The sequence below is a fragment of the Sceloporus occidentalis genome, unplaced genomic scaffold, assembly GCF_023333645.1.
Source record: "Sceloporus occidentalis isolate IW3139 unplaced genomic scaffold, rSceOcc1.0.p SCAF_1, whole genome shotgun sequence".
NCBI classification, from domain to species: Eukaryota; Metazoa; Chordata; class Lepidosauria; order Squamata; family Phrynosomatidae; genus Sceloporus; species Sceloporus occidentalis.
In genome coordinates, this window is record NW_028316981.1 from 210,108,361 (window position 1) to 210,169,308 (window position 60,948).

Consider the following 60,948-nt stretch of genomic DNA (forward strand, 5'->3'; position numbering starts at 1 on the left):
ATTAGTTTCCCACTCCCTAGCTATTACCCACAGATAATAGTTTTTAAAATTATTGTGCAAAATGTGTTCATACCCTTCAATGATGCCTTTATTAACAACTGTGTATAGAAGGAGAAAATGAGAAAGAGTGGGAGGGTTGAAACTCTAAGGCTTTCTACATGCTTCATTAATTTCCTCTTATAATATGTTGATTTTTTAAAAATTGTGGAGTCATCATACATTTGCAAAAATGTCATTGCTACTGATTTTCAGGGAAACAGTATTGTTGTTTCACTTACAGGGCTGGATCCCAAGTATAATCTGAGGGTTGCACTGTCTGGGGGAAAGTGATGGTTGAGTGTATTAACTGTAGGGCCAGTGCATTCACTTTTGGTGTCATGGATTCTCCCTTGTTCATATATCCTTCCCCTAAACTTGCTCTGGGGGGCTAGAGGCTTCACTGAGTGACCATGGGTAGGATTGGAGGGGAGGGTGGAGAGCAAGGAAAAATCTAGTTGCCATAAGCAGAATTCTGCTTGCATGATGTGGAATGAAACTTAGAATATTTTGCTGTCCTGGAGAATCAGTAAATATCACATTTGTCACTAAAGAGGTGCCTTTCATTGGTGCCTCCAAGAAAAATGGCTTCAGCAAAATATCCCCTGGCATATCCATGGTTTTCCTTTACAATATCTTCTGACAGAAGCAAAACTACCTTTGCTGGCATCCAAGGAATCTAAGGGATCTGTTAAACCCAGGAGAGACCACTGTGCCAAATCATGACTTTACAGTCTTGTAAGCATGCCAACATTCTTCACCCAAGCCCCTGATTCACCCAGTTCTTATAATGTAATGGAACTGCTCTTTAAACTACATTTCAGAGTCTCCAGAACTTTCATGTCTTAGCAGTAATTACACTGGACAAAGCTTTTTTTTACTTCCAGCACAATACATACTGAACATGCCCTCCAACTTTTCACTAGTGGTGACTTTGGGCAAATCACACCCAAAAAAGATTTCAGTATCATCTTTATGGCCATGGTTGGAAACAAAATGCTGGACTATACAGACATTGATTTGACACAGCAAGAAAATTCCCTGTACAAGATTTAAAAATAGGCCAATGCTATTTTAGCCACACCAACATGCAGGTATTTCATAGGCATTTGAGGTATCATAGTAGTCTTGTCTCCAAACAAACAAACAAACAAAAACAACAACAACAACATATCAATAAAATCAATTGAAGTGCATGAAACCAACCTATCAATAAAATCAATTGAAGTACATGAAACATCTCCTACTTAGGTTGTACAGAATATTCCTGTTTTCTGAGAAGGGATACTCAAAGCTTGGAAAGATGCTCTTTAAAGTTTGTTGTTGTTAACTGCCCTTAAGTCAGCCCTGACTCATGGCAACTCTCTGGATGAGATCTCTCCAAGCTCCCCATCCTCCACTGCTTTGCTTAAGTCTTGTAGATTTATGCCAGTAACCTCCCTAATTGAGTCTAGCCATCTTGTATGTAATCTTCCTTTCTTTCTACTGCCCTCCCCCTTCTACTGCCTTCTCATGATGTGGCCAAAGTACGACAGCCTCAGTTTTGTCATCTTGGCTTATAGGGGGAGTCCTGTTCAAGGATCCATTTGTTTGTCTTTTTGCCCAAACACAGTATCAAGAGCACTTACCTGCATCACCACATCTCAGATGAGTTGATTCTTTTCCTATTTTCTTCATTGCCCAGCTCTCACATCCATACATGGTGATGGGGAATACTATGGCTTGGACAATTCTGACTCTAGTGTTCAGATGTATGTCTTTACATTTTATAATCATAGCTGCCCTTCCCATCCCTAGTCGTCTTATTTCTTGGCTGCAGAAATTCTGATCTGCGTTTGATCCTAGGTACAGGAACCCTTTAGCTATTTCAATTTCTTCATTGAATGTATATATTTCTTCTGTGGTCGTTATTTTTGTTTTCTTTATGCTCAGCATTAAGCCTGCCTTTGCACTTTCATCTTTGGCCTTCTTTAGTAATTGTTCCAAGTCTGTGATATTTCTGTTAGAAATATGGGGTCATCTGCATATCTAAGAATGTTGATGTTCCTTCTTCCTATCTTCACTCTGTCTTCTTCTGAGTCTAAAACTGCTCTTTTTATGATATTTCTTGCATACAAGTTGAACAAGTAGGGTTATAGAATGCAGCCTTACTTGACCCCTTCGCCAACTGGGAACCATTTTGTTTCTCCAAATTCTGTTCTAACAGTAGCCTCTTGTCCTAAGTACAGATTTCTCATCAGGACTATCAGATGTTAGTGGCACTCCCACATCTTTAAGTGCCATCCATAGTTTTTCATGATCTATACAGTCAAATGTGTTCTTATAGTATATAAAGCACATGGTGATTTTAGAATTATAGCTCCAACATGTAAAAAGTAATTAGTTGCATTTGTATAAGTAACTTTTTGTTATTCAGTTTCTCAGAAGTAATGAAAGCAATCAGCTCTTTTTAAAAAAATAAAGTTTTGTATTTAAAACATTTAAAAATAATCTAAATGGTACAAGCACTGGTGTAGAAAGTCCATCTTCCTCCATTGTTGTCACCTCAAAGCCCACAACAGAGCAGAAGGTAGCCACATGGCAAGAGTCACCGAACAAAGGAGTATTTGAACCATGAAATATTCCTCCTTGAACATTTAGTGATTTCACCCTGTAACAGTACAAGGGAATAAAAATTATATTAGACTGTAAATGGAGTAATGCTATCAATTGTTAAGTTACATTGATAAAGTAATGTATTATTGAGGATGGAAATTAATTAGAAGTAACTAGTTGTTTGTAACTACTTACTTTCAAATTGTGATTAGAATGCAGATGTTGAATGTTGAAAAGTGAAGTACACTAAACAGAAATGCATGGCTCATCACATCTGATCTAACCCTACTGTTAGACTTCATTATTATATATGGGGGAGGGCAATGCAGTAAAGTACTACAGGCTGAGTCTTCCTTACCCAGAATTCTGTAATGTGAAATACTCCAAAAATCAAATTTTTTCCATGGGTAGCTGGGACCTTTGCTTTCTGATGGTCCAATATACACCAACTTTGTTTCATGCCCAAAACTAGCGTATCAGATTTACAGATGGCATCAAATTAATACTACGGTGAACAGGATCTGAATTCAGAATAACTTTAACAGATTAGAGAGTTGGGCCAAAACTAGAAAAATGAATTTCAGCTCGAAGAAATGGAAGGTACTACACTTAGGTAGAAAAAATGAAAGGCTCAGATATAGCATGGGAGACATCTGGCTTGACAACCCTACATGCAAAAGGGACCTAAGAATCTTAAATGACCACAAGCTGAACATGAGTCAACAGTGTGATGCAGCAGCAAAAAAGCCAGTATGATTCTAGGATGCATCAATAGGAGTGTAGTTTCTAGACAAAGAACTTTATCGCATTGGCTCCTTCCGTTCTGTTCTGAGCATGGAACGGAAGGAGCAGGGACGAGTGCGGAACGAGTGGGGGACAGATTTTACCGCACGCACCCGTCCCTCATTCGTTCCGTTCCCCCTCTCTTCCGTTCTTAATCTGTTCCAGAGGGGGAAATTTTTGAGAACTGTTCTGAACAGTTCTCAAAAAGTGTTCCCTCTGGAACAGAATGGGCAGGGAAGAGAGGGGGAACGGAATGAGTGAGGGACGGGTGTGTGCGGTAAAATCCGTCCCCCACTCGTTTCCGTTTCCTGCCAGGCCGGGCCGAGAACCCGTTGCGATAAACTTCTGAGAGCAGTAATAGTACCATTCTATTCTGCTTTGGTCAGACCTCACCTGGAATACTATGTCTAGTTCTGGAAGGGATGCTAATAAAAGAGAGATAAGGTTGGAGTGGTGGGCGGATGTAATAATGCATGCAGCTGAATGCTGGACAGAAATTAAAGGATGGAGGTGAGAAAGAGGAAGTCCAGTCAGAAGTATGTTACAGAAATCAAGTCGTGATACCACTAGGGCATGGACCAGAATCTTGGCAGTAGAGGCAGAGAGAAATGGTTGGATTTTGGCAATATTGTATAAAAAGAATCAACATGCCTTAGCTGTGGTGTGGATCTGGGGGCTACACGACGGAGAAGAATCAAAAATAAAACCAAGACTATTGGCTTCCTGGACTGGTCGAATAGAGATGTCATCAACAGAAACAGAAAAGGAGTATTGGAGGGAGGGCTTAGGTGGAAAAACGAGAAGCTCTGTTTTGGACATATTGAGCTTCAAACGCCAATGGCGCATCCACTGAGAGACAGCTGTAAGACAAGATTAAACTGGTTGTTCAAGACCCAGAGAAAGGCCAGGGATGGAAAGATACAGCTGAGTTTCATTGGCATACAAATTATAGGAAAAGCCAAAAGAACTAATGAGTTTTCCTAGGGACAATGTGTAGAGAGAAAACAAAAGGGGATCCAGAACAGAGTCCTGAGGAACTCCAACAGATAAGGGAACAGAGGACGAGGTCTGACCACCTGTGACCACTGCAAAAGATCTAGCAGACACATTTTTAAACAGAGGCTGGATGGCCATTTGTTGGGGGTGCTTTGATTGTGTATTCCTGCACAGCAATGGGTTGGACTGGATGGTCCTTTGATCTCTCCCAGTTCTATGATCCTATAATTTTAAAATATTGTAGAAAATTTCCTTCCAGCTATGTGTAAAGCATGTATATGAAACATAAATGAATTTTGTGTTTCAACTTGGGTCCGGTCTCCAAGATACCTCATTATATTTGTTGTTGTTGTTGTTGTGTGCTTTCAAGTCATTTCTGACTTATGGCGACCCTAAGGCAGACCTATCACGAGGTTTTCAGGGGCTGAGAGGGTGTGACTCACCCAAGGTCACCCAGTGGGTTTCCATGGCTGAGCAGGGAATCACACCCCAACCTCCAGAGTCCTAGTCCTATGTTTAACACTACACTATGCTGACTCTCCATCTCATTCTCTGTGTGTGTGTGCTCACAAATACAGATATTCCAAAAACCAAACAAAATCTGAAATACAGAATACATCTGATCTTACTGGATGGCCTTTGTGGTCTCTTCTAGCTCTATGATTCTGTGATCCTGTGATTCAAGCATTTGAGATAAAGGATACGCAACCTGTATTTGCAAACAACATCCGCCTCCCCTTGCTGCATACACTGTAGCCTAAGGAGTTTGAACCTTATAACCTTCCAATGTTTGTTCTATGTATACTTTAATGTAATCACTCCTTATGCCAATGAAAGATGAGTCAATAGTGGATTACATCCAAGATGGTGATACCCAAGGACAACTATTATTTTATGAATGGCATACACACAAATTTCTAGGTTTGGTGAAGGTTTCAGAGATGCTATCCCTATTGTCAGCAAGAGGTTCTGTCAGTTTTCTGGGGATGGTCAAAACCTGCTATTTTGCATTAAAAATAGGGTTTACAACAGCTTAAGGAATTTTAATTGATTAATTATCTACCTTTTAATCACTCAATTAATTAACATTGTATTTATACTCACACTTATCTTAATGCATCTTATTTTTGAATAGACATGCAGAGGATTAATAAATGTGCAGTTTCCAAAACTTCAAGATAAATCTGATTGAAATACTGACAGTAGAGTATGACTTAATAAAAACAAGCCATTGAATACAAGATAGCCATTGAATAAACTGACCATTGAATAAAATTGAACACATTTTTAATCCCAAACCCCCCAATTTTAGTATTTATTTACTTCAGAAAACCCCCAGTGGAAGCAAAAGCTGCCTTAAATATAAAAAGTATGTTTTTCACTATCAGTCCCCTTCCATTGAAATTTGTCTTCTAGCAATTAATCAATAGGGGTTGAAATTAATGCACAGGTATGGAAACGACTTGAAGGCACACAACAACAACAACTTTGGGATAGTCTGACTAAACATGGTGCAAGTTACTTCCACAAGAAATATTTGGATTGGGCTATGAAGCCCTAGCAAAACAAAATAATAACAAAATCCCAGTTTAGCTTATGAGTAAGCAAGGATAACCTTCTTTTATGATTCCCATTGCGGACATTATTTGCTGGTCCCTTCTTATAAATAATATTAAAACTCTCATTTGACCCATTTAATTGCTGATTTTAATGTTTGAATTTTAATCTTAGAATGGCTTAATTCCTTTTTAAGGGGGGATTGTATATATTTGTATAATTGTTATCTCTGTACATCTGTATTATTTTAATTGTTGGAAGCCGCTTTCATTGTTTCTTACAAATCAGTGGGATATAAATAAAAATTATTATTATTATTATTATTATTATTATTATTCTACCACTTGCAGAATTGGCATGTAACCTGAGAGCTAAATGTAGTAGTGTTTATATGGCAGGTACTCAAAGGAACATCTGGCATGTGATAAATGTCTGTTTCCTTTTTCTAGAGTTTATAAATGTACATATATATATCAGAGGTCATAATTAGAAGAACAGTAGTGGAACCCAATGAATGCAAGTGCACATGTCAGAATGAGCTGATGCATTCATTCTCTGTTATAGTGCACCCTCATATGTTCAGAAGATCCAGTGAGTTCCATGATGCAGATTCCAACAAAGTAGATCTCACATTGTAAAATAAAGAACTCTTGAGGTTGTCCTTCACTGATAGTGCAGCTGAAGGTAACAATGCTGAGAGAATATGTGAGTGGGCAGAAGAGCCAATTGGACACTTAGCGGGTTTTTTTTCCATCTACAGATTAGTCTTGGGCCTAAAATGCACCATGGAGTATGTGTGAAAACTTGGCAAAATTGCTCCATAGTTCCTAGAGGGAACAAGTTGTTTTAATACTTAAATAGTTTAAATTTTGTTTTAATGTTCACATTTTGTATGATTCTAATTGTATTGTTCTTTTAAATGGTGAGCCGCTTTGATTCCCAATTTTGGGGAAACAGTGGGAACCTATTTATTTATTTATTTATTTATTTATTTATTTATTTATTTATTTCCCAGATGAAAAATGCCAAAATAGGGCTGGGGAAGGCTGCAGTCATCATAGATCTAGCAAGGAGGCATGTGTGTTCAACTGGCCTGCTCTAGCATTCTCCATATACTGTAGATTGCTTCTCTGATGCAACATATATGAAGCTGTTTTATTTAAGCTAAGAAAACAGCAACAATTCTTCCCTGTATTCTGTCTGACCTGCAAAGAGACTGAGCACAAAGTATTTGCTACCATTGTACAAAAAGTTAGTTGTTGTGTGTGTTCAAGTCATTTGCTCCTTTTGGTGTCTCTATCATGGGGTTTTCTGGGGCTCAGAGTGTGTGACTCACCCAAGATTACCCAGTGGGTTTTCATGGCCAAGAAAAGAATCAAACCCGGACCTCCAGAATCATAGTCCTATACTCAAACCATTACACCACATTGGCTCTCTGTACAAAAAGTACATGTTGGTTAACAGCATTCAGTTGATGGATAACAGTATTCAGCAGATGGAGTTAGCTAAACTATGGAGTAGTAGTTTACAGAGTCAGCTATAAAACAGAAGATTGTTGCATGCGCTTTGTGTCCACAGAGATGAATAACCCTGATTTTGGTTTACATGGCAAGTGGTAATCTTACTTAGATCTTCTAAGATATGTTGTACATATCTTATGTACAAATTGCCCACAACATTAAAATAAGCATGTGAACTCTTTATGAACTGGAGGCAAATTCCCCAGGTAGCTTCCATAATCTATTTTGCTCTTGCCAGATTTTAGCATGATAAATTGCACTGCCATATATTTTTGTGAGGATTCATGAAATAGTATAATAGGAGCAGAAGCATATTTTCACTGTGTAGATATTAGATTACCAGTGCTTGCAATACATTCCTTGAGAAAGCCAGCCATACTATTAGGTAGAGATTATCTGACGCCTTTGGTGGCAGATGCTGGGAAAAGAGGAGGGACAGCTTCCCAACTGTTCTCTAACTATAACAAAGATGTGTGTGCCACACAACCTTCAGGAGATCTTGTGAACTAGTCTGCTATGGGGGTGAAACACATGGGCAAAATAAAGTGGCTTTAGCCGTTTTGAAGGGGAGGGGTTTAGACGATGCATGAGGTAAAAGCGACTGGGAAACAAAATGAAGCCGTGCTCCAGGGCTAAAAATGGGAACAAAAAGAAGATGGATACTCCAACTCGAGGTGGAAAGTGTGCATCTTTGCACCGGCATATAAATGGCCCAGCACTAGTGCAGGACTGTGGCAAAGCAAAAACACGATTGCCAGTAATGCAGTGGATGTAATTACAATATACACAAACCAGACAGTCCAATGGGAGTGAGGGGGGTTGAAGTGGATCTATAGGGGGGCTGCATTATTGTGCTTTGGGCACATTGGGCACATGGATGCACCAGTGCACTGTAGAGGTGGTGCATCTCACTTGCAACTGTATGGTCCATCATGTGGGCAGGTGGAACGGCATCTGGACTGGGAGAGGGAAGTAATTGGAGGTCACTGGTGGTGTGTTTGTGTGATGGTGCACATGCATGGTGGTCAGGAAGCAAAAAAAAATCACATGGCACATCTTGAAGCCACGCCGTGTGGACAGCCCATGGGTGTTTGGGCCACTTTCAGTGCAGGCAGTATTGACACCAGGGTTTCAACCTACTTTCAGATAATGCAGGATGGAACCACTTTTTCCTGCCAGTCTCCTCTGGTCCTATGTTAGATGTGATGGGGAACACCATATGTTATTGTCAGTATTAATGAAAGAATCAACCGCTTGTCCAGCCATTTTCTGTACATGAAATAGAAAGGGTGTATCTTTCTCACCAGTTCTGCTCCTTGATATTTTACCATTTCAGCCCAGTTGCTTTGCTAACTGGTTGGACTGCCCATATTTTGTTTGGTTAAAAGGAGAAGATTCTACTTGGTGAGATTTATAAACTACTATATTTCACAATCCTCCTTAGAGCAGCATTAGGAATATACTTACTATGTGACACACTCACACTCCACTTTCTTCTGAAGATAACGCTCCATTTCGCAAGCTATAGCAACATACATAACATACATAAAATTAATGCCAGTTCTTTTATTTTGTTCAACAGATATCCATTACTGCAGTATTTCAGGTCCCAGCAAGGAAGACAGACTTTTCACCAATTTTCTCCACTGAAATGCAGGAAATATGACATGTATCCAATGCTCAGATCACATATAGCAAAATAAAAGTTGACACCAATATATTCATGTATTGAACCTTGAACCTCTGCTAATTTTGATATTCAATATTTATCTGATATGCACCAACAATTTTATTAGGTCCATTGCTGACTGGTTTTTGGCCAGCCTTTATTAATAAACAGGATAGGCTGGGGAGCATATATTGTTACTTAGGTATCTGACAGTTGATACCTAAGAAGTGTGCTTCTAAGCAGGCTCATGCAGAAATAAGCCCCACTTTATGATTGGAGCAAAAAAGGTTAAATATCAGACATCTGCCAGATTTTTAAAAAATCTAATAATACATAATTAATATGGTGTGTAGTGGAATCAGAGCTTGGAAGAGTTGCTTTTATATCACAACTCCCAGAATCCTCCAGACTGATGTGGATTCTGGGGATCATAGTCTGGACAGCATTCATATCCAAATTTTACATTCGGAAGGTTATACATAGAACATAAATAGGAAAATGAGAAACAGTAGTTGATTCCAAATATTTGCAGGCGTGGACAGACAGATCATCTTCGTTTGTAAAGTTGAGAACACTGACCTACGTTGCCCAGCTATGCATGTTTCTGCTTTCCCCTTTAATCTGAGGAATAAATTACCATTTCAGTGCATCTCATTAAAAGTTGATTGATGTTGCCTAACAAGAGACTGACATTGCTTGCAATTTGGATCTCTTCCATCTCTTGCTTCTGTTGGTGATGGGAGAGACAAAAAAAGTGACTTCGCATCCAAGGAAGCAGATTCAAATAGCATTACTTGACATATGGGAGCCAGTGTGGCATAGTGGTTTGAGTGCTGAACTATGACTCTGGAGATCAGGGTTCAGTCTCCCACTCAAGCATAAAAAACCACTGGGTGGCCTTGGGCAGGTCACACTCTCTCAGCCTCAGAGCATGGCAATGGCAAAAAAAAAAAGACTTTGAAAAAACTTGCCAAGAAAACCTCATGCATGATAGGTTCGCCTTAGGATCGCCACAAATCAGAAACAGCTTGAAGGCACGCAACAACAAACAGCAATGTACACAATGTATAAGCAATCTATAAAACAACAAATATTGGTACTTAATGTTACTGTAGGCCAGTTCTTCTTAAAACAAAGGCAAAATATTTGCTTGCTTATGACATTTCATTCACAAATGTGGATTTGTAAGTGCTTAGGTGTGTATTCATTGTTTCATTTGCCAAAGACAAATCATGCACACAAACCAGGCATCAAGTTTGGGAACTGAGCCATGAATGCAACACAAATAAACTAATAAGGCTAAACATGTGGCTGTCAGGCCACCAGCATATGTGGGAGAACACTGGATCTGGTAAGCTAAATTTAACTGACATATATTTGGTTTTTCCTACTTTTATGATGCCCATCTTTTTGAGTGTCTTGTTAATTAGGCACTGAATAATCAAGAATCATAGGTGCTTTACAGACTGCCCAAAAAGGGCGGTCTGCCAGTGCCTCCGTTTCCACCGCTGGGAAGCCTCAGCCTCCAAACGGGGAGGCAAATGGCACACTCGTGATGTCACAAGCGCAGGGGGACATGCGGATGCTAAGCGTCCGGCACATCAAGATGACGGCGCCCATGTGTATAGGGTGCCGCCATTTTGTACGTGCTCAGCACGTACTAGGGTTAGGGCATCCAGAAGTGACAACCCTTTCGTAACCCTAGTACGTGCCGAGCATGTACTTTTGCCCGTGTGGAACGGGCCATAGTTAGCCTGTCTGTGCCATCCTGCTTGAACCTATAACCTAAAAAATAAAACAAAAACCATAATTCTATAATTCCTTATAGACTGGTTCACCTTAATCTTTTTGATCTACTCACAGCTTGTGACAAGTTACAACTATGTAAAACTCTAGATAGAAAGCTATCATCCATTTATCTTAACTAAATGTCTAAGGCCCTGTGCAGACTGGTCTTAAAGGCCAGCTTGGGGGCAGAGTCAGGGCGTAGCATCCACATGAAGCATGCCACAACTCCACCCCCAAGGCAGCATGACACCGTGCACCACTCCACATGGTACATGGCATCACAGCACCCCCCTGGCACTGTGTCCACATGATGTAGGACCAAAGGAGTGCTCTAAAGCCATGGCGCCACAGCTATTGCGCCCTTTGCTGGGTGCAAAAAATGAGCCACTTTTTACGGCTCCTTTTTGCACCTTGCAAAGGTCAGATCAGGGCCATGGCATGTGGTTGCTGTGGCCCCAATCAGGTGAAAATGGAGGTGGCGGCAGAGGCAGTTTGCCAAGCCCCTTAGAGTATCTGAGTGCAGATTCGCACTGCAAAATTAAAGCAATTAAATCGTCAGTCTTTCTCTTCTCAAAGTACCTTGGTATTTTCTAAGAGACTCACCAAACTACAAATCCCACAGCTCTTTAGAGTGCAACCATGACAATTAAAGTGGTATGAAACTGAAAAAACAACTATATACCTCAGATATACCTTAAAGTATGTTACAATGTTAACTGACACACTGCAGAATTTATGCAGTTTGATATGGCTTTATCTGTCATGGCTCCATCCTATGGAATACTGGGATTTGTAATTTGTTGTGACACCAGAAGAAGACAGAGAAGGTTAAATATCTCACAAAACTACAAATCTAAGAATTCCATAGCACTGAGCCACGGCAGTCAAAGCAGTGTAAAACTGCATTAATTCTCCTGTGTAAATTTAGCCTAGGAGTAACTTCACTCCTTTTAATGCATAAATGTACATTTTGTAAGTTAAATGATGTTAGGACTATGAATGGTTATTAGCTAGGAAAGCTATTTTTCACTTCCAGTGCTGGAAGTAGTCTACTACTTCAGTTGTTGGGCAGCACATGATAGAAGTGGTCTTGCAGTTTTTCTGCTAGTGGCTTTCCATAGGTAACTAATCAGTGACTGGGGCGGGTTATAGACCGCCGCTTTGAGGTGGTCTGCTGCCGCTGCCGTTTGCCCCGTAAGGGAGCCGTCGCAGCCACACCGCATGGCTCCCTTGCGGAGCAAAAAAGAAACTCCAAAATGGAGCTTCTTTCTGCGGTGCCCTAATGACGTCGCGAGGCGCCGCTGGTGCACTCGCAACATCATTAGCGCCGCAACACGTTTGGACGCACAGCGTCCGATACGTAAAGATGGCGTCGGCCGTGTGGAACGGCCGGCGCCATATTGTATGGACAAAGTCCATACTAGAGCCAGGGGCGTCTAGAAGAGACGCCCCTTTTTTAAAATGGGACGTCCTGTGGACGTCCCAAGTGGCGGTCTATAACCCGCCCAAATAAGACACTGGCGACATAGCTTTATGAGGCCTATTCAGACTATTTTTTTTAGCGTGACTATCCGAATAATCTCATGAAGACATTCCAGTTTTATTGTGCACACTATTTTTTAAAATTAGAACTGCATCTATGTACATCTCTGTGAGTTCAGTTGCTTACACATGTGAATAAAGATTGATTCGATTATGTGGATGTATTCAAAACATGTTCAAGACATGCAGGGTTTTATCCCCATTTGTCCCAGGTCTATTCGCATCAGTTATTCACACAGCCAACAATTCAAAACAAACAAACAAACAAAAAACAAAAACAAAACAAAAAACAAGCAAGATCAATTATCCCAGGTTAAGTGGGGGGTTTGGCAGCCCCCCCCCCAAAAAAAAAACTTAATCAGATGCATTCAAAATGCATGTGAACAACAGAGATTCAACCCACATTCTACCAGGATATTTTTACCACATAAATAATCCCCTAGTCTGGATTATTGCTATGCAAAGGGATTTTGTAGCATCTTTGAGATTAATTGAGGAAAAGAAGTTGTAGCATACACTTTTATAAACTTAGTCTACCTCCTCAGATGACATCTGAGCATGGCCTTTGATCTGATGCAGCATGGTTCTTATGTTCTTATGATATGTTCAGTTGATTAGCTCTGACATGAAATAACATAAAACAGTCCCTTCAGGCAGCAGATTCTCAATAAGAACCATTTTCCTGGTTCTAATTGCAATTGTATGCAATTTGGAGGGGAAAAAAGGGGGGAGAGCCAAGTTTATTGTGGGTGGTAGAGCAGGATTAAGTGTGTCTTTTCAGGTGCAAATAATCTAAAACTGTGTTATTTGGACTCCCAAGAAGCCCAGTATGACCATGCCTGAGAACAATGCTCCAGAATAAACAGATAAGACACTTTCTTGATAAGAAATCCCAAGTCTCTATTTCCTGTACATTCATAAATAGATAAAGGTCACATAGTTGGATGAAATGAAGAGAAAAATCTATTTACTATATAAATCTAGCTGTAAAAGTTCATGAAGGTGTTATTGGCTGCTGCTTTTATAAATAAGATTTTATACTCTTCAAACAGGCTGATTTCAACACCTGGTTCAACAAAGGGACCATAAGAACCAGGATCTTAGCTTGATGGCTGCAGTGAGAGCAAATATTTGGAAATATTTGGAAATCCAGAAAAATTACAAATGAGGTTAACACCTTATATCACAAAAAGAACAGATGGTGTAAGGATCAGAGATTTGTTTGCAAACTCACAAGTATAGTTGTAAATGCAGTTGTTTGGCAATCACAGGAATTAAAATAATGAGAAAGAATACCTAGAGGATAACTATGGAGCACGTTGGACTTTCAATATGATTGTTTCTTGGTAATCAATTCCAATATCTGTAAAAGACTGGAGTAAGTAAACAATGCACAGGGCTTAAAATAATTTGTTTTTAAAGATTGTTTATATTGTGATGATTTGAGTGAACATTTTAAAGAAAGTGTTACCCAAATGCAGAGGCACCCACAATTGAGATTTAATGGGTGACTTTTATTAGCTCAGTTAGAAACAGCCGAGAAGGCTCAGGCAACTGAAAGCAGGGACTAAGCCTTCTGAGAAACAGAACTCCAGGGTGCAAGTTCAAAAATAGTTTTAGTTATGAATAAAAAGAAATCACCATCAAACAGAAACATTCACTCATGCACACATTCAAGAACTAAAAAAAAAAAAAAAGGTCATAATGACTTAAGGGATCGCAGAGAGTGATATTGTTCCAATTCCAGATGTGGAACTCTAAGTGGAAGACACTAGTCAGCATATCCCTTTCACTGAGCAAGTTGTTGTAGATGGAAATTCAGAAAGTGCTTTTGAGATCATATGCTTATTTGTTCTAATAAATTTAAGAAAGCACGTTCCAGTTTATCCTGTATAACCAGTAAGGTAGTTTAGGCACACAGTCTAGTGACTGTCTTCAAACGGAGGTCTTCAAACGGAGGCTGGATGGCCATCTGTCGGGGATGCTTTGATCTGGATTTCCTGCATGGCAGGGGGTTGGACTGGATGGCCCTTGCAGTTTCTTCCAACTCTATGATTCTATGATTCTATGACTGGCTGAGGAGATTTAACCCAGTTTTCCTGAGCTGGCACTTCTGTTATAGTTCACCAGTCTGAAAATGTGAACTGTTTTTTATAATTGGCCTGCTATTTTGATGAAATAAAGATGACTTAACCCTCACAGTACTCAACAACTGATGTGCCTTGGCATAATGCTTTGATGTAAGATTCTTTCAGTGCCATCCTATCATCAGGCACTGACACATCACTGGCTTTACTATGGAATTAAGCACAATTACAGAAACATGGGAAGATCTAGCTGCAATCCTGAAGGCATGTCTTGAGTGTGTGCAGAGCCAAGCAAAATTAAACAGGCTTGTTTGCATCTATAACATTTGAAGATTTCTGTTTGAAGGGGGAAAGTTTTTACAGCCTGTTGCTATTTACCACTGGGGACAGCCAAAGGCAAAATTATGAACTGCACACACTGGGTTACAAGTTAAACAAAACAAAATCCAAAATCCACAAAGGAGTGGCCAACTAAAATGCACAAAAACACAACATGCAAGCTTTCGAAGCTCCGCTGGCAAAAGATGTTTAAAAATCATACAGTAAAAGTGATGGTGTTTGAGTCACAGGCTTACATTTTGTATCAGATGTTGTTTTTGTTATGCTTTGTTTGGAGGATCTCAATGCAGGCAGGGACCATTCCCTTCTGAGCCATGTAGGGAGCAAGATAAAGGATAGTAAAATCTAAACTCCATTAGTTACATGTTTCAATTGTTTCCTACTGATTAGAAAACTTTTGTACACGGGAAGAGCATTGCTTCTTTAAAAAGATCCAGTCACCCGTATACATATGACATGAAACCACCCCAATCATGACCCTGCTCATTTCTCCTTCCTTGTGTCTCATGCCATTTATTGCAACCTTGAAGACAGGGACTATTTTGTTATTGATTTATATAAGCCACTCCAGGAGCCTTTTCTGGTGAAAGAATACTGCAAAACATTCTTTAAATCAGCATTTACCATATTTTTTTACTATTTCACAGCGTATCTGATTCATATTGTTACCATACCATACATACCCCACACTGTATTTTGTGGTCCCCATGTTTCATATCTCCTCCTCCTCCTCCTCCTCCTCCTTTGTATCCCACTCTTTCCCCAAAACTGAGACCCAGAGTGGTTCACAATCTCATATCTGAAGATAATCGATGGGTTTTCAGGAAAACTAGGTCAGGTTCCCAGGTGAAAAGGAGCATGTCCTGAGGTATGCACACATTCATGTAACATGACAATCAAATCTAAATGAGTGAAAATGAATTTCCTTGTGCCCAAAGCAGTAAGCCACCTTCTCTGCCTACCCCCTGTTGTGTTCCCAGTGAAACATCCCTGTCCATCCATCCTGGGACTATCCTGATTCAATCACTGTTTTTGTCGCACTAAAATTAATGCTATCAACCTCTCCAGAATCCCATTGCTGATTCCTGGGAAAGTACATCCAACCTTTGTTACCTGACAAGATATCCCATCACCTGGGGCTAGATTTTAGATATAAGTATTAATTTTCACAACCTAGCCTCTGCACACATACACCTCTGTGCTCTATGGATGTTCTGTGTCATCCTCAGACCTTCCAGTCTGAGCCACTCCAGCTTTCCGTGGTCTACGCATCAGATAAATAAATATTGCTCCCTGCAAATCACTCAAACTCTGCTATCCTGTTTCCATTCTGGTTAGTTCTGAATGCTGTGTTTGAACTGCTATTGTGTGTGTGTGTGTGTGTGTGTGTGTGTGTGTGTGTGTGATTTTTCTAAATAAAACTCTCTTAATTCAATCCAAACCTGGAGACCTTCTCAGTTATTACTGGTATACACAGTTGCAAACGGCACTAAAGGTTACTCAGCCTCTTGCAAAAGTTAATTTTTCCAACAAATGCTATCATATTTGGTGTGGATTTCCACCTTTCTTTGGGTAACAATCTGGGGAAGATTGAAGTGCAGGAATATATATTTTATTTTGTTACAAACATCCAGATGAACAAAATACAATGTCAAGTTTTAATCACTTTTATAACAAGGAATAAAAATTGAGCTTTCAGTAAATCAGGGGAAAAAAACCTTAACTGCAGCCAACTCAGGATAGAACTAACCATCCTGCTAGCCATCTTGCTGCTATTTATAGTGATTGCAGTGCAGTCTGATGGGCAGCTGTGCTTCTTGAAAGCCAGAATGATCTGCATGTAGTGACAACACTCACTTCTTTTTTACCTCCCTTCTTTCCAGGGCTATAATTTTCCATCATGAAGTACAGGTGGTGTAGGACAATCCACCATAGCTGGATTGGTAAAAATAAACCTTTGATTTATTTCAGTTGAATTTGACAGTAAACACTGATTTGTTTCTCCTTATTGACTCATGCCTTGGGGGGGGGCACACCCACCAATTGGAAAACCAGTCCTTTAAATTAATAAATATCCGTGCATTTCGGATGTGCATAGAAAATTGAAGTTACAGTATTAGCAGAGCAGTAATAAGGGTATTGTTTATGATCAGTGAAGTAGATATTCTTTTTAAAAAGTTCTGATTGCTAGACTTTAGACTGAAAATAGTCAGCAACAACACTGTAAAAGGAAATAATCTCCTAGCAAGTATTTGAGACAGCCTACTAAACGTCTGTTGATGTAAATAAAATGATTTGAGAAGTGCTGATACAGTGATAGCTAAAAAGGACCAGAGATTTATAATAATGGATGGTTTTAAAATTGGTATTCTATACACGGAGCAAGTGACTGAACGGAGAAGACAGCTTCCCTCCCACTAAACAGAAATAAGGAAGCAGGCTACAATTAAATCTTCAAATTAATGAATAATATTTCAATTGTGTAATGGTGAAGGAGGCTCTTTTCCTGAAAGAGACATCAGTCAATGCAACTATGGTCTATAGTGGGTTCACCTGCTGCAAAAGAAAAGGGACCGGAGAACCATACACACAAATATATTTCCTTAACTCTCTTTCTCTCTCTATAGACACACACACCCATTAGAGTACTGTACACATGTGTTTTTCCTGGAATGTATTTCTCTATGAAGCAAGAGTTGTTATTTCCCTAACAGAGCAGGAAGTGGGGGAAGAAGTGATCCGAAGGTAGTAGAACTGCCTTATTCAAAGGGAGGGAAGAATAGTATTATTCCCTTTATCATTTCAATTTTCTTCCCATTGCTTGTAACAGGAAACAAATTACAGTTGGCCCTCCATATCCATGGATTCTTTATCCATAGATTCAATCATCCATGACTTGAAAATATTTTTAATATATATAAATTGCAAAAAGCAAAACTTGATTATGTTATTTTATATAAGGGACTCCATTTTACTGTATATAATGGGACTTGAGCATCCATAGATTTTGTTATCCACAAGAGATCCAGGAACCAAATTCCAGCAGATACCAAGGCCCGTACTGTACGTACAAACATACACTTAGAATGTGATATATTTTCTCCCAATCCCAGTGGCATGTCATAAAATGGAAAGGCTTAGGGCTCTTTAGGATCCACAATCTTCCCTGAACCCATCCCAAGATGTCCCACTGAATGCCCTTTTTCAATGCAAAGGCTGCAAAAATTTCCAAGGCTTCTCAGAGGGTTTTGTGAGACTAGAGCTCTCGCTAAGGTTAGACATTCTCTTCCTTTGGAGAAGGGAGAACTAATACAGTTTATGGCTCTTGGGACAGGACCAAAATGATGTTGAGGTGTTATAATCGTATAAATACAGACCTGATACAGATGGGCATTTTGTGGCATGGCGGCGGCGATACTAGGGTTAGGGACTGTGCACCAACCGCACGGTCCCTAACTCTAGTATGGAGTGGTGGCGTACTAATGGTGGCGTCCCATGTACAGGGCATAACCATTGTGATGTAAGCGCTGTGCAGCATCCGCACATCACTGCATGTCGCTTATGTGGTGACAGTGGCGCACTCACGACATCATTCCTGTGCCGTAAAAATAATCCTTTTTTTCCCAGGTTCTCTTTACTCTGGAGGGAAGCCGCACAGTTTGGCAGCTGCGGCTTCCCTCTAGAGGGAAACAGGCTGCTGGCAGGCCACCTTTTTGGGGCGGTCTGTCCTGGGCCATAGTTGTGCAAGCAGCTGCTGTATGGTGTCTTCTGTTGTTGTGGGCCTTCAAGTCATTTCCAACTTATGGCGACCCTAAGGTGAACCTATCATCAGGTTTTCCTGGCATATTTCTTCATAGGGGCTTGCCATTGCCATCCTCTGGGGATGAGAGAGTGTGTGACTTGCCCAGGGTCACCCAGGGGGTTTCCATGGCTAAGCCAGAATTCAAACCCTGCTCTTCAGAGTCACAGTCCAATACTCAAACCACTACACCATGCTGGTCTCTAGTGCAGCCAGTTTTCTGTAAGCATACACACACCATCTCCTCCTCTCATTTTTGGTCGGTAGGGAGCTAACTGACCACTGCACTACAAGTTGAGACTTTGGCACCATAGCTATGGGATCTAGTGTGAATATATCCAAGGGGAACCATGTTGACCATACAGCAAAATACAATAACACCCCAAATCCACAAAATACCTTTGCCTGATGAAGAAGCCAGTGGAATTTCAAAGCTTGAATCATGTATTTTTCAAAGACATAGGAGTTATTCACATGAGGGAGAAAGCGTCATGCTCTCGTTTTTTTTACTGTTACCACTGCACAACCGCGCAATATTGGAATAGCAACGAAACAGATGATCACACCTAAATGCAGTTCCATTTTAATTACAGAAGAATAGCGCTTTTAGTGTACATGCCTGAAGCATTATGATTCCATTTTTGCAGTGTCTGTACAGGCGCAGAAAAGAGCTTGCTGAATCGTTGCGTTCCCCCCCGCCGCCTTCATAGCTGTGATTTTGCACTTCCAGCTTACCACTATTGAAAACTTCCGGTATCCAAGTCCTTAGACAGTGTTGTTGAGGGACAGAGGATTTTTTTGGGATTATTTCGGAGAAGGATACTGATACTTTGGAGTTATTGGTATGTGTCCTCACACTAATGGTGAATTGTCTGGAAGGGTGTATGAGGAGGGAGAGAGAGAGAGAGAGAGGCAGCACCGAATAGCAAGCCAGGAATGAAAGCGCAATTGCATAATTGCAGAAGTGAAGTGTTTTGTAAGTACACACTTGTGCTGATAACGTTTCATTTGCGCTTTTGAGATGTTATTAACAATTTAAATTGTTAATACAATCTGAGGAGAACATGACACTTTGATAACTTGTTGACAACACGATCATTCCAACATTGTGTGATCATCTCCTCAATTGCGCAATGGTAACAGGGGGAAAAATCGGGAGCATGACACTTTCTTCCCCGTGTGATAAACTCCATAGCTGTATTAGGGCCTCAACACAACAGCATAAAAAGTCGTCATGGGGCATGGTGACCACACACCAGCTGCCCAACTCCGCCCCCATGCCAGCATGACACTGCCCAAGTAACCACATGGGGGGCGGCGTCACTTTGCATCTTTGGTACAGTATTTATCCATGTTGCACTGAAGATTCCTTTAATCCTGATCATGTATTTTGTGCATTTTGGTTGGCCCCATACAGGTATCACTATGGATTTTGGATATTACTGTACTTTACCACAATATGGATTTGGGATTTATTTTATGGCCAATATAGCTGTCCCTATACTTGACAAGTTCTACTTATTCCTCTAAAACCTAGCTGAGGTACCTTATGGGCCCTCCCTAATTTATCTGTTGTGATCAACATCCCTGTTCAGGTTGCTGTGAAGGAGCAAAGAAGCATTCAGTTGCATGCTGAATTTAATGTTCTGGAAGATAATAAATTACCAATTGAACTTGCAACAGGTAGGCATAGAATTCTACAACAGACTGAATGATTTTTGAAAGTGACCTTATTGTACAAGGCTCTGATGACTTCTGTTTTGGAGTGGTACATCATGAAGTCTTTGAAGAAGTACAGCACAAATACATTATTTACAGATGGTAGAAGGGACTGAGTGCCCCTTGTGATTACTGAGGTCTTTGATATACACCCATATTTCTAAACAGAACACCAAATGGTAAAAACAAAAATGTGAGAACTGCAGGGATGCTATATTTTACCCATATTTTACCCATGGCTTGAAATAATGGCCAGAGCCTGTTTTTCCGCTGGAGGGAAGCCTCAGCTGCCAAACTGCAAGGCTTCCTGCCGGCAGAAAAAGAACCCGCAAAAGGTAGGTTCTTTTGAAGCTGCAGTGGCGGCGTAACAAGTGCGCCACTGGCACACTCATTACGTAAGTGCTGCATGGTGCCATGTGGACGCCACACAGCACTTACGTAACAATGACAGTGCCCATGTATACAGGTCATGTACGAGGGTTGCGGGGCATGTGGCTGCCCCACCCTCAGCCAACCCCTAGCACATGATGAAGGCACCTAAAAGGCCTGTATGTACCGGGCCAATGTTAAGTTGCTTGGGAAAGATGATATACATACATAGATACATACACATATTTATTTCAGCCAATGATCAGTAAAATGCAGTAAAACAGGATGAATAAAATACAATGCATGCAATAAATTGATGATATTTTTTTCATAACAGAAATGCTGTTCTGAAGAGCAATGATTGGTGGTCTCTTCACACTTCACAGTTAACAGCACTTTGATTCCATTTTAACTGCAGTGCCTCCCTCCTATGGAATCCTGGGATTTGTAGTAAATCTGCCCCACGATTTTAAGTCCAGTGAGCTATAAAATGAAATGAACCAAAGTCAGCACTATACAAAATTATATTATTTTATTTATTTGTTAGATTTATATCCCACCTTTCTCCCAAAATGGGACGAAATGGGCCTAATTCTAATAACTAGCATTCTGTGATTCATATCCAGTGAACAACCAGGATCCTTTTCACATTACACAGTTATAGGGTTGCCATAACTGTCAACCTCCAAACCGGGACAAATGGGGGAAAATGTAGGACAGTGTAGGACAAAATTTAGCCCCAAATGTAGGATATATTTTTAAAATAGAGGACATGCGAAAAAATTTAATGATTTAAAACAGTATTAATATAAACGCATGTTTCTTAGGCATGCTCAAAATGGAGGACATTTTGGCATTATTCCTAGACAGATGGCAGAAATGTACTTCCCTTTCTGGCCACCCCCCCCCCCCCCCCAAATTCCAAAACACAGACAACAGCACAAGTCCAGGCATCCTTAGCATTTGAGCCGAGACAGACAGGCAGCCCCTTGAGCTGGCAAACTACATGTTCCAAGCCTTCTTAGCAATTCTCCCCCTTCCTCCTTCTCCTTGCCCCCTGCAACCCCCCCAACCCTCACCCCCTCTTTTCCCCCAGGTACAGTAGTACAAATCCCCCTTACAGCCAGTTGAGTACTGATTTGTGGGTCAGTCTTTTTCTTTTTCCTTTTGCATGGGGGCAAAGCCCTGAGAAGCCCTGGATCCCTGAGAAGAGGAGGAGGGGGGCTTAGAGAGACGGGGGTAAATAGATAGAGGATTAGATAGAAGGGGTTAAATAAGGGGGTTAGAGAAAGAGGAGCTAGAGAAGGGGGGCTAGAGGCTGGGTTGCCATAAATCAGAAAGGAGTTGGGCACACAACAACAACAGCAGCAGCAGCAGCTGAGGAGGAAGGGGGAGGAGGAGAAAAAGGAACGAGAAGGAGAAAGAAGAAGAGGAGGAGGAAGAAGTATAGGGAAAAATATAAAAAGAAGAGGAGGAGGAGGAAGAGGGGAAGAAAAGAAAAAAGGGGAAGAAAAAGAAGAAGAGGAAGGGGAGGAGAAAGAAGAGAAGGAGGGGAAGAAAACAAAGAGGAGGAGGAGGAGGAGGCGGGGAAAGAGGAAGAAAAAGAAGAAGACGAGAAGAAAAATAGGAGAAGAAAAAGAAAAGGAAGAGAAATAGCTTGCCGGCAAAGATCTTTCCTGCCCTCGGCCCGCGCAAGGGACCAAAGAGGAGACGCTCCTCCTCTTGAGACTGGCTGCCCAATGGAGAGAGTGGAGCTGGAACAGCCCCGCCTCCTGCTAGTCACAGGCTCCTGCTGCAGGGGCGAGCTGTCCAGCCATTGGCCAGCCAGCCTGAAGGGCAGGAGCTACTGCTCAGCCCTGCGCGCGGCCGTGCAAGAGCGCGCAGGGCCAGGGCAAAGTGCGGCAGGCGGCAGAAAGGCAGCAGCTGCAACAGCAATGGCGGTGGCAGCTGCAGAGCAGCCGCGGTTGTTGCAGAGGCAGTGGCGGCAACCAGCTCAACCCGGGGCAAAGAGCAAAACCGGGGCGGAACCGTGCCAACTGGCCAAAAATCGGGTTTGTCACGCCCCCAGGCGGGTTATGGCAACCCTACACAGTTGTACTGTAATGCCATGTTTCTACTTTAACTGCCATGGCAGTTTTATATGGAATCCTGGGATTTGTAGTTTAGGGAGGGACATTTAGAATTCTCAGCCAGGCAGCTTCTCTAGTGAGTTGCCAAACAACAAATCCCAGAGTTCTATAGGATGCAAGCATATAGAGTAAAGTGGAATCATAGTGCTGTAATTGTGTACTGTGAAAGGGCTCTGGACTGCAACAGTTAAGAGCTAAGTGCTTCTTTTCCTTTTTTCTTTTTTACCCCTTGTCCTTTTTGCATGATAAAACCAAGAAATGGCCTCTCACCCATAAATGCTCATGCTTAGTGAAAAGTGTTGATCGTCGACTTACGCAAAACTGGCTTAAAAAGGAAAAAGGAAAAAGGAAGGGTGGTGGTGGAGAAATCTAGCAGCACTTTTAATAGCAAGTAGCAATAGCATGTACACTGGTGCCTTGGGTTACGAAATTAATTCGTTCCGCCATTCCTTTCGTAACCCGAAAATTTCGTAACCCGAAAATATACAGTAGCTGCACTTTGCAGCATTTGAATTTCGCGCCGAAATGAATTTCGTAACCCGAAAAATATTTCGTAACCCGAAACAGTTTTTGCCAATCCAACTTTTTCGTATCCCGGAAATTTCGTAACCCGATCATTTCGTATCCCGAGGCACCAGTGTACATTTCTATACCACTTATCAGTGCAATTAAGCGCTCCCTAAGTGGTTGAAAAAGTGTAAGCTAATTGCCCCCAACAAGCTGGGTACTCATTTTAGCAACTAAGAGAAGGATGCTAGGATGAGTGGACTTTGAGCCCCTGGCTGGTATCAAACTTGCAACCTTATGGTTTGTGAGTAAGTGGCTGCAATACAGGCATTTAACCACTGCACCACCTGTAATCAATACTTATTTTAGCATGAGCTTCAATGAAATCAGTTTTTGTAAAGTTCCTGCTAGGTTTATTTATTTCTTTGCTTCATTTGTATGCTGCCTTTCTCCCAGAAGGGAACCAAGGCTGCTCACAGACAAGATTTCTTTTTCTCTCCCTATCCCTCTTTATGCTACATGCTACAACAGACTAACACAACTACTTCCCTTCAAAACTGGTTTACAGTTATAAAACTGGTTTCCTTTGCTGCACTCACAAGGTCATGGGTATGGACATGTGCAAAATATGACAGTTGGGAAAGACTATTAAATATATAAATTATGGTACAGTTTCACACCATGATGTATGGCTCCATGTAATTTACCATGGCTTGAGGACTTTGTACATTTCAGTAAGATTTTGGCAGAGCATGTAAACAGCAAGTAGTCTGCTGCCATCTGCTGCCATATATTTGTTCTCATTGCTTTTAAAAGAGTCCACTTTAAGAAATCAGTGGATGTTATCAGACAAGGGAAGTTGGAAGTATAATTCAATGGCAATCTGAACGCAATTATGGGGTTTAACGTTATTACGTGACAGACTACCACATGCAATTTCGGGCAATGGGAAGTCAGTCCAAACGCAGTCATGGGGTTTCATGTTAATGCGTGAGAGTTGATCACACACAATTTCGGGCAATGGCAAGCTATTTTTGGACAATGGGAAGCCAATTGTAATGCAATTTGCATTCACGTAAATTCACTGAACTAGTGAATTCATGTGAATGCGTTCTGGCCCCACTTTCTTTTAATTCGAAATTAAGAGAAATTCCTCCCATTTGATAAACTCCAGTATCTTTGAAGAGACTCACCACAGTGACATGCCATGAAAAGTACATTCCTGCATCATCAATCCCTATTTTTCAACATAAGTGGAGTAAGGCAAACACTATCTTGTTACTGGCAAAGACACTTGAAATTGCTTCCTCTGGATTTGTGGGGGGGGGGGGGGGAGTTTATAATTCTAGAAGAGAGATTTTTTAATCTTCTTATGCAATAATTTCTTATAACAATCTATCCATGTTCCATAAAGCTCTAGATGCTACCAATTTGGAGGTGTAAGGGGAGCCTGTTGCAGCAAAAATATGTTTTAGAACAATGTAAAGCCTTAACACACATTTTACCTGGCACAAGATGGCTTATAAATATCCTTCTTAATCATAAAATAATTCTGAGCTTCTTTGCTAATTAAAGTAGCTGTATATCAGCTACGAGAGCCAATGTGGTGTAGTGGTTTCAATATTGGACTAGGAGTTTGAATCTGTCAGAGTATGAATCCATGCTTGATGTCCAGTGGGAGACCTTGGGCAAGTCACACTCTCTCAGCCTCGGAAGAAGCCTCTGAACAAATCTTGCCAAGAACCCCCTGTGATGGGTTCGCTTTAGGATAGCTCCTTTTGGCAGCGGATCGTTGCCACAGCCGTGCGGCTGCTGAGGCAGCGATCCGGAGATCTCATCTGGACTGGGCCTGTGTTAATTTAGTTGTTGCTGTTATTACTGTAGCAGATATCAGTCAAACTAATTTTGATCTGATATTGGGTTCTTAAACAGAACAGAAACAAACAACCCAGAGAAGACTCAGTTTCATTAAAAAAAAACAAACAGCCTTATTGCTAGCCATTTTACCATTCCAACAAAAATTCTGAGGCCTCAAACAAAATTCATTGCTTTTTATAGGTGTTTAAACAAAGAAATCTTTTTAGTATATTTCATTGGCTATAGTAAAATTTACACACAGCGAACCCTTGTTATACGCTGGGGTTTGGTTCCAAGATCCCCTGTGGATAACAAAATCCGTGGATGCTCAAGTCTCATTAAATATAATGACATAGCAAAATGGTGTCTCTTATTAAAAAAAATGGAAAATCAAGGTTTGATATTTGACATTTATACTTTTTTTGAACATTTATATGCTTGAATCCATGTATAAAAAATCCGTGTATAAGAAGGGCTGACTGTATAGGATTTCCTACAGTCAGAAAACAGATGCAAGCATACATCAAAATATCCATTTGAGACCCTTGTGGACACATTCTTTCTTCCCTTATCAGTTCTGATGTCACCATGGGCCTCTTTGTACCAGAAAAGCTACACCTCTTATCTTTAAGTTATTATGGTTTCAGAGCCAACTGCAGGCGCCTTGACAAATGTCCTTCAAAGTATCAACCTGTATTCTAGCACTCCTTTCTGTAAGTCCTCCCCAACATCCCTTTGTAGGGACCTCAATTCCAAATTCCTTTCTATGTGCCCACTTTGGTTCACTATATTTTACTACATTTATTTCATGTCTATGAACTGAATATTGATTATTGAATTGTAACTGCCACATTACTAATATTGTAATGTATGTTATGGAATTTTTTTAAAAATTAAAATTTAAAAGAGCAAAAGGGGGAGAGCGGGGGAATGACGTGGCCAAGGACAATTGCTTTGACTCGGATAGTAATCCGGTGGTTTCTTTTTTACACGCACATATATACTGTATATATGAAAGAAACCACCTGATTGCTAACCCAAATCAAAGCAATTGTATTCGGCCATGTTGTCTCCCGCCATTTTTGTATGCATAAGAGAGGTGATGTGGTGCAGTGGTCTAAGCATTGGACTACTCTGGCAGACCAGGGTTCGAATCCTGGCTCGGCCATGTAAACCCAATAGGTGACTTTGGGCAGTAAGTCACACTCTCTCAGCCTCAGGGGAAGGCAATGGCAAACCTCCTCTGAACCAAGTATTTCCAAGAAAACCCCATGATGGGTCTCCCTTAGGGTCGCCATAAGCTGGAAACGACTTGAAGGCAAACCACAATGGTGCAACTGAAATGCCCTAGTTGAAATATCTGTGTCGAAGGCTCTGCACACCTTGAAGGCACATAACAACAACAACAACAACAACAACAACAACAACAACAGGGTTTGTTTGTACATAAGTGTGGGGTTATGCTTTTAAACATTATGTGTATAATTGAGTGTTATTTTTTTTCTTCTGTATGGTTTTGGATGGTTATTTGTGTTTTAAAATTTAAAAAAGTTGTTCCCAGCTTTTATTATTGTTGTTGTTGTTGTTGTTATTATTAATTGTTATTGTTAATGGCTCAGTTCTAGGGAATCCTGGGAAACGTAGTTTATTACAGCACCAGAGTTCTCTGACAGAGAAGGCCAAATGTCTGACAAAACTACAGTTCCCATAATTCCCTTGCACTCAGCCAGGGCACAGTGAAAGCCCTCTCAGACTGGGTTATTCCAGTCCTCCTGAAGTGTGTGTTTTGGTGGATTTGGACCAAGAAGAGAAACAGGCTCCTCCTTCTTCTCCTCAGCGACACACCCAAGATGGCGCCGGCATCACGGCCACCGCAGTCAGGGGGACCTTCCTCCCATGAGCCCTTTCGCCAACCTCAGCCTATTCCGGCCAGAAAGCGTCCATTCGGTTGGACGGAGACCGGAAGTGGGTGGGCGGTGCGGGAATTTTAAACCTCGGCAGAAGGAAGGAGGCTGTTCATCCTTGCAGCAGCAGTTGGGTGACTCTGAGGCTCTCTTTTCCCGGTGAGCTCCGTTCTTCTCTCCAAGGGTTACTTCTCCTCGGGGTTGTTCCCATCTAATCACATTATTATTGTTGTTGGTGGTGATATTATTGTTAATTGTTCCTGTTATACCTTTATTTATATCCCCTTTCCCCAGAATTGGCTTTTCTCAGCTACAATAGTTGCTATTATTGTTGTTATTACTATTATTACTATAATATTTATTGTTATATATTTAACATATATCCACTCCCCCCACAATTGGCTATTCCCAGCTATTTTAGTTGCTATTATTATATTTATTATTATTATTATTAATAATAATTGATTATTATTATTATCCCCCCTTTCCCCCACAATTGGCTATTCCCAGCTATTTTACTTGCTATTATTATTATTATTATTATTAATTGATTATTATTATTATCCCCCCTTTCCCCCACAATTGGCTATTCCCAGCTATTTTAGTTGCTATTATTATTATTATTATTATTAATTGATTATTATTATTATCCCCCCTTTCCCCCACAATTGGCTATTCCCAGCTATTTTAGTTGCTATTATTATTATTATTATTAATTGATTATTATTATTATCCCCCCTTTCCCCCACAATTGGTTATTCCCAGCTGCTATTACTGTATTATCATTATTATTATTATTATTAAACTTTAAATCTTCAGCGCTATACAAATAAACTTTAATAATAATAATAATAAACTACTATTATTAGTATAAATATTATATGCTCATTATCATTATACATTTATTATTGTTGTTAGTATTATTGTTAATGTTAGTATTGATATTATCGTATGTTGTTGCATATTTACTATTAGTGTTATTGTTAGTATTATTATTATATAATTGTTGTTGTTGTAGTGATTAGTATATTGTTGTTGTTGTTTTATTGAATTATTACTCTTTATATTTGTTGTATCCTGCCTTTTCCCCACAGTTGGCACACAGAGGCAGCTTACAAATTAAGCTAGAGCTGACCCACTGAAAGAAGTGTCCACATTTGTGTAAATAACATGGTTTCACTGGGTCTACTCTGGTTGGTAGCAACAAGGTGTATATTGTTGTTGTCGTTGTTGTTGTTCTGTGCCTTCAAGTCATTTCCGACTTATGACAACCCTAAGGCGAACCTATAAAGGGTTTTTCCTGGCAAGGTTTGTTCAAAGGGGGTGTGCCACTATTGCCATCTTCTGAGGCTGAGAGAATGTGACTTGCCCACAGTCACCCAGTGGGTTTCCATGGCTGAACTGGGATTCGAACCCTGGTCTCCAGACTCATAATCCTACTATCAAACTACTACTTTTGAGCTTCTTTCAAGTCATGACTGGCTTTTGAATAGTTGAGTCAAGGCTGAGCTTCTTAAGCCAGAGGTGCAAGTCACACTCTCTCAGCCTCAGAAAAGGCAAAGGCAAGCCTCTTGTAAACAAATCTTGCCAAGAAAATCCCATGCTAGGGTCAGCATAAGTCACACAGCAACAAGGCAATATGTGTTCAACAGACCTGATGAAAATTACTTACATGGCCTTCAAAATATGGCTTGTATTGACTTACTGTACTTAATCTCTTAATTTAAATAAAGTGACTAGGGAAACTTAAAAGTTGGTCGATAATGCTGACTTAAATATATGCTGTAGTGTAGTAATCAATGTTACTGTCTTATCTCAGTATGAATATATGAGCCTAAATGATCACTTATGTACTGTCAGGTACCTGGAGGGGACATCTTTACATTTCATTATGGCTGTGGATGACATTGAGGAACTTCTCAAGTATTATGAACTACATGAAACAATCGGGACAGGTATGCTTCTTGGCATTTCCAAAGAAAGGTAGCTAAACATCTAGGTCTAAAGACAAAGTGGTGAAGCTTTCTGACTACCCTTTCCCTTTGCATACTTTACTGCTGCACAAAAGAAATGGCTCTAAAAAGTTTTCCAACTTTCCAGAGCATGTTTTGGGGTGCAAAGGAGGGTGAACTCTGGAGGGAAGGTAACCCCATTTCAAATTCTACTGGTGGAAACAGCTCTGTCAGCAAATGTAGTCTGTTGAATGTGAACATTAAACATAACAGCTGTGGATAACTTAAGAGCAAATAAAAACATAGGGGCTTTACAGACCGGCAGTAAGCACTGGCTTAGGGGCAGCATGGGGGCGTGGCATTTGGATGACCCACACCCCGACGCCACCCCCCAATCCCTGACCACTCAGTGGACAGCGTTACGGCATTCCTTTGGCACAGTGTTCACACACTGCATGCCAAAAGGAGTGGAAAAATGCAGCCACGGCAGCAAAGGCACCTTTCTCCAGGCCAAAAACAAGCAACATTTTGCTGCTTGTTTTTGGCCCAAAAATGCTGGATCAGGGCTGCAGTTGTCGTGGTCCCAGTCCAGAGTTCACAGGGGTAGGGGCAAGCCACTCCTTTGGAGTGGTCTGTTTACGCCCCATACTTACTTATCCTGCTTTTTGTCCAGACGGCCAAATAATTCACAATAACTATAAGATAACTGCAGTGTAGATTATTAAAAGAGGATGGTGATCTTTAATATTGCTTTAGATTCTGCAATAAATCATAGTTGAAGTGTACTTACAAGTCAGACCCACTCTCTTCAATGGAATGAGCATCCTGGTAATTCAAAACACTGTATTGTCTACACTTGCTCTACAGCTGCATCAGTGGACATGACATATTACAGAGTAAACAAGAGCACAAAAGAGAACAATTTATAGTCTAAACACTAGTAGTGCTAAACAGAAAGAAGAGAGGAATTGGTAAGACTAATAAACAATAAATATATGTTAATTCAGCCAGTGTGGCATAGTAATTCCATTGTTGGACTATGACTCTGGAGATCGTAGTTCAATTCCCTGCTCACCCATGAAACCCACTAGGTGACCTTGGCCAAGTCATATGCTCTCAGCCTCAGGAGAAAGGAATGGAAAACCTCCTTTGAACAAATCTTGCCAAGAAAACTTCATGATAAGTTTGCGTTAGGGTTGCCGCAAGTTGGAAACAACTTGAAGAAGCACATACATACACAGTTGAGTTATATGTATATGGGCTTTTTCATCTGAAGGCAAGTACTAAAAATTTCACAGGCAAATTTGATTTTGAGGTGAAATTTCAAGGAATAGTGGGGAGGGGTACCACCTAGCAACATAGAGATTAAGTTACAGGAATACTGAAGAGAAATCAAATTCATTGTCCCAAAATGCAGAATTCGCAGAGGTAAAAGTTACTTGTAAAGCCGAGTTAGATATGCAGTTGGTCAGATGAATGATGGAGCTTTTGGATTAAATAGTTTGAAAGATCCACCACTGCTAGTGAAACTGTCCTGTGGGGACAGGAGTTACCAATAGCCTCCCCTCCACTCCACAGGCTGTTTCCCTTATTCTGATCTCTAAAGTGGAGTTGAAAACAAATGTTTCTTTATAATCTTTCTTTTTGTAGGTGGCTTTGCAAAGGTTAAATTGGCACGTCACTTACTTACTGGTGAACAGGTTGCAATAAAAATAATGGACAAGCTGACTCTGGGAGTAAGTAATTTTTTCCACCTATGGAGAGACTCTTTGGATGAGTGATATTTGTAACTGTACAACTTGCTAATAAAGTGAAATTGCGGGGAGTTCCCTAGTCTTAAAACAGTTGACTCTTCAAGGATTATATTTAAGTTTATGGAATCATTCTGTACTCTACTAATGATAGCTGAACAATATTCTTCAGTAACTTATATGAGCCCGTACAGACAGGCCAAAACAAAGCTGCTTCGGGTCACTTTGGAGGTATGATGTTTAAATGATGCATGTGTCCGAAGAGGCCAGAAGCCACACCAAAGCCACACTCCAGTCTTTAAACTGACATTCAACTATTGGCTTTGAAATATTGTCACTAGGTAGATGCCTACAAAATGAAAAATATGGCTTGGGTCCAGGTTATTTGAAGGACTGTGCCTTCCTTCACGAGCCTAGTATTGCTAGGATCATCTGGAGAGGCCCATCTTTCGGTCCTACCACCCACTCAGGCTCATTCGGTGGGAACAAGGAACAGGGCCTTCCTTCTTAAAGTGACCAGGATGGCCCTATCCCTGATCTCTTTTCGGTGGCAGGTAAAAGTATTTTTGTGCTATCTGACTTTTACAAACTGACAAAGGTTGGGCTTTTAAATGCTGTGCAGTTCAGGTGCCAAAGGTTTGTATTTTAAATGTGAAATATTTTTAACTTTTTAACGTGTCTAATTGTTTTTTAGATGTTATATTTACACTGTTTAATGCTTTTGTGTTGTTTCTAATTTGTACTGTTTTAAATTTGTTAGTAGCTGCCTGGAATTCATATATCAGGAGAATTATATAATGGGATATAAAAATATGGCTATAGGTAATTCAAATGATTATGCTCAACGTCTTCCCTTCTGTTTCTGGCGTGGTTACCTGAGAATCCTGTTTCTTTCCCCCCTTTCAGTTGCCAAGCCAGCTATAAGTCAAAAGTGCAGCTTTGCTAACAATATGTCCACCATTTGAGTGAGCTGTGAGATGTAACACACTTATGACATCAGTAGTCACACCAATCTTCCTTCTCACCTCAGACCATCAGATGTTTTGGTTGCTCAAGTGTGTTGGTTGCTAGGCATGTGCAGATATTCTGAGCTAAGTGTGAGGATTACCAGAATGGCAGCTGTTGTCAGAAAGACGCTGCTTTTTCCGTAACGTAAGGGAAAATAGCTTATTCCCCTTGCCTGCCATGCTTTTCCTATAAAGAGGGGCATTTGGATATGTGTTTGGTAGGGATCTGACAGAAGCTTGTTTTCTCAAATAGGCCACAAGATTTCAGTCTAATATACATCATACCAAAATAGAAAGAAATGAGAATGGGAAAGGAAAATAAGAAACTTGCTTCTGGGGGAAAGCAGTTTTCAGTTGGACTTTCAGTTTTTTATGAGATACAATTGCCTAGAAATATCCTATTTTTTAAATCTGTTAGGATGACTTGCCTCGTGTAAAAACAGAAATTGAAGCCATGAAGAGCTTAAGCCACCAGAACATCTGCCGGTTATACCATGTGATTGAGACACCAAAGAAGATATTTATGGTTCTAGAGGTAAAAGTTCAAAAAATTCTTCAGGTTTTAAGACAGACTTTTTAAGCCCTCTACACAAGGGTTTGCTATGGACCTTGGTAGCTGCCTGAAATACTCATAAAATTTAACAGATGCAAACCATTTTAGACTATAGAAATTCTTGGACAATTACAGTCCGATGTCCTGTGGAGACACATCTTTTCCCCCCACGTGAAAATCAATGGGAGCATGAAACTACCATATACTTAAACTAACTGGAGTCAATTCAGTCTCCTGCAATTTTTCCAAGAGTAGAAAAAAAAAACCCTTGGCATTTTGCTCCTTGTTCTCCTTTTTCCTAGTGGCTTGCAGATCCATCTGTACTACCTAAAATCTACCAAACAGTTTCCTACCCTCTGTGGAAGATTTGCAGAACATACCTGGGCTGTGAGGGAGATGGAATTACTACCTCTGAGTTCCACTTTGCTCAAGATGGACTGGGAGGAGAGCTAAGTTGCTGCAAGAACAGATAAAGAAAGAATAGAAGCAAGTGACATATCTAACATTTTGCTGTTTTTACTGAAATCCAGAGGAATTTTTTTGTTGTGCTTCAAACAGTGGTGATCAAACTGACCTACCAAAAGGCTACATCCTGTTCCCAAAGAAGTTCTATATGGTTCTGTAAGCCCTCCCAAATTTTAATTCAGGTATACATTTTTAAAATAAACCTCCTTAGTTCCATTTCAAAAGCAAACATGAAAGTACAGTGTACCCATGCCATACATGGGTGCACCATACGCAGCTTTCATCTTATGCTGAAGCAGCACTGTAATAAAAAGAATGGTGTGTATGTGTGTGCCACATGCACAAACCTCATTGTTTTCAGTGGGGCTCGAGCATACACGTTTTTTGCCTTACTCGGGGAGGGGGTCTGGAACAGATCCCCCACATAAAGGAAGGGCCCACTGTACATTTGTATTTGATACAAATGTGTTGCTATGATGCACACTGTAGAAATGGAAGAGATTTGTGCTGTTACTAGAGTCATCTAAAAGAAGTATGTTAACACACTTGCATATGCTACTTGGATGCCCAGCTTGTATTGTGGACCCATGAAGCCTTCATGAGTTGGTGGGGACAAACTGACAGAGCATATCTGAGGGAACTGAATTGATCTAGGATACTGGTTGGCCACATCTAATTCAGGGCTAAATGTGGTTCATAGTTTGAACACTGAAGCTCTCTGCAAGCTATCAATTCAGACTGATGGTGTGATAAAATGAGGTGGCTCTCTTGGAGAACAGAGGGGACTTTGGGAGCACTGGCCTTGGCCTTGCCTTGTGTCTAATGTCCTCTTTTACTTCTTTATGTCCCAAGGAACCTATATGCATGGGCAGAAAGGCCCTTGTCCCATTCCTCCCCCTCCCGCTGCCTTGTGTAGTTCTGTACAGATGATACAGACCAATAACCTTGGGCCATTTATCCAGTGGTCCTGAACTGACCCCAGCCCAAAGGAGCCTTAGCACAGGACAAAAAGACTGGCTGTTGGCCACTTAGTTTCTTGAAAACTCCTTGGTGAAACTGGCACACCACATGATCCTGCATGCCCCTTACTTGCTGCTGCTGTCATGTCTTCCCTGAAAGCCTCTGCCGTGGCCTGTAACATTGGATGGCGGTGCCTGGTCACATGAGTGTAACCAGGTGCACAAGTTCTACTCTGATGGGCTGCAACAGGCTGTGTACACCCACCCATCGCCACAGCAGCCTATGGACTGACCTGATTGGAACCAGGGACAGGATCCCATGGGCTTAGCCTTTGATATCCTGCCTGTCTGCTCAGGACATAAGAGGTAACATTTAGAGGTAGCAACATTTCTTTTTCTTAAAAGGATTGGCTTGGGAGGTTAAAGGAGCCTCAGCTTGTTTTCACAAGTTACCAAATGATTTTCTGCCTCACAGTCACTTTTACATTCCCCCCTGCAGTACTGTCCTGGAGGAGAACTGTTTGACTACATAATTGCAAAGGATCGCTTACCTGAAGATGAAGCACGCATCTTTTTTCGCCAAATTGTTGCTGCAATTGCATATGTACACTGTCAGGGGTATGCTCACAGGGATCTCAAACCGGTAAGAGTCCAAGATAGTAGTAGGATTTCTAAAGGACTACTCTAGCTGTATTCTAGACCTTGTTTATTGCTGCCTTCATTTGTATTAGGAGCCTGCCCCCAGATGACATATGACAATTTAGCTACCATGCTGTCCCAAACTTTCCTTGCATTTTAGGTTTGCCAGGTCCCAGTGGTACAGTGAGAGCAGTAGAAGCCACAACAATGCTCTTTGGTTCAAAGTCTTCCTTGCTCACTTTGTTCCTGCCAATGCTCTTCCTTAGCTTCTGTTTCACATCTTCCTCCTGCTTTTCCTCCTTTGGACTTCTGCTTGTCACGTTGTCTGCTTCTTTTAACTATCCTCTCTCAGTTAAACAGCGTTCTTGGCACTCCACTCTCATCCTTGCAAACTATACACCTTCTGACTCCCTTGCTTTCTTCTGTTCCTTCTATTTTCTGCCAAATTTTTGTCAAGCCCTTCTTCAGGTTCTCTACCCTACCCTACCTTCTAGTTTGTACCCACTCTTTAGTACCTTATCTTTAGTGTCAGGTAAATTTGTTTTCTCCTTTCATAGAACTACCTCCTCAATTTTAGCCTACTGCTTGCCTGCTTTTGGCTAGTCCCTGCAAAGACCTTCAGTCCAGCCAAATTGAACAAGGCCACACTGGAACAGCTTAGTTACCTGCTTAGCCATATATTATGAGTGCCTGTATACCAGCTCAGCTAATTAGTGCTGAAGCCTCTTTTGCAAGTTCTCAGAGATAAAGATTTCTGCTGATACCGCCCCCCCCCCCCCAACAGCAGCCTCTACTAAGGGAGCATCTGTTTCCTCTCATTCTGTTGTTTTATGCATGTCTGTTCATTATTGGCTATTGGACTGTGTTTTATTTCCTCCTATGGTTACATTTACAACATGCAGTTAAGGCTGTGCTGAATCCTTTTAAATGCACATCCTTTAACATATAGTTTCTGTCTTGCCAGGAAAACCTGTTGATTGATGCTGAGCACAACCTAAAACTGATAGATTTTGGTCTCTGTGCAAAACCAAGGGTGAGTATCTGTTCAATTTTGCTAGAGACCATTGCTTTTTTGTCACTTAACAATGGCAACAGTAGACATTAAACAATATTTTCCCAGTCCTGGAAGGTTTTCATATCCAAAGTAAACTTTCCCTTCACTTGCCTGTTTTTTTCTTTGTCCAATGAATATTCTCTGACTGAAGATGGGGAGGCATGTAGCTCAGTGGTACAGCACCTCTGTCACATGCAAAAGGTCCCAGGTTATATCCTTAGCATCTCCAGGGAACAACCCTTCCTAGAGAGTTGCAGCCAGCCAATTGACAGTACTGGGCTAGGTGGACAAATGTCTAACTTGGTAAAAGGCAGATTCATGTGTACTTGTATTCTTAAGAAAATAGACAGCCCTGCTCAGTTATGAGCATGCTCAAGCCCAGCCCATGGAGGGATGGTGTAAGGGGGCATGACATAACCTGCTTTGCACTCTTTTTCCTTTTATGGCTCTCCAGTAGAATACTGAAGCATGGCAAGACATATGCATAGCACATAATTTATTAAAACGTGTTTTCAGCAGATTGTTGAATTTAGGCTAATTTTGCAAATGTAGTCTTGGAGATGAAACAGGCAGCTCTTTAAAGCCCGCTTCTAGGCGTCTTGGGAATGTGGCATTTAAACGCCGCACACTCTGAAACTGTCTGGAAGCCAGGCGGATGCATAGACATGGGAGCTTCAAGACACTCGAGCAGCACACTGTTTACGTGCCGCATGCGGACGGAGCATCTTGAAGCTGTCCTGAGGCAGTGGCGTAGCCAGGAAAGGTGCCTTTTTCCACTCCTATTTGGGCTGGGTTCAAGGCAGAATGCGGCTGTGGCATGTGTTGGCTGTGGCCCCAATCCTTTTTCGGCAGGAGCAGTTTCAAGCAGCCCCTTTGGGGCTGGCAGGTTTACTTTATAAGGACCTTGGTCTGATTTTTGTCCTTAAATCCTAGACAACTTCCCCCCTTTTGTTTCCACCTACTAAATTGGAAGTGCTGTCTCCAACTGCTGTTGCTTCCACCAGCTGGATTGGGTCAGTTGTCCCTTGCTCATGGAGGCAATTGAACTGACTTCCCTATGTGCAATGCTCATTAGGACCATGTGCTATAGTTACTGGACTCTCTGAGCTTACTGACTGGAGTGTAAGTGATGAAGCCAGCAGATTCCTGCTAGGTACCAGAAAGTTGTGGCCTTACTCTTTCCGGCAGTATAACAACCATTTCAAAGAAGAGTCAACAGGCTGTTTTAGGGAGGCTATTTTGAATTGTGAACAGTCTACTTCCCTTTTATTCCATTCTTTATAGAAACTATATAACATTAAAATTTGGTGCTCAAGTTTGCTTCTCTATCTTCCCCTTGCCCCTTTGCATCATGCCTGGGGGTAGGGTTTTTTAAAAAATATATATTTTTAAAGGATCTGCAAGCTGTTTTGGCATAATTCCTATAAAGAATATTAAATTGAATCCAGGTTTTTTTTTTTTTGGTCAGGTTAAAGGTTAAATAAATGCTATTTAAGGTTGTTGTTTTTAGGGTGAAGCTGGCATGTGAATCCAGCTTAAGGCATAATAACAAGTATGCTAGCAGGACAAAAATGTGTTATTGAAAGTGAATTGTTGTGAGCTGCAAAAGAGTCCTTGGCTCTTAATGGCTCTGATACCTGAGCTGATGATGGTTACAGAATTCAGTGTACATATTTAATTAAAATGGAAACAATCTCCTTTCAGGTCTTGCTTACTTTTTTTCCCCTTGCTCTAGGGTGGTCTGGATTACCATCTAAGCACATGTTGTGGAAGTCCAGCATATGCAGCTCCAGAGTTAATTCAGGGAAAAGCTTACATTGGCTCAGAGGTATTGTAGTACATTTTTGAACTCTTAGTGTCTTATTTCTTTAAGCATCTCTACTTACTCGTTCCTGGACATTTTCCCCACAAAATTGCCTCCATGTACATTTGCAGTTAAACTTTCAGAAGGAGTAAAATAATTCTAATGTGGCATATGCCTCAATGAAATTTGTGGATATGGCGTCTTACTGCATCTTGGAGGTGCAGTGCTGAACAACCCAGCTTCAAAGCTGTGTTAGGTGGGTGGAGGGCTTGTTTTTCCAGTGGCGGGTTACTGAGTTCCTCCAAACTTCTACAGAATTACAGGAGTGGTTGCAGCTCCTCCTCCTCCTGTTCAAAGATTGTGAGGAAAGTGGGTTCATACCACTCACCTGGGGTTGCACATTTACCATGATGAGTGTGCCAAGCAGAACTCTAGTCTCCTGATGGTAGGACAGTGTCAGAACTATGTATGCATGGATTCTGTCAGAGTTCTGATAATGTGTCCAATAGATGAGTAATTGTTTCATGGTTGCTTTCTTTCTTTTTCTTCCAATAATGAACTTTGTTATATGCATGCTTGAATGGGACTGATGAGTGGGCTAATAGTTGCTGAGATTTATGGGAAAGCAGATAGGTTAATTGGCATGGGGAGATAGGATATGTGCAGTGGCTAGGATAGTTATTGGAGCAATAGGTTTTGGAATATGTGAGATATGGGCTGCGTCAGGTTGATGTCTGGTAGTAACATAAGGGGGACAGATGGTGGAAATGCCTGAGTCTGAAAGAGATAGAGTTGGTGAGAAGGTTTAGAAGGAGGGCTGGCTAGTAGGGGGGAATAAGCTAAGATGCAAGTTTTGGTGCTGAATGGAGTTTGGATTCATTAGGGTTTTAATGTATTGCTTGGCTGTTGGGGGTCAGTTCTGGCTTAAACGCTGACTGGTGAATTTCTGACTGTGTCTTCAATAAAGTTCTCTGCTGTTTCAACATACTGAACTCTTTGATGTACAAAGGTTCTGAGTTTGCTCAAGTCTGACAGGCAGTTAACTGAACCTCACAGGTTGGAGGCACCAACTTGCTATGCTGTCTACTGTTGAACTGACTGTTAAAGATGTGTTAACATGTATAAGGGCTAAGCACTATGTTGTGTATTAAGCTGCTTTCCATGATTTTTATTTATTGATCTGCTTATTATCCTAGGCAGATATCTGGAGTATGGGAGTTCTTTTGTATGCTCTCCTCTGTGGATTTCTACCATTTGATGATGATAACGTTATGGCACTCTACAAGAAAATAGTGGTATGTATGTATGTATCCTGGCCTGCATCTGGGAGTTTATTTCCAGGATTCAGACCATCTTTAAGCATGCTGCTTGGAAGCTTCTAGTGTTAAGGGCTTTCTTACAATCATTTTACAATCCAAATGCTTGTTTCTCTTCTCTCTCCCTGCCTCAATCATCTGTTAGGCAGCAGCCAAGTTGTGCCACTGTCTTATCAGGAGGGTATAAAATATCTCTTGCTGTGTGTTGGGCAGCCTTGAGGGAAATCTGTTAAATGTGTCCATGCATGACAAGAGGCCAGTATGGCAGTTTCACGATGCACAGGCACTTGTGCTGTTGTAAGCACCCACATAATTTAATCTACCCAGGACAGTTTCTTCTCCTGAACCCTGGCCAGGTGTGTAATTTCTGTTTTTCATCTAGATGTATTGTTCTTGGGGTGATGTTTTCATTTTCTGGCCACATCATGGAGTGAAATGAAGGATACAGGCCTCCTGTAGAGTGGAAAACTTGGTTATTGTCTAGAGGCTGTGTTTTTCGCCTGTCTGCTCTCCTGCTACCTCAGTCCTTTTGCTTGCCTGAGCAAGAATCTAGGAAAACAAGCATCATAGTAATGAGGCCAAACTCTATCTGCATCTAAATTTGATGGCTTATTAAATTTCAATTATGATCACAATTTCTTTTTTAAAAAATAATGTCATAAATAGGCTGACGTCAGCGCCTTAAAAAGATGTGCATGTTTAGCTTCAAATGCACTTAGCAATTCAGTTGACACTTGGCTGTAAATCCAGTGATATGTGTGCAGAACTGTCTGCAGTGATTCAGCCAGTAGCCAGTACTAAATTTGGTTGTAGCTGTAATTAGTGGGACCACTTGCCAGTGGTAATTTATTAACCTGAATTACTCTAGGTTTTCAAAGAGCCAGCATCTTGTGTGCTTTGCATGCATTCTAAGGTAGCAGTCAAGAAAACTCAGTTTGTCACCCTGGAGCAACCTTTCCCAACATGATGTCTCCAGATGTTTTGGACTACACTACTCAAATATTGCTATCCAAGACTATGCAAGCTGGGGCTGATGGGAGTTAAAGTTCAAGAAGGCACCTGATTGGCAAGTTATTTATGTACCAGGCACCAGGCTAGATAAACATAAAGCAGTGCCATCTGTGTGAGAGGGACCTACTCGAAGGGAAATGGGCATTTTCAACCTACTACATTGAAATCTGTAAAGTAACACACCTTGGATTTGAATCTAAAATTAAGAATGGTAGCCAAAATGGATCATGCCAAGCAGCAACTCCTTGTTAGCATGAAATTGCAGTCATGCTCCTTAACTGGTTTTTCAGACAAGCTAGTATTAGGGATTTATTTTGATAAGAAATCTAAACTGAAAACATACTTGCCTACTGAAATGTAATTTTGGGTTATACTTTTATAAACCAGAAATTCTTCTTTCTTAGTTCCCAATTGTATAGCCATTGATTGAATTGTATATCCCATATGATTACAGTATATTTCTTTATTTAATTCACAAATATTTGTACTTCTTAGAGCTAGTATAGGTTAAGTCTCCCTTATCCAAAATGCTTGAGACCAGAAGTGTTTTTGATTTTGAATTTTTTTGGATTTTGAAATATTTGAATATAAATAATGAGATCTTGGAGATGAGACCTATGTCTAAACATGAAATTCATTTGTATTTTGTATATATCTTGTATACATAGTCTGAAAGTAATTTTTACACAATATTTTTAAACAATATTGTTACCAAGATGTTTCAGAAAGCAAAGATGTTACCATCTCAACCACCCATGCCGACAATTTTAGATTCTGGAATATTTTGGACTAATGGATAAGGGAGACTTGACATATAGTAATTTGAGTGTTGTAATATGATTCTGGAGACCAGGGTTTGAATCCCTGCTTGGCCATGGAAATCCACTGGCTGATGTTGGGCAAGTCATACTCCCTTAGCCTTGGAGGCAAAAGCAGACCCCCTCTAAAGAAAATCCCATGATAGGTTTACCATAGGATCACTGTAAGTTGAAAATAACTTGAAGGCACATAACACTACAGCGAACATCTGCCTACCAGTTACTGTCTTGTATATGTAGAAACTGAAACTATTGTCTTATTTTGAGACTGGCCCCAGTTCAGTTACAAACTGATAAGCAGTTTGCTATTAGAGGGATGAGAAATGAATGCAACTGTATTTTTCATAAGGTAATATCAAAAGATGCTGCTGAATTCTGCACTCTTAAGAACAGTTGTTCCTGAACAATTGTCAGTGAAACGGAAAGATAATCATCATCATCATGATTAGTTCACAAAACACTTAAAAAGTCCTAGGCTCTGCACAATGATACAACACTAAGACATTTGCATAACAGGGAAAAGGTACTTATGGAATCGTGGGAGAGAAGAAGAATTCTTATTTTATATATGGAGTTAGTATCCAAACTGCATTTCTTAAATACTCATAGAAGTGACATTTTAAGTCAGTATTGTAAGTGCTGCTTCTTTGTAACTCTGGGCTCAGCAGCTATACAGAGTCATACAAATTGTCTTAAAGATAGGAGCAAACTTAGAAATAAAGTTTAATAATAATAATAATAACTTAAGGAAGCATATCTTGAGGTCTTATGAATCATGTGAAAATGGATTGTATGTCACAGAAATTGATTACACATCATATACTGTAACAACCAGATACAGTAGCTATGGACTGTTGTCCAAGCAGTTCACAGAAAAGAAAATGCAGTTTTCAAAGACAATTCACTTATTTGTGGAGAAAATCACATTTTTTCTGTAGGAAGCTTGCTTCCTGTGCAATCATATTGTCTTAGCAGAATGCGATGTTTTCTGCAAAGCAAATTAAATGCGGGGTGGAGAAGGTTGCATGTAGTAAGTCTCAGACAGCAAGGATTCTTGTTGTGTAGGATTTTCCACATCACAGTTTCCCAAGACTCAGGAAAATCTCCTTTTCTTCTCTTGTTTGAATATTTTGGAATATTCTTTCCTTCCCTAATGATACCTAAGAGTCACATCTGCTGATTTTTGTCTCCCCCAGTCATCTGTAATATGCTTTTGCATCCACCACTTTGGGTGACCAGAAGTGATGTGTCACTCCTGGTGGATTTTGAGGCTGTTTTGGAGGGATTTTGATTATTTTGGGAATCATGAAATAGAATTTCTGATTGTATAAAAATATTTTGCCGTGCTTTGGAGGGAAAGTGGGGGATTTGTAGGTTGGATTTTTTTGGAGGTGCTTGGGGGGTTATAGATTCAAATGGGAACTAGATGGCCCTATTGGACCACTGCAGGGCTACATGAGGCACAAGGGTCAGTTGATTTCCACCTGTGTCCTAAATCTGACATGGCGTTGATGCTGTGATGCCAGAACCATGAAACTTTTACCCCTCCCCTCTCTCTTATAGCCCTTAGTATGGCTTGGAAATCAGTAGCTTCCCAACACAATGGAACAGATTTGGGGGGGGGGGGGCTGTAGAAAGGGAGATTGGCCAATGTCATCAGTAGCATGGCAGCAGTTAAAACTGACCATGATATAGAGAAAGATCCATAAGAGTTTTCAGTGACTTTGGCCATGAATGTGATCCTCCGGTCAAAGCCATTGTAGATATGAAATGCTGAATAATGTGATTAATCAATTTTTATTGTCCATGCCCACTGAGAGAATAATAACTTGCCTATAAGAGTAGGATAATATGGCTGCCAAATGCCCTTGCCACAAATAGAGGAGTTACTTTCATTCAGGTTTCTGTTGATGCAAAATTCAGAGTTCTCTAACAAATTATTTAAGCATATACATTTTGCCTGTGTCCGTTTATTGTGTGCCCGTAATATGCCTTCAGTCTTTACTTCTGTTGGTTTTAGATTCCTACAGAACAAAACAGCTGTTAAAATTTATTCCTGGAAGTTGGTCATTGGACCTTCAATGGAAGCATGCAACCTGTTGATATGAAATAGATACTTTAAAGAGTTGTTCCAGAGGCCTAAATATCCCCAGTCCAATATCTTCAGATGTGATGGGCTGCTACAGCTTCAACAGTTATAGTCCAGCACATCTGGAGAGCAGATATTTCCACAGTTGTACATATTTCACTGTTGTGACATCTATGATGCAAGTACATATTGACTTGTGGTCTGTACTTTATACTCCTTAACATCTAGTGATATAGTACATACTGTTAGAACAAAAACAAATGTTCCCATGGAAAGAGTCTTGTATCTCTTAGTGATAGAACTTCTCTGTCTTTAAAATTAGTGGTTGTGAAAACCTCTAATAACATAATACAGCCTGCCCGCATCATACGCGGGCGCGCCTTACGCGGCTTGAGCATACGCGCTCAAGCCATGGGGGGAAGGGGCGGCGCGTCCCATTCAATTGAATGGGTGCGCGCGCCCGTTGCGCCCTGTGTGCCGCTGTGCCGCCATGCATGAGCCCCATTGTTTACAATGGGGCTTGAGCATAGGCGGAATTCGCCTTACGCGGAGGGATACGGAACGGATCCCCGCGTAAGGCGAGGGCCCACTGTATCTAGAAAAAATATATGGGCATGTTACAATAAAATCATAATCTTAAATTGGGTAGGCAAAATGCAGCCCTCCAGACTGAACCTCACCTCCCAGCATTCTTCAGCATTGGCTATACTGGCTAAAGCTGCTGGGGATTGCAGTCCAACAACATCTGAAGGGCTGCACCTTGTCAATTTCTGGTGTGAGGTTTTGGTAGAGAACTGAAATTGGTTGAAGTCCAACATGATTGAAACAATTAGATGCTTGTCAGGAGACCAGAGCTCACTGTACTGTAGATATCATGGAGCCTGCTCTTTTTTGTGACTTGTTGGTGGGCTCTGCTGCTGTGACATTAAATATAAATACTGTGTGAGGAGCTGACTGAAGTGGTGGGAGTGCCCCAGTTAAAGGTATTGTAAGCCATACCTCTTTAATGGACCAAAACAACACAGCCTTTCCTTCCTTCTACTTGGCAGCTTTCTTCATTGCTTCTGAAGAGCCAATAAAGAGGCTCCTTAAAATCCTCACAAAAATGTCTAAAACTTGTGGAAAGCTTTAGTAACCTGAAAATTACAACATTTCTTTAAACAACAAACTAAATTTATTTTTACATGGAGATGAAAGGGGAAGGCCTTGCTGATGGATGGGTGGCATTGTTTGAGGATGAGCTGAAATGAATGAGATTCCTTGGCAGCTGAAGTCCTAGTGCCACAAGATAGCTCAAGGGCCTTAAACTCCTGCAATTCTCTTTTGTCACTTACTTGATTATTGCATGAAGGCTACTTCTTCTATGGACCTGGTGACTTGGTAACCATCTGTGATGATGTCCCATGTACTCTTCAGTTGATGGTGACACTGATAAATCATTTCTAGCCCTTCCATCAGAGATATCTTACGGCCCTATCAGAAATCACGTAGAGTTGGACCTGCCCCTAATTTAAATTTCAGCAGTGGGCATGTGGAATAAAACGTCTTCAACTCATCCAGAGCAATGAAGTGGTATTTTCAATGATTGAGTGCTATGATGCAAACAGTGGAAAACTTCAATCATGTGGCATGTTGGATATTACACTGGCTATTAACACTGAATTTCATTCACGCTCTTTGATTTCTCTCTCCTAAAGATGAGAGGTTTTATGGTTTAATTCTTGTCTGCTTTGGACTTAAATCTTCCACTGCATTGATGCTCACTTCATTCTATTTAATGTTTCTATTCCAACTTGCCCATCACTGGTCAAGCTCTGTTGCTGTTAAGCTTCATGTCTGACCCTTGAAAGTAACGGATATGTTTTCAATTGTCTGCAAAGGGGTTATGAAAAATTACTGTGCTATTCTACCAATGACTGTGGTAAGTTTCACCAATTCAGTTATAATGAATGGTCAACTTATTTTCTTTACAGAGAGGCAAGTATGAGATTCCAAAATGGCTCTCACCTGGCAGTGTGTTGCTTCTGAACCAGATGCTGCAGGTAAACAAATACAGAGGGTGTTCTACTACAATACCAGAGGCTTGTGCCATGATTTTGACCTCTTTTCCTGCCCCAGTTCTATTAAACTCCTCTTATTTGAAATGGACTTCCTGTAGGGCTTAAGGAACTGATGAGAGAACACCTTGACACTTATTTCCTGAAATACAAGATCTGAGGTTCCCCTGATACATCAAGTATCCTATTGGACAAAGTGGTTTGTGAGATGCTTTCAGAAGAGCACCAAGGAGGACTTGAAGGCTATACATCTCCTCCATTGTTTAGTATCCCAGCAATGAATACTAAATTATGCTGCAATTACACATGGAGGCTCCATTTAGGTATCAGTACAAATGTCCTCCATCAATTTGTCTGATCCATTTTTGTTGCTTTAAACCTTTTGTATAAATAGAAGAAACCTGGAAGACTTGTGTAGTTGTACTAGAAATCATAAATAAATTTCTCCATCCCTCTATTGAACTTCCTGTTTCTTTAAAAACAACAACACCTGTGCTGTCCAAGAGAACTGGCAAGAAAGGATTTTCCATTTTTTCTTCCAGGGATACAGTTTACTGATAATCATGTTCTCCATGGCAAAGATTCCCATTCTTGAAGAGTGGACTATAAATGCTTCACACACACACACACACACTCTGTATATTAAAAATCAAATAAATGGCATCCCAAAAATCATTTACTTGTTTTCAGCATCCTGAGCAGTGAAAGAACATAATAATATTAATGAAAACAAACAGCCTAGATATTTATTTTTTTGGCTCATAATTATACTGTCCTTTTTTAACAGAATGATAAAATGTGTTGGCATATACATATTTGTAGTTGCAATTCTTTGAAATGCATTTATCCTCTTATCCACTAGGTGGACCCAAAGAAACGGATAATGGTTAAGCATCTCTTAAATCACCCATGGCTCATGCATGGCTACTCCTTTACTGTCCAGTGGCAAAGTAAATACCCTGTGAGTAAACTAATTCTTGTGAATGAGAATATATAACAAAGCTGAACCTAGCCTGACTCGGTACAGGAACAAGACTAACAGTCTGTCTCAGGGGGAGCATACCACTAAGCATGGGTCCTTTTACTACGTGTTCTAAATTAAGACCTCAGTGAAAAGTACCATGGGGTTCTTCCCTGACTTTGAGCCAGCTGGCAAATGTTGTGTGTTTCAGCCCGTGAGACAGCCAGTGCCGGCCTCTCATGGGCATCTGCCAGAGGGCAAGCTGTGCCATTATTCTGGCATTTTCTTGTTAGCTCAGGCTCTCAGACAGATTGCACCTGAAACTCACTGCATCTAACAACTGTGGGACTGAGGAAAGTTAATTCTGGGGTTGCAGAATCATCCACTTGGCATGACCAGGAGGTTCTGAGAATTGTAGTCCAAAAAAGAAACTTTTTTCAAGCTCCTCTTGCTTTATCACTGAGCCATAGTTGCCTTAAACTTGCTTAGAAACGTTTTCTATGCATAACATGGCAAGTTAAAATTATGCCTTCTGGGCAGATGTTTTCAGAACTCAGACCTTGGTACAACATGGCTTAAATCTTCAGCAGGATAAGCAGTGGATCTGTTTGAAAACTCCATTAAAGAGATAGACCACATGAAATTATTCTGGCTCCTCAATGTCCATTGAGTGTCACTGTTTCTCTACTCTATAAAATGTTTGCTTTATTTCTGCTTGGCTACATGTATTTAAACAGTTCTTGTTTCCATCTTTTCACTCTGTACCCTGAAGGAAGAGTGTGCTGTAGCATCAGGAGATACAGCAAATCATCTAAAATTATAGCTCTAATGAAGAAATTAGTGCTAGTACAGTGGACCTGCCATATTGGCAGGCTAGATATTCTTGGACTCTAGTGTCCAAGGATTGCCCTGCCCTATTATTGACAGTGGCAGCACATGCATGCAACCGCACACATGTCACTACCCACAGACTGTAATGGGGCTTGAGTATGCCTGTACTCATCTGTGAGGAGGGGGTCTGTAACATATGAAGGTTGGGAAGGGTGCACTGTAACATATGAAAAGCAGACAAACATACTAGTTCCCAAAATTTCAATAAGTTAAGGCTGCAACATTATGTTGAGTGATCTACAATAAGTGGGTAAGGCTATGTTGCAAAAGTCATAACTTTGAAGAGAATTTGGCAAAAGAGGATCTAAATGGAGTGGGAATTCTTACTGGGAAGTATATAAGCACATATGTTATTTGTGGAGACTTTTTAAAATTCTTCTTACACTGTAATCTACCAACTTATCATGGAGTAAGCCCCATTGAACTCAGTGAGGTTTACATTTGAGAAAACATGCCTAGATGTCTAGGATTGCATTGTTAATGTGGAATTGCTCAGGGGTTGTTCCTAGCTTCGAAACACTAAATATTCTGTCTAACATTTTTCGGATGATTTACCCTCATCTTCCTTCGCTCCCCTTGTCAAGTTCAGTACAGCCCTTGCCCAATTGTGCAGATGACGAATTTTAATAAATCCAGTATATGTTATAAATCCTAATGTAGTCCTGTTTATGATTGCCCAGGTGAACTTTATAATCAAGAATTTGGATGGTGAATTGACATATCTATAGGGTTTTGTTTACCCCAATGCAGATATTTTGTCAATAAGTATATCGCCAGTATAGTTAAGAGAAAAATATTCTGAGGATCTGTCAATTAAAATATACTGAATAAGATGCAAAAATATGCAATATACACAGTGGCAAAGAGATAATAGTTATAACTTTTAAAAAAATGAGACAGTGAATGTCAGAAATTTAACATCAGTGTTTAATTAACCTTTTTAAAGCTTGGTCGTCTAGATGAAGATTGCATAACAGAACTTTCCGTATTTCACAAATGTAGCAGAGAAACTATGGCAGATGTCATTTCAGAGGTAATATTTGACTTTAATAATAATTGTTGAATAAGCCAAGTGGGCCAAAATTTATTTGTTCACACAGGTAAAACTAAATCTTATACAGTGGTTCACAAAGCTAATATCTCTATTTTAATATTAATTTAAATCCTCAAATACAAGTGCCTCATACTCTAATTTTGTACTATTCTTTCACTAGCATTGAAGCTGTCTAACATGCGGATTAAGAGCTATAAGCTATAATTTCCCTTTGCTTTAGGCCAAGGGCTTCTCATCTATTAAAAATAACATTGGGTTGCTTTAAAGTTCTCTTAGGGCTCCATGTCCGATCATTGCCAGCAGACTACCTTCTCCAGTTCTGTGGGAAATGTTGAGACTGTTAGGCAGAAGGCAGATCTGAATCTAGTGTTTTATTTCTGGATAATTAGCAGATCTCTGGCTATTTTTTTTAACAGTAAGGGATTATTCCCCATCCTTATGTATGGATGTGAGAGCTGGATAATTTAAAATAGCTGATAGGAAAAAAATCAAATCATTTGAGATGTGGTGTTTGAGAAGAGTACTGAGAATGCCATTAGTGCCCAAGAAGACAAACAAATCGGTTCTAGAACAGATCAAAGCTGAACTCTCATTGGAAGCTTAAGATGACTAAATTGTGGCTGTCATGCTTTGGACATGTCATGAGGAAAAATTAATCAGTTGGAAAAAATATTGACACTACGAAAGGTGGAAGGAAATAGGAGAGGAAGACTGCATGCCAGATGGTTAGATACAACCAAAAAGACCACAGACCTGTGCCTATAGGATCTGAGCAGAGAGGTAGAGGACAAGGTGTCTTGGAGATGTCTCATCCCCAGGGTTGCCATGAGTTGGGCTCAACTCAAAGGCAACTAACAACAACAAAGGTCTGATGCTGATGCTGCTGAAAAATTCTTGTGCTCAGAACTCTTAAATTTTTTTAACTTACTCTGGTGGATTTGGGGGTTATAGTGTAAAAGAAAAAGTAAATTGTGTGAATTTAGAAACTAGCTACCTCTATTGTAAGATAAGGTCTTAGGCATCTTATATTTTGATGATTTACTGGTTCAATTGCTACTACAGTGTTGTGACACCATCTGGGGGCCAGAGGTGAAAGACCAAACTGGATCATGTGATCTGAACTATCAGGGGATTGACCATGACTCTTAAGTAACTAATCAGATGGAATTACAGAAGTACAGTGGACCTGCTGTAATGTTGGGATAGCAATCTGCAGACTGGAGGTCTGCAGCTCACCATCCCCCATATTGTCCAATGATGGTGTGGATGTGCACACATCACTGGCCATTGAATAATATGGGGCACAGCTGTCTACATTTTTCATATCTGGGATGACACCCCCACCCCCCGGATGAAAAAGGCCCACTTTAACAGATTTCTGAATTAGTCTATGCTTCAGGTCCTCATTTCCTCTTTGCCTGATCCAGTATCCAGCCTGTGTGCAAGCACATCTTCTGTCCCTTTTTAACCTCCTTTGTCTTTGTCAGAATAAGACCCCAGTTGCAACTGGACTTAAAACAAGTTTTCAGATTTCACATAGTTATGATTAGGTTTCTCCACCAACCACATACTTTCTGAATAGTGTTTGTGGGAAAGCTGTATTCCTTGGCTGCATCCACACTGCAGAAATAATCCAGTTTGATACTTCTTTAACTGGAGTGGTTCAAGGCTATGGAATTCTTGGAATTGTAGGTTTGTGAGACAATTACCGTAGTCTTCTCTGTCAGAGAACCTTGGTGCCACAACAAACTTCAATTCCCAGAATTTCATAGCATTGAGCCATGACAATAAAAGTGGTGTCAAACTGGATTATTTCTTTCCCTCCTTGAAACTGAAAAGGTGGAAAGCAACTACTTTAAACAAATGTATCTATAAGGAATCAACTTGAAATGGTGTCTATAATGACTTAGTTTTTCTATATTGCAAAGAAAGAGCTCCCCAAACCTTGGTAAGAAGTAGCAATGAAAAAGCCTTCCTTATGTCAGATACATTGTTTATTTAACAACTACAAATTTATTTACATTAGCCAGCCAGGATTTTGCATTCAACCATAAATAAATCCATTACCATATTAAAACAGATAAAATGGAACAGTTAAATTGGTAATAAAACATAGAAAATAAGACTAAGATTATATTTTGTCACTAGACAGTTTAAAAGTTTCTTTTTGCCAGAGCTAACTTGATATACTTGACTGATTGATAATTATTTGTATGTATCTTTATTATGTACACTGTATATCAAATTCTGCTGTCTGGCCTCTGGTCTTAAACTTGTGGTTTTTTGCTATTTCTCTGAAGATGCTGGGTTATCTAACTTTAAAAAAAGACTCCTACATTTGCAATAGTTATAGTTATGACTGTTGCAATGGATTATGAGTATGGTTAGTACACACATAGGGTATGGTAGGCCTATCTATTAATAAAATGCAATAGGTGTATGTCTAGGCCACGTCTAGATTACACCCCAGCAATTCTCTTTATCTTTGTTGATTAAAAGGAATGGTAGGCTACACAGTTCTTCAGGAAATCTTGTCCTCATTACTGACAATTATGGATCCTCTGTTAAACTTCTGAGGAACCATAGAGTTCCAGTTTGAAAACCACTGGCTAAGTAATTGCTCTCTTGCAACTGTCCCAGTCAATATGGTGTGTGTCGCTGTGTGTGAGAGAGAGCAGTGATACATAGAAGTCACTAGCGTCCACATCTCTTTGGAACATCTTGCAAATCTAAATTCTTACTGCTCAGGCTTCCTCTTCATGGCAATCAGCTGCTTATTTCATGGTAAGAATTTGCATATTTCATGGCACATTGACTCGAAAAGTACAGACTGTTTTACAATTATAACATTAATGCAGTAGAGGCTTGAGGCAGAAGGCAAATTTCACAGAAATCTCTAATCATAAAGGGGAGGGGTGGAATTAATGTGGTTCTGATTCTAAATGGACAAATGTATTCAACTAGACAAAATATACATGTCTTCTTTTCGGCCAAAGGCAGAAAAAAGATGGAAGACATAAAAATGTGTGCTTCTGTAACTTAGCAAAAATTCTTCGGAGTAGTAAGACAGGCTTGGGTTTTGAGCCAAACTGTAGAACTCGGAATATTCTCCCTTTAAATGGAAAGGGAACATTTTTGAAGCTGGGGAAGGAGAAGCTGTTTGATTTTTTTTTCTAGGAGGAGGATTATGTGCTGAAATCTGTCTCGTTGTTTATCCTATTCCTGGACATCACAAAGTTCTTATCACTTCCAGTGCACTGTTGCATAGGGCACTAAAATACCAGTCTCTTGTGATGATTTTTGGAAATCTTCTAGAACCTCTCCCTTCACACCCTGCTCTCTTTCACCTTTTCCCAAACTTCCTCAGTTTAAATGCATAACTGTTAAGCATCTCAGCCTTGGGAGTCTTCCCAAAGATTTTTCTACTTTAAAGGGGTGAGGGTACTTAGGGTAATGTTGCTTCTGTGCAATCCTTTTACCTCTTTCTTCCCTGTCCAGCTCTCACATCTGTACATGGTGATGGGAATACAATGGATTGGGCGATTCTAACATTAGTGCTCGGTTGTATATTTTTGCATTCTAGGTTCTCATCTAGTTAGTGTTCGTTATCCAGTACCAAATAAAAAATTATAAGTGTAACATACAGCTAAGCAAAGATGGTTAAAATATCATTAATGTAGGCAATTTTAGTTTCCCTAAAATTGCTAGCAGTTTTTAGACAAGTATCTTCCTCACCCCCAGGAATATGGATTTAAAAAGTAACATTTGCTTTATATTGTTAGTGGAAATATGACCATGTGTCTGCGACATACCTTTTGCTTCAATCCAAGAAGGCTCATGGTAAACCTGTTCGTCTGAGGATTCCTTCTCTAACAGCAGACTGTGCCAGCATCACTCCATCTAGAGAACGGAAGGTATGTTATCTGACTTTAATCCTAGGAGCAATGTGTCATATTGAAGAGGTAACATAGATATGTCTTTAAGTTGTAGCAAGCTGAAGCTGAACATTGTTTGGAATTGAGAAACATTAAGGCTATTATGCATTTGTGTTCTAGCTTACAAGGTATAATGTAATAAAATTATACCTGTTAAAAGTATAATATCCAGAGGATGGCTGAAAGGCACAGAAAGTTGGTTTCTTAAAGCTAATCAGACCACCACCCATTTAGCACCTGAACAGGAGACCAACCTGTAAATGCCACATCACAGGCTCCAAGCTTTCCAAAGCAGGAGCACCGTGGTTGAAAGAGCATCATGCTCCACTGGGTCTCCACTAAGCCCTCCAAACTCAGAGAGCAAGTACCTCTTTGGGTAGCCAAATGTTTTCTCATGACTAGCTACTGTAATGACTAAACAAGTTTGGATGTCTCCATTTCTAGAGATGATAAGGAAAAATGGCTTTCAACCGTTTCTTAATGGGAGTAGCATTTGTTAACCAAAGTGATGATGAATTATTCATTAACTCTTTAATTCAGTCTTAATGAAACTATACGTATCAGTACCAAAAACTCTTGGCTACTTTGCTTTCTTATAATAGCCTATTTTTGTAATAATCTGAATTAACCACAAAGCAGGTCTGAAAGTGATTCATCCAATGAGGTTTTTGAAAACATTCTTTTGGACAGGTAAAAAAAACTCTAAGTTATGATGATGACCTAGACAGTAATGAAACACCTTATGTGTGTGGATCCATGGAATTTTTAGCTTCTGCTGAAGAAGTTCAAACAACATTATGCAACACACCCAAAACCAAACAGGTATCTGTGACTGTTACCATTTTAAATCAAATATATTTTCTCAGTATGTGATGTAAACTATCTTTGGAGCTGGAGCTGCATTCTATTCAAACTAAATACAGTGGACCCTTGTTATACGCTGGGGTTTTGTTCCAAGATCCCCCGTGTATAACAAAATCTGTGTATGCTCAAGTCTCATTAAATATAGTGACATAGCAAAATGGTGTCCCTTATAAAAAATGGAAAATCAAGGTTTCAAATTTGAAATTTATACTTTTTTGAACATTTTCAAACCGTGTATACTTGAATCCGTGTATAAAATCCGTGTATAAAAAATCCATGTATAAGAAGGGCCGACTGTATTGACTTATTGATTGTTCTTTCTTAAAACAACTTTTATATGAAGATGTCGTTTCAAAAGGTTGAACAATAATTTTGCTTGAATGTGCCCCAGTTCAATTGAGCTGAATGGAAGACATATTTAGGATGGATAGGTAGTGTGATAGTTTTTGTCCCAGTGAGGATGGCACAGTACTATAATGCATGATAAAATTTCCAAATGAAATACTTGCATACAAGCCTGAGAAAGACTTCTGTCTGAAGGCCTGAAAGCTGCAGCAGAGTAGTGCAGGTGTTTGTAACTACTGGTCCTCCAGTAGCTGTTAAATGAAAACACCCATAAATCTTTATCTTACCTCCTGGCCGTACTGACTGAGGCTGATGCATGTTGAAGTCCAACAACATCTGCATAATAGAGACATTAGTGAGATAGCTGGACCAACAGGAAAAGTAAAGTTTTTATGGATTGTCAGAGAAAATTAAACAATATAATTAGTAATGGATGGGAGACTTGGGACACGTTCACACTACACAATTATAGCACTTTAATTGTCATGGCAGCGTTCTATGCAATTATGGGATTTTTACTTTAGTGAGGCTCTAGGGTTCTCTGGCTGGGAATTCTAAATACTCCTCTCTGAACCCCTAATTCTAATTCCAGGATTCCATAGGATGGAATCAACTTAGTTAAAGTCGAATTATAACGCTATAATTGTATAGTGTGAAAGGGCCCCAGATAGAAGCAGCTATTGAATCTTCCAAATGAAAAAAAGAGATAAAAATACAGGTTCTAATTTAGAAGAAATTGAAATAGTTTTGTTAGGATAAAGTTAGTAACTTGATGGAACTGAAAGTTGTAGAAATGAGGTAATGCAGAATATTGAGCTATTCATTTTAAAGGTACAGAGAATGGCTGAGATGCTGCAGTGTAGACCCTGCAGTCTTGTCCCCTCTCCCTCCCATTTGACCTACCTGCCTACAATCCGGGTGCCCCACGCACAGCCATTCATTCAGTGAACAGGGGAAGATGAGAGGCAGCAGACAACAGCTATTTGTATTTCTATAGCCAGTTTTCAGGAAGATGATGCCATCCTCCTGGACCCAGTGGAGTTACTAGGTGGGTGGTGCGCCGTGCACCAAGTGACACCCCAGAAGAAGGGTGACATCTGGTCAGGCCCTCACCCTGCACCATCACTGCTCCCTGTCCCCACACAGTGATCCCTATCCCTGCACCATCCCATCCTTTTCCTCATCAGGAAAAGGACACAGCAGCATGAGGGGATGAAGCATGTGCCACCCCTGGAAGGCCCCCCCCTCCCATATTGAGTGTCACCTGGTGCAGGACCCCAGGAGGATGCCTTTTTAGTTCCTGTGGACAGCTGCAGAAATGGGACTAGCTGGCTTCCTGGTTGCCCCTCATCATCCTTGCAACCTCTCCTGGCCACTGAATGGTTGAGAACATGGGTGCTTGGCCTGCAGATAGGTAGGCAGCTTGTGGATGAAGCTGCAACATATGAGGGTGCTGATTCTTCCATGCTCCATCATAAAAAAATTACATACGCAGGTGTAAATTTCATTTACAGCAAAGACAACCATGGAAAGTGATACTCCAAAACGGGAATACGGTGGGCCCTTGGTATCCAGTGGGGTTTGGTTTCAGTCACATTAAATATAATGGCATAGTAAAATGGTGTGTCTTATATAAAATGATAAAATAGAGGTTTGCTTTTTGGAATTTGTATATTTTTAAAATATTTTCAAGCTCTGGATGCTTGAATCCATGGATAAAAAAATCAGTGGATGTGGAAGACTGACTATACTCTAAATGCACCACGTTATATAATGTCTAGGGAAATATACAATATCTATAGAGAATAAACAATGTATCTAATATACTTAAATGATATATTTAGAAACCTTATTCCTGTAACAGAATTCTTATATTACTGAAAGCAGTGCCAATAGTTGCACATCTTTCTAGGAATGGACAAATAGATTGATACAAAACAAACAACACAGCATTTTTCTGAAATAAATGAAATTAGTGGTCATAGTGTGAAGACTTGACTCAGGAATGTTCAACTCGAGACATCAATACAGCAACTCTGTGACTACTTCTGAATAAAGTTTTAAGGACATTTGTATGAAGACTGAATATGGTTTTTGAACATCATTGTATAGAATTTACGACTTTCTGAAATAAGTTATATTGTACAGTACCTCAGTGTAACTTATCTTTCTGTATTGTTAATGGACTACTAATTTCATTTGTTTCTGAAAGATGCTGTGTTTGTTTTGCATCAATCCATTGGTCCATTCCTACAAAGTTGTGTAACTACTTGTATTATTTTAAGTAATATAATATTTCAGTTATACAGTCGGCCCTTCTTATACACAGATTTTTTTTTTATACACGAATTCAAGCATCCATGGTTTGAAAATGTTCAAAAAAAGTATAAATTTCAAATATCAAACCTTGATTTTCCATTTTTTATAAGGGAAACCATTTTGCTATGTCACTATATTTAATGGGACTTCAGCATCCACAGATTTTGTTATCCACATGGGATCTTGGAACCAAACCCCAGCGTATAAAAAGGGTCCACTGTACTAATAAGGCTTTTTGGTGTGTCGTTGCAGTATATTGGATACATTGTTTGTTCACTATAGATAATGTACCTTTCCCTGGACATTATGTAGTAAATTTTGTTTATACCTGAATATATCACTGAAAAGATGCTAGGCAATGACAATGATTTTATGAACTTCATGTTAGACCAACGTTTCTAACTCGTATAGCAGTGATGGGTGTGTATGTAAAGGGCTAATGTTCTGATCTGGGGGAAAGGAAAAACTGAATTACTTAATGTATGGATATATAAAATTGTCCCTTGAGAAAGCCACAAAGATAATTACCGATATTTGGGATAATCAAAATTGGTCACCTGGCAAGCAAGATTGATACTCACAAATGACTTGAAGAGGGCAAAGGAAAATGTTCCCTTCATCAATATTATCCTGTTTTAAAAGCCTCATATGTTCTTGGATGGTGGAGAGTTCACACCACCTCATCTTCCTGTGCCAAGGAGAGGGGGAACAAAGAGACATGCCAACAAAGAAAACTGTAGCACCATCATTACAGCAAAGCCAGAGCCCTTTGTTTTGCCTCCTCCCAAGACGCCAACTTGTGCCATGAATGAGAACAGAGTGCTGACTGCTCCAAACCATGCACTTCCACATGAAGGTATGGAAACCTTTGAAAGTGCTCTCAGAAATACTGTGGGTGGGGTAGAAGCTGAGGTAGAAGTACAGATTGACAGTTGACATGAGGCCACTATAGCAATTGGCTTTCTTGTGCTGAACGTTCCTGCCTGATGATATATCAGACCACTTGCTCTGTCACCTAAGATCATGTTGTTATGTGTGCTTCTTCCCTGGGTAATGGGGAAACAAAAGCTCAAACGCTGAGGGCAGAAGACTATTCCATCCCATCCCTCATTACATCAATAATTTCCATATCGATAAGATTTTGAAGGATGTCAACCCAACAGATTTTAATAGGGGTGTTGATGGGGTTCCACAATCTACGTTCTGCCCATTTTAATGCACTTCTAACAACTTTCTCAAAGAATCTCCACAACAGCATTCTTAAAATGCTTCTCTAACTATATCTTTATAAATACCAAATTTTGTAACTAGTGCATCGAAAGTAATTGGCCAAGCATTTTAATATACTTTTATTTCACTAATTTCATTTTTAATCTGTCTTTTTCCTGACAGGAGACTGAAGGTAGCTTACAACAAGGCTGAAACAAGATAGAGCTAAAAACCTGATGATAAAAAAGTTAAAATGCAATTAAATAAGCTATCGTATTGAAATGCTATTAATACATGATTACTTGAAAAGTTACTTTTTGTTACCAGCTTATTTCCCTTCAACCTGCAAAGGTTTTAATAGTTTCTGCTGCACAGTATCTTCCTTTAAGTATCACCCTTCTCTGTCACCTCGTATCTTCCATTTTGGCGCTTGGTACATATTAACATGCATTGCCTTCTGGGGGCACTGACTGTGTTCAGACTTTGTACAGTTTTTTGGGGTGCTTTGCTGAGGTGGGAGAAAGAGTTCTTTAATCTTATAATTTTTCCCTTCACACCTGGGTAATCTGTGAAATGTGCCCAGTCTACTGCCAGTGTATGACCTTGTCTTGCTACCAAGCTAATAAGCACAGGGAGCAAGAAGGAATGATAAAGCCTGTGTCTAAATATGTTCATTCAAACTTGGGTGGTGCTTCTTGCAGACAGAAGTCAAGTCACTAGAGAAACCCCTGTTAAGCTACCAAAACCTACAAAATCAGAAGAATTAGCAGCAGGAGTCATTAGCCCTGAGAGAAGGTAAGTAAACGTAAATGTCCAGTTACTTGAACATATTCAGAGAGTCTATTGTTCAGTCATAATCCTTGTATTGATGGGGAAAGCTTTTTGCAATGGCATCTATGTTTGCTCTGCAAAAACCTATTTAAATCCTTTCCTACACTTACCAACAAATATTAAAAGGCTGTGGGGGAAAAAATCTTTAACATTACACGCTTCGGTAGTCTTGGATACATTCCTATTTTCCATAATTAAAAACTACTCTTGTGACCCCAGAGAATTGGAGCATATATACAGTTCTTTCACAAATTCCCAAATTACTGTGGTGCAGCTAGTCCTTTAGCCATCTCATTGTCAGTTCTCCCATTCCAAAACAGTAGTTAAAAGACCTTTCACTGATGTACAGTATCTACAACCACAAGTTCCCAGCCACTGAAAATAATGGTGTGCTTCCTGTCTTGGAACATGACAGGTGTCGCTCAGTAGAATTGGACTTGAACCAAGCTCATATGGAAAGTGGCCAAAAAAGGAAAGGAACCAAAATGTTTGGGAGCCTTGAAAGAGGTTTGGATAAAATGATCACAATGCTAACACCAAATAAAAGGAAGGGGTCTACAAAAGATGGCCCAAGGAAGTTAAAGGTAGGTTTGTGAAATCTGCTGGGATTTCTTTTAATACTGAGATTTCTGGATGCTGTCTAACTAAATATGGAAGTAAATACAGATACCTTTTTGGCTACAATATCCAGAATCCCCATAACAATGAAACAGTATGTTAGGCAGTATGCAAGCTGTCTCCTCATTGCTGACAAAACTGTTAACATAGTCACATAGTTCTTATTCTTTGAATTGTTTTCTGAATTACTTTGGTTTAGTGGTGCTAGTCCTAGCAGTGTATGAACTTGGAGCATCCACTGTAAAGTGCTAAACACATACTTCACATAACATACTAGACTGAGTTGCCTTGTCTTCCAAAATAAAGCTTTCTAAGTGTGCCCCCAGCCCTGCCTAAATATATATACTCACACTCTCTCTCTCTCTCTCTCTCTCTCTCTCTCTCTCTCTCTCTCTCTCTCTCTGTGTGTGTGTGTGTGTGTGTGTGTGTGTGTGTGTGTGTGCCCTGCTTAAATTCACAGTCCAGTAGGCTTTAGTATTTTCATTGGAAAAGGACAAAATTTGGAAGGTTACTTGCAGATTTAAGTCCAAATTATGGTCAGCTTTAGCAACTATCAGCTTCTGGAATTCAGTGGCAGAGACTCAGCTACAGCTGAATGCCTTTATATTACCAAATGGCTCTTGCACTGTAGCTTGTCTGATCATGCCAGAACAGAAATCTGACAAAAAGCCCAGATGTCATGCTTAACTAGTAGCAGGCAAGTAGATAGGAGAAGCTCGCAAGGGATTAAACTTTTTTAGGTTCTTCAATAAAGTTCAAGGGGCGAATTGGCAGAGGCTATAGTGGTTACAACTGGAACACCAAGATACTTGGTTTTAGGAAAGCAAAGCCCTGGTGCTACTTTGAGTTGTCTTATGATCACCTTTGCAGTGGTAGATATTTGAAAGAAATGTCTTTGTGCTTTTATGCACAAGACAGACTGTTAAACAGAATGAAGAGCCAAATATTAAGACCTGATATGCAGAATGGAAGTATAGATGTGTGTGTGTGTGTGTTGTTTGCCTTCAACTCGTTTCTGACGTATGCTGACCACAACCCTATCTCTGAGTTTACTGGGCAAGTTTCTTCTGAGGAGGGTTGCCATTGCCATCCTCTGAGGCTGAGAGAGTGTGACTTGCCCAAGGTCACCCAGTGGGTTTTCATGGCCGAGCCAGGATTTAAACCCTAGTCTCCAGAGTCATAGTTGAATATTCAAAGCACTGTCATAGACATGTGTACCAAATGTCATTTGGATCTTCATCTTTGAGGCTCCTCACATTGCAATGGCAAAGTTAACCATAAATGCTCCCTTCTCTATGTTGTGCTGCTTAGATTATGCAATATAGATACATTCAGAGTATCCCCAAGACAAACAATACTGAGGGGTGCATTGCTTCTGGAGCTCCCAGACAGTGAATGGCACAAGAAAATGGAAGTTAATTTATGTGAACAGTTCAAGTTACCAAATACTTGTCAAAAATCTCTGTGAAATACTACTGTATTCACTGAACACTTTTTCTAGGCTCATTACAATGTCACAACAACTAATTTACTAAGTCCAGATGAGCTGCTGAAGGAGATAATTGCTGTACTGCCAAAGAAGAAAGTTGAATATGTACAGAAAGGGTAAGTGTCAATAATCCTTAATTCTAGCCAGTATTTTGATAAATAGTTTCTCTGGACACACTATTACAGGGGTGAGGAATGTGTTGCTTCCGGGTTAGCATCTGTCACCTCTCACTGACTACTCTGTCTTGCCCATTTTAAAAATCTTAACTGTATTGTTTTATTGTTATTGTTTATTGCTGTGATTTATTGGCAATGGTGGGTGGGTGGGTTTATGGGGCATTGTATTTTATTGTATTTTAATGTTTTTAATATTATTGTAAGCCACTTCGATCTCATTGGCGAGACAGGGTATGAATAAAATTACTACTTCTACTACTACTATTATTATTATGTGATGGACTGCAACTCCTATCAGTCCTAGCCAGTGTAGATGATAACATGATACGTGTTAGGAGGTGCAGTTCAATAGTACAGTGGACCCTTGTTATACGCTGAGGTTTGGTTCCAAGATCCCCCGTGTATAACAAAATCCGTGTATGTTCAAGTCCCATTAAATATAATGACATAGCAAAATGGTGTCCCTTATAAAAAATGGAAAATCATTTGATACTTGAAATTTATACTTTTTTTGAACATTTTCAAACCATGGATGCTTGAATCCGTGTATAAAAAAACCATGTATAAGAAGGGCCAACTGTATTCCAAGAAACCTGTTGTGTCCCATCTCTTCTGTTGCCTAATACCATATCATTCACAATAATGATAGTCTGAAATTCAGCATGTAGTTTCAGATCTAGGCCTGCTTTATCATATGTAGCAATACTGGATGATTAAAGGAGACTTTATGCAGGGGTGAGAGGAACATTCAAGCATAATTTTTATCCCATGTCCCATAAAGTGACATATTTTCTTTACCTTATATCTTCCCGTGCCTCATTTTTCCACTTGAGTTCACTAATTGAATACACTGGTCCTTGGTGTAAGGCTTGCGTAATAGTTGACTCTTTACCCATTTTATTCTTGTAATAGTCTCCCATGCAATGCCTTAGTTGTTGTAAGTGCCTAAACTAATTTTCCTTTTTCTTTTGTCTTACACAGCTATAAACTGAAGTGTCAAACACAGTCAGACTTTGGCAAAGTGACAATGCAGTTTGAGCTGGAAGTTTGCCAGCTAAGCAAACCTGAAGTTGTGGGCATTCGGAGGCAGCGGCTGAAGGGTGATGCTTGGGTCTACAAGCGGCTAGTGGAAGACATACTGTCTAGCTGCAAGTTATAGCTCTCAGATCATTGTGACAATAGGGCAGGTTTACCCAACTTAGCCACGTTGATTTTAGTTTCTGGTAAGGTAACTTAATCTGTCCCAAGAACTAATATTTTATTTGTTTTTAAATAGAAACTTCTTTGTGAATAAATCTGACCTATTGTGTCTTTATCTACCCTTGTCTCTTTTCGTCTGGCCTCAGTTGAATCTGTCCAATTTTATTTGGAAAGAGATAGTGTTCTTATTTCTACACTGGGGCATCATATAATAAGAATTAACTTGTACCCTCGAAATGCATTTACCGGAATGGTTAAACCAAGCTACAGCTATGTTCCAAAGTCAGGTATGACTTGTGCTTGCTTTTTGGTACTACTTCCCTTTAATAAACATGTAACTATGGTCATTCATTGCCAAATCTTGCTACTATATCATTGATCAACA

At 40.1% G+C, this 60,948-nt stretch overlaps 1 protein-coding gene across 3 annotated transcripts; it reads left to right on the forward strand.

Annotated features, from left to right (window-relative positions):
- Positions 1-25,875: 25,875 nt before the first annotated feature.
- Positions 25,876-60,658, forward strand: MELK (maternal embryonic leucine zipper kinase). Of its 3 annotated transcripts, none has more exons than XM_089510854.1 (18): positions 25,876-26,005; positions 29,057-29,151; positions 30,799-30,884; positions 32,325-32,441; positions 34,383-34,526; positions 35,487-35,555; positions 37,312-37,404; positions 38,577-38,675; positions 44,588-44,656; positions 45,534-45,632; positions 47,470-47,556; positions 51,360-51,491; positions 52,203-52,334; positions 55,683-55,896; positions 56,951-57,044; positions 57,496-57,664; positions 59,200-59,303; positions 60,345-60,658. In XM_089510854.1, exons 2-18 carry the CDS (start codon positions 29,088-29,090, stop codon positions 60,520-60,522), a joined length of 1,950 nt encoding a protein of 649 aa, XP_089366980.1. In that variant the 5' UTR covers positions 25,876-26,005; positions 29,057-29,087; the 3' UTR covers positions 60,523-60,658. The 3 variants fall into 3 exon arrangements, with proteins under 3 accessions (XP_089366980.1, XP_089366971.1, XP_089366961.1); XM_089510835.1 differs by lacking the exon at positions 25,876-26,005 and adding an exon at positions 27,138-27,355; XM_089510845.1 differs by lacking the exons at positions 25,876-26,005; positions 38,577-38,675 and adding an exon at positions 27,137-27,355.
- The last annotated feature ends 290 nt before the right edge of the window (positions 60,659-60,948 follow it).

Bases quoted from the DNA above. Each gene is read 5' to 3' on its own strand.
- MELK (XM_089510835.1), top strand. From the start codon at position 27,189: ATGAGCCCTTTCGCCAACCTCAGCCTATTCCGGCCAGAAAGCGTCCAT. The intron at 51,492-52,202 runs GTATGTTATCTG...TCTTTTGGACAG, and splicing joins CTCCATCTAGAGAACGGAAG to GTAAAAAAAACTCTAAGTTA. The intron at 57,045-57,495 runs GTAAGTAAACGT...GGAACATGACAG, and splicing joins GTCATTAGCCCTGAGAGAAG to GTGTCGCTCAGTAGAATTGG.